The following is a 55,548-nucleotide window of genomic DNA, read 5'->3' on the forward strand; positions in this document are numbered from 1 at the left end:
CTCTCTCTTCTGTTCAACAGCATAGTCTATAATAGCATTTTTTAAAATCTCCCTGGCAGTGAACACCAAACCAACTTCAAAGTTAATGTTTTTCATTGGGGTTCTAGGGTTAAATGTTCTGAACTATTTTTTAGAGCTGACCTTTTTCTTTTTTTTTGCTTACTGATTCAACTTCATTATCAGATGAATCACTTGATTCATCCTCTAATATCTTGTATGAATCCGACTCATACTCACTCTCCCATCCTCGGTTCTCTGCATCAATCTCCTCACTGTCTTTATTCTTTTGCGTCTTATCAATTGTTTTAGTTATCAAACTACTAAGGGGTATATGCAGTTCATCATCATCATTAGCTGGATTACTCTTAAACCTATACACTTTCTTCTTCTTTTTCAGTACCTCTTCAAACTCTACATCAAAATCACTCAAATTCTGCATATACTCATCAATATCACTACCCTCACTGTCTTCTCCACTCTCACTACCCTCCTCACTCTCACTACCCTCCCCACTATCACTATCCTCTCCACTCCCAACATTCTCTGCATTATATTCGGAGTCATCTTCACTAGACCAATCACATATTTCATCAATTTCACAAGAATGATCAACATACAAATCTATTCTACGAGTTTTCAAAGCATGATAACACATTAAGTCTACACTATCATCATTCCACAGAATCTTACAATTATAATCATCAAAAGGAGTACCAAATTTGTGCCAATAAATCTTGAACTCCTTATAATCAAGCTCAGTCCGAATGTAATTCTGAAACATTGGAAGAGACACAGTGCTTTGATTATTAACAATATTGACCTTACCTCCCTCATAGCTTTTCCCACCATCATTACTTCCCGATGAATATACAAACTCCCCCCATGATGAATATACAAAGTGATGTCGGACTCCATCTGAAAAGTAGCACAAACCGTAATTAGTATCGATTTATTAGTAACGAAATTGAAAGAATTACAACCGTATTTACCTTAATCCCAGATATGAACCCTCAATTAAGAACCTAACCCTAAGTTATGAATCATATCCCCTTCTCTTTCTATACATATTAAGAACCAGTTTGTTTACATATATGATAGTCACGTGAGAGGCAAGTGTGCTTTTTACATTTTTCTTTTTTTTGTTAATTATCTTTCCACTTAATAGTCCACATATTCAACCCGCATGTCACGTCAGCAAAAACATAACGTCCGTTACTGGTTGACTGACGGAAGGACTGCGGTGAAAAAAATTTAAAAGTTTAGTGACGTTAATATTGGAATCTTTAGTTCAGGGACGTATGAATTTATTTTCCCATTCAAACAATTATCAAAAAACTTTTGAATTTATATAGAAACTACAGAAAAGGGTATACAACTATATCTAAATGACTAACTTTTTTTGAAATATATATATGACTAACTTTACGGGTGGATTTTTTTGGGGTGTATCTTCCACGAACACCAAAAAATGTGAAGGTGTACGGTGTTCCGCCAACAAGGGAGATGGTACAACGTATATATATAGATCCAGATGGATCTTACTCTAATATCTTAAGATTTTAGATGAACCAATTTTATAATATGCTATCAGAGTTCAGGCTGGCAGAGGACATAGATTCGATCACTGCCACCCTCAATATTTCTTACAATTTATAGTAGCACGATCCATAAATGAGCTTTCGAGTGATGAAATATAGACCTGGTTGTGATTTCCTGTAATACCTTAGCCTTAAGATTTTAAATGTACTGCTTCCTTAACATATTCTATTGGCACAGTGAGCACGATTTTACGTGTCTAGTCGGCATATTTAAATAAACATCAAATTTAAAAACAAATCCATCAAAATAAACTCATCAAAATAAACACCAAATATCAAATAAACATCAAACATCAAATTCAATCAAAATAAACATCAAATTTAAATAAACATCAAACATCAAATTTAAATGATAAATAAACTAGGGATACGATCGAGCCAAATCCAATCAAAATAAACTCATCTGAGTTAAAAATATAATAACTTGGCAATTGCAATACAACTTAAACTAGTGAAAGTCATCCAATATTTTGCGTCGAAGTTAAATAAGTTAAAATCAAGATAAAAAGGAATTAAATTTAATATTGAATAAATAGGTGTACGGAGAAATTTTTCCTTTTGAGGTCATACTAGATTACGAAAATATTAGAGAACCAAATGGGATCCAAAATAGTTCTCAAACTCAATAGATTATCCTAGGTTATATTAGTAATCTAATTAACAACAATGCATTCAAATAAGGTGCATCTACAGCCACTCAAGATCTGGTAGAAAATTCCACTCCCTACTTGGGACTCTTGTCCGATGCCTTGATGCCAACTTCAGCTGATGTAGAAATGAAAGACTTTCCGTTCCACCTCATCTGCATAGCAACACTTGCCATGCGGTGTTCTTGACCCGTGTTTTCAGGGTCATTAGTCGACCTAAAGCAAACTGGGCGCAATAGTAATGGTGTCCTCTTTGGTTGGGAATTTATAAGTTGCTTCAGCGCCAACTGTTGTTATCGAGAGAATAGTCAATGCCCGTTGAATAATGTTCATTTCCTTTAAGAGTTTGCCACAGAGTTTATAGTAGTAAGAGGCATTCAAAGTGTTTCCTTTATCATTACTGTACAAACATGATGAGCTTTCATTAGCAGATCAAGCACAAACATGCTGACAAAGAAGGAAGCAGATACTACTAATGCTACTAGAACTTGAATGATGAAACGGTGCTTGCAATATCATAGGAGGGAGTTTGTGATTTTCCTAATGTGCAGCTCTATGATTGCCTTACATAGTCCACACAACACAACATTTTTGTCAAAGACAAATGCCTACAGGTTGAAGGAAGCAATCAGGCTAGCAGAGAAAAAGCTATAATCAAAGGCGTTGGTGAATTTTTCTGTTTTTGTGTCGAATATTGAAACATTTGTCCCCAGTTCTGTTGTATTATGACCAATCACACCTGAGAAGTTGAGGATAGGGGATTCTAGTCAATCCAATAATGTTGATGTTAATGCCAGAGTCAAATAGGTAATGAAGTCCAATCTGTTACAATTGTATTAAACAAAAGACAACCATATCAAGGAATTCATATGCATATTATCTTGTAATGAAGATTATTAATCTTCATTAACCTTGTCTTTGTAAGTTGACCAGTACTGAAAATCTTGTTATTCCTTGTCCAGACATTATTAATCTTGTTTCTTCTTTCTGTTTGTACCTTAAGCACTTCCCTGTTTTCTTATTACAAAACACAAATCACAACTATGCTCTTCTTGCAAAAATTAGGACATAAGCCGGTCTTAACCAAATGACAAAAAGTTGATTTTGTTGGGGACGCTCTTACACAAAAGGGCTATAATAATTAAATAGTAGTAAAATAAAATTAAAAAGAATTAGTAAATATAAAATTAGATCATATTTAACTCTAACACATAATATTTTTTTAAATATATCTCAATTAAAATTTTAATAAAAAACGTGTGGAAAAATACTATAATAAATAGGCGATATTTTAAGTTATCTTAGGCATCTTGTTTTCTAGCATCGATAGAACTTGGGAATTAGAACAACAAATAGATAGAAAAAGAAAAAAAAGTTACCGAACAGGAGAAGAAGTAGGACTTGATACACAGTATATATACATTGACATCCCTGTTAAGAAGAGCTCATTACTGAGTGCAAAACAATTGATCGTAAGATTTTATATAGGTAAAGATGAAGAGGTTTAGTTCAGTTTACAGTTGCTTGATCTTCGTTATCCTGGTAGTTAATGCAGCAGGTTTAGATAACGACATTCACAAGGATAATGTGTTGGGATCCAAGAAAGATGTTAAGGTCACGGGGGCTGAAGTCGAGAGTTTGAAACCTAGATGGTTTGGGGGTGGATATTATTGGGGTCGCCCTGGTTTGTATTTTGGAGGCGGTGGTGGCGGAGGTGGTGGTGGCGGTGGTGGTGGAGGCGGTGGCGGTTGCGGGGGGAACGGAGGAGGCCCTGGTGGTGGCGCTGGTGGTTGCGGTGGAAGTCCCGGACAGCCTGGTTGGGGTGGTCGTGGAGGCAACGGAGGAGGCGCAGGTGGATATCCTGGTGGATGGCCTGGTTGGGGCGATAATGGATGGGGGACTGGAGGAGGCGCTGGTGGTGCAGGTGGATACCCTGGAGGAACACCGGGACAATCTGGTAGAGGAGGTCGCGGTGGCAATGGAGGGGGGTCGAGTGGAGGTTCCGGGGGTGCCGGTGGATATCCTGGAGGAACACCGGGACAATCTGGCAGAGGAGGTCGCGGTGGCAATGGAGGGGGGTCGACTGGAGGTTCCGGGGGTGCAGGTGGATATCCTCGAGGAACACCTGGATCACCAAGTAATAATAATAGTTGCACTGACTCTGGCGGTTGCAAAGCTAATGGCAAGAGGCCCGGAAAAGGTAATGGGGGAAGGAGTTCGGGAAGTGGAGCTCAAGCACCAAGTGTTGTCGATGGTGCGGGAGGTAATGATGGCCAAGGTGGGAGTGGATCTAATTCAATGCCAAATCCTAGTGATCCAAGGTGTGGAAATCTTCAAATGGTTCGGATTCCTGATGGATATCTGATAAGTTATGATTGTGGTAACTGCAATTACCAGTATACTATTGATTACAGTGGCATGACGACCGGTTACGGTAGCGTTACTTGTTCTTAGTTATTACAGTATACTATGTTAGCTTGATTTAGGTTAGTTTTTGTTGCAGTAGTTCTAGTAGAAAAAAGTAGAGGAGTAGTGCTAATTTTATCGGGTTCAGTAGTTCAGTTGAGTATTTTTAAGCGGAGTATGCCTTTGATACTTTTGACGATCAAAGAATGAATATGTGGTGTTTGTTTGTTTCATTCTTTTTATCTAGAAGCTCCTTATCTTCTCTGTTATACTTGCAATTCTAAGATTTATGGTAGCAAAATAATGAGATTTAAATTGGATGTGTTTTTGTTTTCATTCCTTTAATTTTGCAACCTCGTCGCCTTCTCTAAAATTAGCTGAATCCTTTGAATTATGCATATTATCTTTAGAAATTCCTGAGGCAAGTGATACGGAATAATTGGTAAAATGAGATTAAGAGTTATATCAAGCTTCAAGTTAAAGGATTTGCAGTAAATACTTTGAGTGCAGAATATGTAGTCCGTGTAGATTTGCTCGCACACACTTTGAGTCCTCACTGGGATCGTATGATTGAAGGAATTTATGTACTCTTAATAATCAACAACCAAGCATTAATGGAGATGACGATGAGTGTTTATTAATGGATATTGTAACAAACACCACATAACATAGGTTATAAATTATAGAGGTTGAATATAAAGGAATTGCATATCTTATCTGCGTTTTGGCACTCATATGCAGTTGTAGATGTTGATCCATGAATTTTGCTTTTTGATTCAATCACATTTCCCTGGCTGCTTTCTTCTTATAATGTCTGCAGCAGTAATTATGACTACATGTATGTTTCCTCCACATTTGATTAGAATTTCTTTATAAAATCTGGGGACAACGTATATGGTTCCTTCGGGGATATATTATGCTACAATTTTGGATTCTGGAAATATTCAAAGGTTAATCTAATAAATTTTTAATACTAGAAATGTTACATAAGTGCTTTGTAATAGTTGTTGTTAATCTGGTGATATAACTGAATTAGGAGGAGGAATGGAACATTTTCCATTAACACTCCGTGACCATCTTAAAACACGTTTACGTTTTAATTTTAATTAGTTACTGATATCTGGTTCGCGCGTCGTAGAAATTGAAATTTGTTATTGTCGTTAGCTGTGTTCAACGTAGATTACGTGAATTATGACTTTGGGGTCTTTATCTAATTCTCCATTGTCGTAGCTGTTCTTCATCTTCGATGCAGATGTTTATATTAAACATACTATGAAGGTTCTCCAACAACCACAACCATTCATCACTCAACATTCCTCGGCGACCTACAAATGAAACTATCTGGCTCCCTCTTCTAAAAATACAACTTCAATACAGATTCGAGACTAATGCTGTGTTTGAATGACAGAACAAAGTGCCGTTGATTTTGATCACAGTTAAATCAAATGTACATATTCAAAGAATTGCTGGCTGGTGTACTGATTAAATCGGATTTGCTCGTGCCGAAGTATGTCTCGTACACTTACGCACGAATAAAAGTCTCAAATATCACTTTTTTTAGTCAAATGATCCTTAATGTCACTTTCTGAAAGTTGGCCCTAATGTTGTGTTTCCTAGATTTTTGGGAGAGAAGAGAAGAGACGGGAGGAGAAGAGAAATGGTAGAAAAAAGTAAATCAGTGGTGTGCTCCCGAGTTTGTGTAAAACAGGAGAGAAAGTGACCAAAAAGAATAAGGTAATGTGAGAGGATCTTTGCCAATCTTCTCATTTTTGGGAAGAAAGTTTTGGGGGAAAATTATTTGAAATTTTCTCTTCCGATCATTTCTCTTCTCTTGCCAAAAAACTAGGTGGAAGGAAAGTTTTGAAATTATTCTTTCTCTTCTCTCCATTTTCAAACTCTAGAGTACACCAATTGTCACTCTATAACTTAGTTTCAATTCATGTTTTTGTTAAATATAAAACTCATTCTCATTTAACGTTTTTAACATTTTTTTTTAATTTTTTTAATTTATTACATAACTTCAGTTCATATTTGCGGACCCTAAACAACACTTGATATTACGTTTTTAATAATAAAACATAACTTAAAAATAAGTATTCAATTATTTTTAGTTAATATTTTATATTTTCATATCTTTTTATTGGCTTTCAAAAACTTTAAAATTTTAAAATTCAATCGTGGGCCCTATTTTATTTTATTTTAACATTTTAGGGTTCATCAATCCCCTTTTGGATTTTAGAAATATTAAAAAATAAATTAATAAAAAATACAACGATTTAGGGTTTAGGGCCTAGAGCCTAAACCCAAAGAACCAAACTCTAATTATTTACCGTTTTTAATATTTTAGACTTAAAATAAAGTTTTAAACTTGAAAATATAACATTATCTAGCATTTTGGATAGAAAAAAGAAAAAAAAACAACAAAACCAAAACACAAATCCAAAATGAGTTAATATGAAAAACTAATTTTGAGGTTGCGTTATGCCCCCTAAACATGAATTTAAGTTGCATTTTCAGTTTAAAAAATAACAAAAAATTGAAAACGTAACACGCAACTCCGTTTTTCATTAAAAAGAAAAACATAACACGCAATTTCCAAAAGTTTTGGAGTGACATTTGGGGCCATCTTTCCCAAATGTAATTTTTCCGTGACATTTAGGCCACCACCCCTTACGCACTCATACACAATAAACAAATTTTTGGACGTCAGCTAAAGAAATGGAAATCATGGGAACTGGAAAATTTCAATTTTTTTTTGCGAGAGCATCAAAACTTCCTTGCTATTGTTGATATAAAACTGGTCTATTAACAACTTCAGCATTTCCACTGAATTTTATGCAGAAATAGTAATGACAGTTTTTGCGTCCCAGCAATCTAGTAACCAAGTCTCTAGATATAGCTCAGAAGTCATATTGAACATAAGTTATGTATCACAAAAGAGAAAATACAATACTGGATACAGCAATACATGTTCTCATATTCAGTCATAAATCGGAATAAATACACATAGAAGGCCCTTCAAAACTTGGTATCGAAACCCACTCCAAACTTTGGAGTCCTGTCTGCAGCCTTGGTGTTAAGCCTACTCGATATCGTGACAAATGAATTCTGGGTAACCATGCTTCGGATAACAGCACTTGCCACGCCGCCGTTGTTGTAGCATGCTTTCAGCGTGGTTGCACAACCCAATTCAATTTGAGTGCTAAAGGTGATGGTATTCTGATGGGTTGATAAATTATGACTTGCTTCAGCACCAACTGCAACTATAGACAGCGAAGCCAATGCACGTTGAATGACATTTATGTTCTTCCGGAGCTTGCCGTATAATTTATGGCAGTAGGATGCATTCAAAGTGCTCCCTTTATTGTCACTGTATAAACATTACAAGGTTTCATCAGTAGATCATAAACTAGGATCCTGACAACAGATTACATAAAAAAAAAACTTGAAAATTTGAAATAGTACCTTACAATTTAACAGAGTTTGTAGTTTTTCTAATGAAAAATACCATTATTAAGATATATAATTACAACATTAAGGCCTAGGTTACAATCAGAATGAATATCAGTAGATATTCACTAGAAAAAGCATAATATAAGTATTTATTGGATTGTAAGAAGATATATCTTGTGCCTTTTAAAATATTTAGACATACATGCTCCTTATAGTAAACATACATATACATTCCCACCATATACGCAACAGACTATTTTTGTCAAAAATAAATACTTACAAGGTCAACGTACTAGTCAGGTCTGCATAGCGAAGGGTAATGCCGCATTTGCCAGTGGTGAAATTTCCAGTTGTATCAAATGAGACATCTGTTCCCACTGAAATGGTTCGACCTCTTAGCCAGCCAGAGAAGTTGAGAACGGGGTTTCCAGTAAACCCCGTAATGTGTACATTGATCCCAGCATGGTCATGATGGTATTGAAGTCTTATCTGATAGATTCAAAAAAAAACATAACATAATAATATAGAAAGAAAATTAAATGCTTATTATTAACTAGGAGCAGCTAATCTTCCCCCTTACAAATATATGCACAGAGTTTGTGATTCATATTACAATGAAAAAAAAGGTTTATACTAAACTCACCACTTCAGATCTTGGCTTAAGAATGTCAAAGCTAAAAATAGCCTTCAAACCAGGAACAAGATCATGTCCATCAATGCTGAAGGTGGCAAAAATCTGATGTTGCCCGAAAGGGTAAAGCATGGTGATCCATCAAAAGAAAGGAGTTACTCATGCAGAGAAAATATGAATGAGTGTAAACGACAAGAAAATTAAACATATCGTCAGTCAAGAAGGTAGAAGCTAGACATAACTAAATTATATGACTACAATTACTTCCCAGTGCAAATCTTCTTTAACAAATGATGCACAATGGATCAAAACACAATAACTGAAAACAAAAGATGAAAGAAAGGAGAGGAGATCTTTATGTATGAAGTAGTTAATCTAATTACAGACATAAAATATATAATGGGATTGATGATAATTCTTAATGCCTACTTCATTATTAAATTATATTATCACCAAAATAAGTAACTCATAAATTTTATGTAAAACAGCTCAAAATCAAATTCAAAGACTAAAAATTAGAGTAAGGTTCCACTCATACATGAATTACTTTATTATGTAGCACAAAAGTTATACTTATAGTCTAAAAAAAACTTTTACTTTGTTCAACCATGATTTCCACAGTTGCACAAACAATATTTTGCAACAAATGAATGAAAGCACAAAAGTCTATACAAACACCGTGTTTTATAGAAAGGGTCATTGAACAATTGCATGCAAGTAAAAATTAGCCAAATAAAAAAGAAAAACAACAGAAGCCACTGCACCCTTCATATGAAAACCTTAATAAATGCCAAAAAGTAGACACACAGACAATAATAAATTACCAAATAATAGGTAGTACCCTGATCTAATCCACAAAAAAACTAGTCAATCTTACAATAAAGGAATAGACTTAAAACTCGTTAGAATCTAACACCGTTGCACTAAAAACATATACGCAACATACATTAGGATCTCTGTGCAAAATAACTTGAATGTCAGTCGCAAAATTTCCTTCTTTGAATTGTGTACTGTAAATAGACTTGTACACACCATTCCTCGACCAAGATCTAATTGCCTGCAATCAGAGAAGAGCATAGGACTCATACAAAACAAGCTAGCGTAGTTTACTACAAAATCGATGTAAAATAGGCGAACTAATGAACTTACAAATCTTGAAGAAACAAGGGGACTGAACTTGAGTTTGCTATAATTCTTGTTGAAAATATCTAATCGAATCAAATATGCATCACATCAATTCAAAAACCCATCTTAATTACCACATAGATAAATATATATATATATATACATGTTTAAGCCTAATTGATAAATGATAGATCTAAATTACAATTAAACGGCAAGGTTAAATAGATCAATTATTACAAGCGGGTCTCGTCATTACACATGGTATCTATTGAAATTCAAATAGATATCCACAACTCTGTTAACATATATATATTAGAAGACATAAAAACATTACAAACAAACCTTTTGCTTTCTGACAGGTATAAGAGTAAAGACCAGTATCCTTGCCCATAGGTGAAATAGGAGACCAATAAAAAGTGAATGAAAGAAATGCAAATGTTTGTGCTTCAAAAGACAAAGGGTTTTAGACACACGCATTTACATTATAATCTCAGCCACAGCCAATGTCATGCTACATTCAAATATTAATGACAAGTGTACGTACAAGATGATACTCTTAGTTTTCTTAGTCAAATGCTAAGAAATTACTACGATGGACTGGGCCGGGGCAACAATTCAACACAATCCAACTAAAATTGGTTTATCCTAAAATCAAATTGTTGAAAGTTTGATATGTGCTCAATTTAGTAAAAAAATATTGGGTAAGATCATCAGGCTCGTCTAATATGCGGCAAACTTAATATATTACTCCTGTCAATGAACCATGGTAAAATGTGTTCAACTGGTGAGTTGTGAATATCTTTACATATATTTTAGGTTTTTATTAATTTATCGTAATCTGTTAAAAATTTGCCAGTAATATTTTTTTAATACTTTAATATCAACACTTGTCATGAAGAATGTCTGATGTAGGCTTTGCAAAGTTCTCTTTGTATTATACTTACATACTTCTATCTATATACCTTTCTATGGTGACTAATAGAGAATATTGTATTGCGATTCAATTAATAGTCTTCTATTTCTTTTCAAGTAGAAAACATATAAGTAGCTAATCCGGTTGAACAAAAGTCCACCCTATCAGCCTATAAGAGAACAATTATATTTCTAACAGGCTGAAAATAATCAAATTACATTCATCTAACAAAGAGTCGGTCGATAATTTCCTAATTTGAACTAAGATTTCTGCCAAACTTTTTGGCCTTACTCTTCACGGTGCTATTAAAAACATCACTGACATCAATATTCTTCTCTTGTCATGGGTTGCAATCCAAACCTTGGAATATTGGTTATTATGCAGTTAATTCACCCAAGTTGTCGAAACATATGTTTGCTTCTTAAAATTTACCTATATTAACTTACATGATAAGAAAAGCTAGACTAAACATGTGTTATTCTAAACTACTGTACATGGAAACCTACACTTTCAATTAGGAAAAGCAACTCATAGTTATAGTTGTAGATGGACAACTAATAAAGTTAACCCGTATTTACAATTTAGTCATAACGTGCTTGAGAATTGGTACCTACAACTTTGTCTTTGTTAAGATATGTCACACTATGATCAGTATGATCTAATAGGCATTTTCGAAATTTATAGTACATTTTCTTGTTGGATTTATTGTTTTCGACCTTTCATGCTTATTCCGGAGAAAATTCAAAATCTTGTAATCACAAAATTCAAGATGTCAATATAATTAGGATGTCATCCTAATCAAAAATTTGTATGTTGCTGTGTGTGCGTGCGATATCTGCTTCGATATTTAAGATTTAAAATATTTGGTTAAAGGTAAAATTGTCATATTTTTGTTCAATACAAACTCTTATTACACTTGGTGATTTGAGGCAGTGCTATGCAGAATAATCAGAATCAGTATTATGTATATCTAAAAAAAACTTGGTCTCTGCGCTCGTGCTCGGAAACGGACACATCGTCCTCGTCTTCAATTCAAGCTTTACAAAAGTATGTGAAGACAAAAGGGAGATGTAGCTAAAAGTAAGGCACGTCCCTCTAGTAACAGTATTGATTGGATTTAAAATCGATACCTCGGTTCCAATGCTGATTCCAAATACCACGAGGGATTGAGCGAATCCTTAATTTAGGTGTCTGGTGTTAATTGTAATGAACAGAAAAGGTTGCGGTTAAATCTTAGATGTGGCAATGAATGTGAGTTTTTGGCCGGGACATTAAGAATTAAGGAGTAAGATGGTTCTTACGGCACAAGTCCCGTGTGAAGAAAACCATGGGCCAAGGTATTGTCCCTTCTACTTTTACATACTTTTACGTATCATTGTATATCATTTTGTACCTAGAACAAATATCTGTGCACACACAACCCGGGGGTCTTTTGAATTTTGAGGAAACAACCTCTTCATTCTTTGGAATGAGGGTAAGGTTGTGTATGGTATACTCTCCCAGACACTGTCCTAGGCTGGGTACGGTTGATTGATTGATTGAATAATCGAAATCAGAAAATTAGGAAAAAAAGTAAATAGTTTGTATGACTACATATAGCTAGAGATACACACACCTATAACTATGATAATTATATATTTAACCATAGTGCCCTTTGGCGAAGAAAACAAAGAAGACCATCTTGTACGTACATGTATTATTAATATATGAACAATTCTCTCAAGAACATAACATAATAATAGGATGGTTGTGGCATGACAATGGCGTTGGCCAAGATTATCGTCCAAATGTGCGTGTCGAAAACCTTGTCTCACAAACATTCTCATTTCTTTCATTCACTTTTTACTAGTCTCCAATTTCACAAGTACTATGGGCAAAGATACTGCCTTTACTCTTATATCTATCAAAAAGAAAGAGGTTTGTTTATGACGTTTTTATGTCTTCATGTATATATATGTTAACAGTGTTGTTGGATATTTAATTGAATATCAATAGATCTATGCAACTCGGCCGTTTAATTGTAATTGGATATTTAAACGACATTGTTATGTATATATTTTATCTCTGTGATGTGTATTTGATTCAATTAGATATTCTCAACAAGGATTACAGCAAACTCAACTTCAGTCCCCTTGTTTCTTCAAGATTTGTGAGCAGTTTAGCATATTTTGCATAAAATGTAAAAGCCCACTACACTAGCTTGTTTTGTGAGTTTTGTGTTCTTCTCTCATTGAAGGCTATTAGATCATCATCGAGGAATGATGTGTACATATATGTCTACGTACAGTACACAACTGAAAAATGGAAAATTTAAGGCTGCCACTAAAATTGACTTGCGGATAAATCCTAACATTTTACCCAAGGCATATCATATATATTTTCCTCAATATCAAAAGTGAAGATGTCTATATAACTAGGATGCCATCCTAATCCAAAATGTGTATCTTGCCAGAGTGTGTGATATCTGCAACGATTATTAAGATTTAAAAAAATGGTTAAAGATAAAATTGACACTTGGTGATTCGAGGCCGTGCTGTATAAATAATACTACAACAGAATAATCAGAATCATAAAATAAAGAAAGCATTAATCTGTATGTTGGTATATAGCGGGAGATAAATGAATATCGAAAACAGACAATTAGAAGATACGTACCTGAGACCAAAGGGGTTTTTTATCTTTTCCCCCAATGTTGTGTCTCAAGTTGAGGAAAAAGATTGAGTGCACTTTATGAAATGGACTCAATTAGAACAATTCGAATTAAGCGAAAAACAATTGATGATTAATACTCCCATTCTCTCTGTTCTCCGCTCCCACATTCTCGCCGGCGTTGCTTCTTTCTCCGATGTTGTTTCTCAGTACTCCCGTTGCTCCTCGCGATCCAGGTATTCGTATTTATAACTCCGTGTCTGTTAGTACGTACTACGGTACTAGGTTCTCGAGTTTGGGGTTCAGGGTGTGTTTCTTATTAGCAACGGCACTTTTCTGAAAGCAGGTAAAAAATTGTTTCGCCTTAAAATTAAAAACCTATTTTTGCCAAAGTTCTTTGGGCATAAAAGCTGTTTGTTAAAAAAAATAATGTTCAATATATTTTTTGTAAAATTTACTATTTAGCTTTTGCGCCAAAATAAATGTTAATTTCACTATCAAACTTTATCAAAATTATTATTTTTTATAAAATTTTATATCAAAATATATACAAATTAAAAAATATTACCAAATAATTATCTAATTTTTTCAACAACACTTTTTTTACCAACACTTTTTCTAACAGCTAACCATTTTTAATAGCAATCAAAACAAAACCTTAATTGCTGAATTAAGTTTTTGTTTCCATTATCATATAATAATTCGTTATTAATGTAAAATAATAATTATATTTAAATATAATAAAATATTTAACAATTAAAATTTGAAAAAAAAATGACTTTAAATTTGATTTTACTGTGAAATAATTTTGGATAATCGTGATTTTACTGTAATTCTACTGCAGAAACACTTTAAACTATTACATCAAATTTCAATAATTTTTTAAATAAAAAAATTATGCAATTTCATTTTAATTTGATAATTAAAATTTGTAAATATATATGATAAAAAAATAAAATAAATTATGTATTTATATTTTTTAAATAATAATTTTTTATGAATCTCTATGTAAGAGAACCATTCATGAATTGTCATTCTATATATACATTCCAATTTGCACCTATATTCTTACATTTTAAATTTTACTTATGCTATATTTTTAGTACCGTTATACAGTATAACATTTATACAATAATATTCTTAGGATCAATAAAAATTATTTATATATATTATTCTTTAATAAAGGTTAATATGTAAATTACAAATTTAAAAATTGTTTGAAGAATTACAAATTCAAATAAATTTATCAAACATCATGGTGGGGGACATCCTTCTGAGGGGCACGTGATGTATATTTTAATTGGAAAAGAAATCATTGCAGGAATTCGGGCAATAAAGCCCAATATGACTTAAAGGATAATAGTGTAGAAATCGAAATATTTTGAGTCAAGAAATTTCGAAAATGCTCGTAAAAATGAAATTATTTGGATACAACGAGATGGTGATTGTGGTAAAAAATTATTACAGACACTCAATTTAAAGGATGTTATGTTGACACGAAGGAACAAGTACTTATGACAAATAGCTTTAGAAAATTATTTTAAATTGTTTTGAATGTTTATGTAATAAAAAAATATTTATTAAATATATATATATAAATATATTTTATAAATTTTAAACATTTTTATTCTTATATAGAGGAAAATTAAGAAATGATGTACTCTGAAAAAGTATAAAATATTATAATATAAAATTTATTTTTAATTATAACTGGTTAAAATTGGGACTATAATTTTTTATTACATTATGAAATTTATTATTATATAGAATATTATTATAGAGATTATTATATATAATATTATTATAGGGAGGTTCTATTGTATCCATTAAACATTTAAAACTTTAAATATGTTATATTTTCGACGCCCGTAACAATCGGTTATAATTCAAAAGATCAAACCAAACATACCCGATATATCCCGCTTTCGCATGGTTTGGGGAGGGTAAGATGTAGGGGTGTACACAACCCGACCAAACCGATCCGAACCAACCCTATTTCGGCTGATCCAAACCGATTTGTTTCAACCCGATACTTATTTGGATTGTAAAACTGTCAACCCGATTTAATTGGGTTGGATATGGGTTTCGATATTTTAAACCGATCAAATCAAACCCGATTAAAAATATACTTACACGTTAATTTATTAATCCAGGCCTAATAGTTAGGCTCATTTATCTGTAACTTATAACATCGGTCCTTAGTGTTTAAAGAATATGCCACTATTTTCGTTTATCGAGTTTAATATTTAAAGTCTAAGTATTGTATTATCACTATCTTTTGACTGTTTAAGCCATATCTGACATGGATGATTGTAATATTTTATTGAACTATTTTAGACTTTGAGACATTCTACTTTATTCTATAATTATTAATATTATTTTTGAATATTTACTAAACCGATCCAGACCGATCCAAACCGAGGTATTACAAATTGATTTAGATTACAAATTTTAACTATTCAGTTTGGGTTGAAATTTTGAAAACCCGAATTAATTGGGTTGGGTTGCTAAATTTCCCCAACCCACCCAACCCGATCCGTGTACACCCCTATTAACATGTATGCAGCCTTCCCCTCATTTATAAGAATGAAGAACATGTTTCCCGAAATACCCTCGACTTGTGTGCGTATGTGCACAATATATAAAATGTGTAAAAAATTTAACTAAAAGAATAAAATTTGATGACATAATTTAAAAATTAGGTCGAGACAAACCTGAACCTATGACATTATTCACATAGAAACCAAACCAAACCAAATATACCCAGTATATCCCGCTTTCGCAGGGTCCGGGGAGGGTAAGATATACGCAGCCTTCCCCTCATTCATAAAAATGAAGAGGCTGTTTCGCGAAAGACACCCGACTTGTGTGTGTATGTGCACAACGAGATGGTGATTGTGGTAAAAAAATTATTACAGACACTCAATTTAAAGGATATAATGTTGATACGAACAAACAAGTACTTATGACAAATAGCTTTAGAAAATTATTTTAAATTGTTTTGAATGTTTATGTAATAAAAAAATATTTATTAAATATATATAAATATATTTTATAAATTTTAAACATTTTTATTCTTATATAGAGGAAAATTAAGAAATGATGTACTTTGAAAAAGTATAAAATATTATAATATAAAGTTTATTTTTAATTATAAGTGGTTAAAATTGGGACTATAATTTTTTATTACATTATGAAATTTATTATTATATAGAATATTATTATAGAGATTACTATATATAATATTATTATAGGGAGGTTCTATTGTATCCATTAAACATTTAAAACTTTAAATATTTTATATTTTTGACGCCCATAACAATCGGATATAATTCAAAACATCATACCAAATTAAACCAAAGATACCCGGTATATCCCACTTTCGCAGGGTCTGGGGAGGGTAAGATGGTGTACACAACCCGACCAAACCGATCCGAACCAACCCTATTTCGGCTGATCCAAACCGATTTGTTTCAACCCGATACATATTTGGATTGTAAAACTGTCAACCTGATTTAATTGCGTTGGATATGGGTTTCGATATTTTAAACCGATCAAATCCAACCCGATTAAAAATATACTTACACGTTAATATATTAATTCAGGCCTAATAGTTAGGCTCATTTATCTATAACTTATAACATCGGTCCTCAGTGTTTAAAGAATATGTCACTATTTTCGTTTATCGAGTTTAATATTTAAAGAATGTTTAAAGACTAAGTATTGTATTATCACTCTCTTTTGGTTGTTTAAGTCATATCTGAAATGGATGATTGTAATATTTTATGGAACTATTTTAGACTTTGAGACATTCTACTTTATTCTATAATTATTAATATTATTTTTGAATATTTACTAAACCGATCCAAACCGAGGTATTACAAATTGATTTGGATTACAAATTTAAACTATTCAGTTTGGGTTGAAATTTTGAAAACCCGAATTAATTGGGTTGGTTTGCTAAATTCCCCCGGCCTGATCCGTGTACACCCCTATTAACATGTATGCAGCCTTCCCCTCATTTATAAGAATGAAGAAACTGTTTCCCGAAACACCCTCAACTTGTGTGTGTATGTGCACAATATATAAAATGTGTAAACAATTTAACTAAAGGAATAAAATTTGATGACATAATTTAAAAATTAGGTCGAGACAAACCTGAACCTATGACATTATTCACATAGAAACCAAACCAAACCAAATATACCCGGTATGTCCCGATTTCGCAGGGTCTGGGGAGGGTAAGATGTACGCAGCCTTCCCCTCATTCATAAGAATGAAGATGCTGTTTCGCGAAAAAACCCCGACTTGTGTGTGTATGTGCACAATATATAAAAAGTGTAAAAGTTTTAACTAAAAAAATAAAAATAAAATTTGATGACATGGTGATCGAGATAAACCCGAGCCTATGACATTATTTACATAGGAATTACCTAATTCAAAATGCATTTAACATTTCTCAGATACCTAGACATAACATTTCTCGTCAACACGGGCTGAAAATGAGGTTCATAAACAATACTGTTCTTGTTAACACGGGCTGAAAATCACGCTCAATAGTGCGTCGCTATTTCCTTGATCCCTTAAAAGATGATGACCATCGAAAGAAAACAGTCGTCAAACAAATACAGTCATCGTGATCGCGTTTTCATCCAAAACCAAATTATTAGTCTTTTCGCGCTACACCGTGAACGACAACCGCTATTCCAATCAACAACGCCTATGTCACATTCCAAAACCTTATGCAAATTTTTGGTGAAGTCCAATACTTGCAAACGGAAGCACATACCCACGTCGAATATATCATCATCAACCTAGTCCTTGTTTCATATGGTGTGTATTTTGAAGATGTTGTCTATCTCTTTTATCGTAAAAAATGATTATGTAGTTGTTGTCTTCATTATCTAACGCAATGGTTGGTCCATAAAGATATGAGGGTATGGACAATTCATAAAGATATGAACTGAGATAAGAAATAGAACTATTAATCTATTGAAACTAAACGATAAAGGTTGAAGAAATATTGGGTTTTGTTTGGTGTGCATGTAACTGGCATTGGAGATTCAAAAAAGATGTAATTGCCATAGGACTTACCTAATTTCAAATGTCAAACCAAACCAAACATACCCGGTATATCCCGCTTATATCCCGCCTAAGTCAGGGTATACCCGCTTATATCCCGCCTAAGTCAGGGTCTGGGAATGGGAATGGTAAGATGTAGTTATAGCATTCTATGACAACTCCTAACTGAAAAACACCCCTTATCATCAAAAAAACAAAAACCATGAATCATCTATTATCCGTGACGATAATGGGATTTTCTTAATAAGATTTATATCTGTTTCATTGCACACATTCATTAATATCTCTTCATCCCATCGCTTTTGATCTATTTCCATCAAGCCGCTGACTTTACTTCCTTCCAACTCCTTTGGCATGATAGTTGTTATAAACCCATTTTCTGCACACAGGAATATGTATGCAATGTTCTCCTCAAGAGTTTGTTTCTCAAAAGACCATTGGCTTGCCTGTAAAAATACATAAAAAATGAGATAAACAATATAACATATATGCAAAAATCAATATCAATTTGAAACAAACTAAAATATTATCATTTAAATTAAAAAGATTCCAAATAAATTTTAACCCATGTTATTATTCACACGGGGCTGCAGAGTGCACTATTTTATCGAAAATCTAGAGTTGTTCAACAAGTTATATACTATGTAAAATATTATAAAACATATATTTTGCTAATCATGTTCTGCAAATATCAATCATGCAAATCTCAAATATTTTTACAAGTAAAATATTGTAAAATATATTTTTATACAGAATATTATATATTCTACATGTTATGCACGTTGCAGAATATATTATATTTTATAATATTCTACTTATAAAATATACTAGGTTTATAAATATCTTTATAATATTTTTTTTATTTTTTAATTATCTTTTAAAATATACAATGTTTGTTAATATTTACTTTTGATGGTATATATATGTGTGTGTATATATATATAATTTTAGAATATATTTTTTGACATGTTTTTGTGTTTTACTAATTTTGGAATTAACAAAGTCTGTAGTTTTTTATTTTTTTTCTTAATATCATTGTTATACTATACACAACAGTTTTTCCGTTTATTTTAGTGAAATTATTTGTTTTAAACTTATGTACAACTATATTTTTTTAAAATATTAACTTCAATAAAATTTAAACATATACTCTTTTAAAATTTTACATTATATTTATTGATTTGTGTTTAATTTTTAGCATAAACTGAAATTTGTAACTAAAAAATTAAAATCTCCTTAAAAGTTTTTTTGTTAACATGTCTATGTGGTTATTATTATTTTAGCAAGTGTGGTAAAATTTACTTTTACATATTTATAATTATTATTTTCTTCTATTTATATCTTTTTAAATTATAATATATAACATATATATTTTTAATTTAATTACAACTATATTTATGTAAAATATTTATTTCAATAAATTCAAATATGTACTTTTTGTATAATTTTACATTATATTCGAGATTTATTTTATATTTTTTAGGTTGGGAATACAAGTGTTGTGTAGTGAAATTTGTAACTAAAGATTTTAAGCCGCCTTAATAATGTGAATCTGATTATTTCCATCTTAGTATTTTTTTTGGAATTTTTATTTATTTATGTATTATATATTTTTAATTATATTAATATTTTGATAAATTATAATATTTTAACTTAATTAATTGTTTTTTATTGTTAATACTTATGTATTATAAATGTATTAGAAATAGAGTTTATTGTGAAAATTATCCTTTTTCGTTAATCATGAAAACCAAACTACATAATTGTATCATATTAACTGTCTTACACCAATTATATATAAATAAGATATAATATAATGGTATTTACAAGATTTCTATTAAAATTGTGATATTTGTAAAATATGATTCACAAAATAATATATTTTGCAATATTTTAAATATAAACTTCAAGACTCCAATGAAATGGCGAACCATCATTCATCTCTTTTCTAATAATTTGAAGAAAATTAAATACTATATATTTAATTTGTTAAACTTTTTTAAAAATGAAATATTGTTAACATCTTTCTTCATACATTGAATAAAGTGATATTAAGAATAATTTAAATTGGGATCTTTTCTGTAAGACTAGTAAATATAATATATTTTAACGACAAATAAATATTTTAAGCTGAAGTTAGATAAGTTAAAATCAAGATAAAAAGGGAATTAAATTTAATATCGAATAAACAGTGGTCAAAAGTTTTTTTCCATTGGAGGTCATATGAGATTATCATGTTATGTTACTCTCATAATTTAATTAACAACAATGCATTCAAATAAGGTGCATACGCAGCGACTCAAGATCTGGTTGAAAAGACCACTCCTAACTTGGGACTCTTGTCCAATGCCTTGATGTCAACTTCAGCTGATGTAGAAATGAAAGACTTTCGGTTCCACCTGGTCTTCATGACAACACTTGCCATGCAGGTGTTCTTGACCCGTGCTTTCAGCATAGTTAGTCGACCTAAAGCAAACTGGGCACTGATAGTAATGTTGTTCTCTTTGGTTGAGAATTTATGAGTTGCTTCAGCGCCAACTGCTGTTATAGAGAGAGTAGCCAATGCTCGTTGAATGATGTACATTTCCTTTGAGAGTTTGCCACGCACTTTATAGAAGTAAGAGGCATTTAAAGTGTTTCCTTTATCATTACTGTACAAACATGACAAGCTTTCATTAGCAAATCAAGCACAAACATGCTGACAAAGAAGGAAGCAGATACAACTAATGCTACTAGAACTTGAATGATGAGACGGTCCTTGCAATTTCACAGGAGGGATTTTCTGATTTTCCTAATGTGCAGCTCTATGATACAAGAATTATAACCTACATACCTACTTTAAGACCACAATAAAAAAAATATAAAGATTTGTTCCTCGCAAGCAATTATTACTACTAATTGGCAAGCATGAAAGATGTACTTACTGCGCCTAGGTTCTCAATGTTACAACATACATTGCCTAACATAGTACACAACAAACATTATGTCGAAGACAAATACTTACAGGGTGAAGGAAGCAACCCGGGCTGCATTGAAAAAGCTAATCACAGTGTTGGTGAATTTTCCTGTTTTTGTGTCGAATGAAATATGCGTCCCCAGTTCTGCTGTATTATGACCAATCACGCCTGAGAAGTTGAGGATGGGGGTTCTAGTCAAATCCAATAATGTTGATGTTAATCCCAGGATTCCCAGCACAGTCAAATAGGTAATGAAGTCCAATAATCTGTTACATTGGATTAAACAAAAGACAGCCATATCAAGGAATTCATATGCATATCATCAAGTATAAATTCCCTTCTTCCTTGCAAGTTCATGGAAGATATTCTTGTTAAGTCCAAATTCTAGACCCCTTCGGACCAGTGACCGTAAATAATATTTATATCTAATAAAGAAGTGAAGTTTCTTTCCCTATATCACTCTAACTAGACATTACTAAACTCACCATTTGAGATTTTTGCTCAAAAGCGTTGAAATTACCGAGAGCCTTCAATCCGGGAAGAAGATGACGTTGATCAAGAACTATCTTGGTGAAGATCTGAGGGTCAACACGATGACGGCAAAAAGAAAGGGATTATTCATGCAAACAAAAAGGAATTAGGATAATTATACAGAAAGGAAACAAATCACTTTCAGTTTCCGGATTCAAGAAAGTAGCAAGTAGATGTAATTATTTAAATTATATGACCTCTCTTAATTACTTCTAAAATCTTAAAAGTAGCATCTAGAATTCGATTGTAAATAAAATGCCAAAAGTAAAACTTAACTGATCCCTCAGATGTATTCAGTCCCATGAATGGCGTAATAATAATAAATATACAATGAGATTAAGAACAAGCACATCAGAAATTAAATGCACACAACCAAATGACAGGACTAACAAATGCAGGCAAATAGGGTTCGTAGAACTGTAGTTTACATTTGTATCGAAAGAGTCATTAACAACCTAAAAATGCCTGAATAGATCTTCAACGTGGACACAAAATAAATTTTAGTTGGCAAATGGTGTTGTAGCAAAGACCAAATGCAAAAGAACTGAAAGTGGATAAAATGAAAGTGTTGCATCAGAAAACAAATACTTCGCGGAGCTTACATTGGGATGTTTGCCCAGTTTAAAAGTGATATCAGCCGTAGAGTTCCCGTTCTTGAGTTGTGTGCTGGCAGTAGACATGTATACCCCATTTTTGATTGAAGATGTGATAGCCTGCAATCAGAGGAAAAAACAAAATTCAAATATGAAGCACAACAGACAAGCTACCTGATCGATAAAAAATAGGAAACTAATCAACTCACAAGTCCAGGAGGAGCATCGGGCCAGAACTTTACATTGTTGCTGCTGTGATCCTTATGAAGAAGATCTAACAAATCAAATAAACATTATAGACACACAACTCCGTTAGCTTCAAGTACTTGTAACCACGAAAAATTCAAACATATACGTATGACAAACCTCTTGTTTTCTTGCTAATATCGGAGTAAAGACCAGGACCCTTCCTCATGAATTCTTGAAAATTTAGAGGTACAGTCAAATGAAAGGAATGAGAATGGTCTTATTCTGTGGTTTGCACGAAAAGGACTCACACCTTTTGAACCAGGCTCCTCTGTTATAAGCCACCACCGTAGATTACATGGGAATGTTTAGCAAATATATATGTTTTAGAAATTGTGAATTTTTATTGGTACCTTAAAGAGCATTGATCTGGTGTGAAGTACTACCTACTGCAGCAACAACCACTTGATAGGGACTTGGAAAAGGTTAAACAATAATTTAATTTGAGTAAATATATTATGTTTAATAATTGGAAACTTATGTACAAGCTTAAACAAAAAGAAAAGTGATAGCTCTTTTTGGACCAAGGAGAGAACACCGCTCATTAGAATCGGACATCTTGGCTTGACCATGAAACAAAATTAAATTCTGGGGAAAAACCCGGAATGGTAGGGATCTAACGATAATAAGGTTGAAGGAAGAACCGAAGAAGCCGCCTATAAATTATCAAGACGGTATGTGAATCTACTTCCAGAGTTGGTCTTCACATTCTGCAGTCAAATACCTCAGAATCTGCAATTACTAGCTTCATCACGTGAAAGGATTGCTACAAATGTGCAGATCCAATAGTGAAGAATACAAAAGAATAGACATGGTCAATATGCAATCACCAATGCCATCCCTCATCAATTAATAGACAAACATTTGAGAGCCTGTCATATGCTAAAGATATATAAAGCCTCCAAGTATAGCACCTAGTGACAGGAGAGCCCAAAGATAGAAATGAGGGGCAACATAAAAAAAAAGGTTTTATGATGGTCCGAATTTCACATGGCCTGATCTAGGACCCATAAGCTGAGTCCTCAGGTCCCAAGCCAATATGTGAGACCTGGTCAAGCAGCTCTCGCTATTGATCTCTAGCTGCACCCTTGGAGACGACCTCCCACGTCAGCATCAATTCAGCACAAATGGCATAACAGAGCATAATTGTTTACATGATACAATCTGGTTCAGATCTCAACCACTAGATCGCATGATGGGCAGAGCGCATGATTTCTAGATCTCAGATTTCTGCAATAAGATCTTCGTTCTCATATCTCAATCTCAGATTGCCAGCCGGAGACCAATTGAGTAGGAGTCATAAAAAATAATACAGTTGGAATTCTGCACAGAAATGACATGGCGGAAACACATATGACAATTATTTTAAAAAAAAAATTCAAACTATTTGGCTAAAAACAAATTTAAATTCTCACCATTGAGCTCTAGCTACACCCTTGGAGACCTTCTCCCTTGTCAGAATCAAATTCAACACAAATGGCATAACAGAGCATAGTTGTTTACACGATACGATCTGGTATCTCAACCACTAAATCGCAAGACGGGCAGAGCGCACGATTTCTAGATCTCAGATTTCTGCAATGAGATCTTCGTTCTCATATCGCAATCTCAGACTTGCCAGCAGGAGACCAATTTTGAGTAGGTGTCATTAAAAAATTACAGTTGGAATTCTGCACAGAAATGATATGGCAGAAACACATAGGACAATTATTTTTTAAAAAAAATTCAAACTATTTGGATAAAAAAAAAATTAAATTTACCTTCTATGTCACTTCTGTGCCCTCAAATACGGAGACACGCCGCATGCTATTCATGCTAATGGCACCACCCACTGCATTTGATAGGCCAGTGTGTTGGGTAACCCAAGCACCCTGCTCTGTGCTACCTAGATGTATCCTAACACAGTCAAGGATTTGCTAGGAGATAATTTCAGAAGTATGCTAATCCAGAGTCTACATGGTACAACAATTAACCACTAACAAGGTAAAAGATTTCAGAAGCTATAGATCTGTATTAGTTAAAGTATTTAATTTATTTTATAAAACAACAAACTCCTATCAAAGAAATATGCTTAAACTTATATTGATTACTACTACTTTTTTACAACGTACAGGAAACATGTTCGGCTATCAGTTTTTCAGCAAAAAAAACATGTTCAGCTATCAGACTCACAACGGTCACTGCAGTTACTGTGAACCCCAAAACTTTGAACCACCTTCATCTCCTTCTGATAAAACATGACTAGTAGCATTGTTGAAGTCCCTGTACCGTATAACCCCCTGCTCTTCAGTGAAGCTACCGGTGACTATTTGACAACCATTAACAGCCATAGCAGAACAACCTGTGCTAGAATTCAGACCATCGGTAGGGTTGCAATCTAAGATATTTGTTTGTCGACCAGTGTCAGACTCCCAAACATTGACATATTGATCCTCGGGACTTCCCGAAACTACTTTATACCAATCCAAGTGTAAAAATTTGACTGGACCAATATGCCCATCCAGCTCAGCTAGAGGCTTTGCTTTTACTGTCTCAGAGAATGTCCTCATATCCCAAAGCATTGCACTGCAGTAATATATTAAGAATTTCAGTTACAGACTATAAAAAATCTTGTAACAAAGGTCAACAAGAAGCTACCGCAAAGACTACCACATGATCTATCAAGACAATTTTGCTGCAACAGAACCTAACAGGTAGACCTATTCTTCTTTTGAATATCTATATTCTACGAATGTGAACTCAGATGGGTGCAATAAACCGACCAACACTAAAGAAAAAGAAGTTGTGGAAATGCAACTAGTTCATCAAATTTCCATTCGAAATAAAGAAACTGCACATTGCAAGCTTCAACTACATTTTCAATATTTTGCATTTTGTAAGCATCTATAAAGTACAAGAAATATCTTTTTCTTTGAACAACTGAATTTTACGAAGGCATTTCAACTTTGACCGCTTGCATACTACCATGATGTCATGAACATGCTTATAATTATAATTTATAAATATAACTTGGTAAGGAAGGATTCGGTAATATATAGATGATGGGATCAAGTAAGGAAGAATGCCATATGTTTGCATTTTTTTCAATGATGTGAAGCAACAAAATCATATAACAGCCAGATTTCGTAAGTTGATCTTTAACTTTCCTTTTGAATGCCACAATAGTTATGTTTATGAGGCCACTCCCCACATGTATGCATAGACTATAGTAATGCAGTATGAAACCTTGAGTTCACAGCTTCAACGATTAAGTTTAAACATAAGCTAACTACTTTGTGGGGGAAATCAGAATATTTAGTTTGGGAAATTCTTAGTATTTTCAATGTACTGAAGGTATTTAAAGAGATCCACATATTTATATTAGTATTTAGTCCTATAAGAAGGTAGGATGGAAGATGAATTATTTCAATTATGACACTTAATATGCTTTAACCAAGGGAAAAGGTGAATGGGATAGCAAAGACTTTTCAACACCAAAGTAACCGCAGAAAAGTGACTGATGCTACAAAATCTACCCAGATAAGAACAAAGATTGTCAAAGAAACATTCCTCATTAAATATAGGTAATTTTCACTTTCAGTATTATTCAAAAAGATATTATTAGAACTTCGGTGTTTACCTGTTCATGCCACCAGTGCAGATTAAAAATTTAGAAGGAAGCATTTCAAATGAATACAATCTTGGCTGATAATAAGGTGTGCTGAAAACCTTTTTCATAGTTCTCAAATCAATTGCAACAACAGAAGAACCAGCAGCTACAAAAAGAAGTGATTCATTGCATTTCAAGCCAACAGGTGCACCAGGTATTGAAGTCATCCCAACACAACAAGAAGAACTAGAAGATGATGTAGCAGTATCCCAGAGCCTCACCTAATTTCAATGACGGCTGTTAAATGATGTTTACTAACAAATTTTGAAAGTAATCTAGGGCAAGATACATACTATTACAAGATTATATTAAACTGTTCCCTGAAAGTAATCTATCACTAACTTGTCGCTCACAATACTATATAAGAAAAAGACTTTCTAGAGAATGCACTACTAGCCTTGACTTACCAACAAAGCTGTTAGAGGAAGGCCCAACCGGATCTATATGTTAGAATATAGATCCGGTTGGCCCTTCCTCTAACAAAAGTTTATGTACCTTATGAGCACATATGAATTCATTTAATCAGAAATATCTATCCAGTTACATCTCTTTGACTAAACTGACTATCTATACCTGCAAGTTACAAATTTATATAACAAGGATGGCACTACCTTTGAATCTTTGGACATGCTCACCAAAAGAGAACTTTTGTGCCTGGAATCAGAAAAAAATGCAATTAGTATGCTTACTATTTAATCGCAAGTTCAAATTAATAGAGTAATCAAACAGTATGTTTCAATAGGCTTAAAACAATCTGTAGTCAACTTATTCGGTTAGTGTGACATAATTATTTAGATATGCTATAGTGGCATCTTAGTTGGGCAATCTTATAATAATCATTTAGCAACTAAATTGTACAGAAAGAAAAACACTGCTACCTTCATATTCTTCCTTTCTTTAAGCTACCTTTTTCTCTTGATGCCATTTTGTCATCGTAAAATCATTCATAAAACTTATTATCAGAGCAGGGGGAAGACAAAGCAAAAAAAAAGTAGCACTATTTTCAGATACAAAGGAGTACAAACTATTTATTCTGCAATAAAACAGTACCAACTCCTAGTATACCGGACCGGTGGTGAACTTGCGAATAGTGACACACTTGAACTGCTTCCAGCGTGGCTACATTTTTTATATTTGGAGAAAGCAAATGGTATGTATATTTTGATAACAACATAATTTATTTGTTCCTTGACTCTTATTCCCTAACAACTTAAAAATTAACTTGATAATTCAAGCAAAAAAACATATTGAAAGCAAGTTAGCAAATATATACAATAATAAGCAAAATTCCAGAACTCAATAGTAATTACAAATCTTTTAATTAAATTAGGTAATGTTTACTTACATGAAAATTCATTCTTAATATACCGACTGAATTTTTTGATAATGCAAACACCTATATACTTTGTCACACTTGATTTAGTAAACCAACTGTGGTGGTAACATATAAGACATATGTAGACAATGGTAACAGTGAATAGATACATGTGAAAAAAACAAGTCCTTACCCTGCAACCGACATCAGTGCTAATGGCTTCCCATGACCATAAAGTGTAGCTTTCAAAGCATGTTGACCGCGCTTTCCGCTTGAGCTTAGTGACCAAAGTCGAACAGTACCATCGTCACCTCCACTAGCAAATACTTTTCCAGTACCTTCACCCAATAATCTATCCGAGAGTGTCGTAACTGGACCACTGTGACCTCTGAAACATCTCTGGCAACTTCCCTGTGTTATACTTCCATTAATGAGAGCTTCATTTTGCATCTAAACATATATCTCAATATGTGCATGAACAAGTGCATAAATATGTAACTGTTTTTGAAATTATAACATATGTGGCAGAAATTTCACACATTTACTCTGCCAGTTGGTTCTGGGGATAGCATCAGAAGAAGAGTAAAGAATGTTCATTTATTCTATGAAAACATACTTGGAAGAAGAAGAAGAAAATTGATTAGTTTCAATGTCTTAACATTATATGTATGTATGCGTATATTATACATACATATATATATCACCAGTTATATATATGAATTACTACACGCTACCTTCCACCAGAGGCGAATGGAGTGGTCATAACTTGATGTTACCAAGACCTTCTCATTTCTTTGTGTTCCACTACGAAATAAAGAAGTTTCATTGAGAGAATAGAATCTGCACATAAAATCAAAATGTTACAAAATTGTAATATACGAAACATGTGATTAAACTAATGACCTCCAACGGAATCTTGCAATCTTAGTTGTATTCAACACATCAAACCGTGATACAAAATCTTCAATTTTAGTTTTCTTTTCTTAGCAAACATACTTTACACTTGGTGTTAATTTCAATAAAAACGATGTGTCATATCACAAAGTAGGTTCCCGCTTAATTACAGAATAAATTTGATCATGAGGAACATGAGTAGAAGATAACACCACCTCATACACAAATATATATATATATACCAAGTATGTGTGTATGCGTTCTACAGACCCACTTTTCAACAATACCTCACCACACGAAAAGTTAAGAAGTGGCCCACTAAGGTGAATCATAATTGGAAGGTAAAGTACAAAACCAGTAACCAACCGCATCCAGCTCCCATACCCCTATCATTTACAAGATTTTGACGACTTGGTTCAACATTAATAACTAAAATCCCAGAGTACTAATATTATACTAAAACCTATAAAAAAAATTAATCATGCAATTTAAGACAAAATAAGAATAAAAAGATGAGAGACAGGGAGAGAGAGAGAGAGAGAGAGCGAGAGAGAGAGAGAGAGAGAGAGAGAGAGAAGAAGATAGGAGGTTTAGTATGAGGTATATTTTGGACATATCAGATTATATAAGTTGAAAAATATCACAACAAGAACATAAAGTATTATGATAAAAAATCTTACCTCATACAACTGACTCGAGCATTATGATCACGTAGTGTTAGAAGAGGCTCTCTTCTTTTTAGGGAGCTATCAATGTTCATTATGTTTATCGATGGACCCTGACGTCATTCCAAGTAAAACAAAGTAAATGCATGTCAATGATTCTATCATTAGTTATTTCCTATAAAATGTATTCTCAGGTAGTGATGTGAAAGATAATAATGACAATGTGTCAATTATTTTTCCACAAAAATTTTCTACGACACCAAGCAGAGATGGATTAAGATTATGGTCTGAAACAAACTAACCTTTAGCATCTAATCACATAAATAAAGTCAAGTTTCTTTTCCGTACATAACATTTTTTCATAATACTAGTTTTCAAGTATACAAGGAGGAGGATTTGTCCATGATTTTTGTCCAGGTGGAGGGACCTTGTCGCTAGGCTGTCAATGAATTCACAGGTTAGGATGCTTTTTAAACCTAACTGTTTATGGATATAACTTAAAAGTATTAATTGATAACATATGCAAAATGAACATTAACAAAACTGAAAATTTTATATAATTTTGATGAAATTCCTTGACATGTTATTGATTATTAGTTTAGAAGCCAATTATCATTATTCTTAAACAAACAAATACCAGGATTCCATTATACCCATTAAAAGCCCACAAGGCCAGCGTGTCACTCTGTGAAACCTATGATTCATACAAAAGAATTTGTCTAACTTATCCAAACACTAAAAAAAATGTAAAGCAGAATCATTACAGACTTCAAATAAAGAGTAAAGAACTACTACCAGTCTAACACAGTTAGGTGGATGGCATATACATTCATAACAAGGTTACACAACATAGCTTGATTTTACTTTCACCAATCTTATCTGATAAATAAACAATAGTTAGACTCAGTATGCTCATCACACACACTTAGTACAAGGAAATTTGCACTGTCCTAGAAAGATCTCCTGATCACGCCTAAAAGACAACATAACAGTTGTTGGACCCCGGATTCCAAGGACTGAAAGTAAAACGAAAAATAGGAGGACTGGACAGAGAGTAGCAAGATTCAGGACAAGGCCCACCAAGGATTATCATACTAGTAGTAAAAATAGTTTTTTTTAACATACTTCATCAAATGGCTGCTGCTGCTGGCTTGAGGACATAAAAAAATACCCTATAAAAAGGGTACTAAGAGTCACGGAAAGGGTTCAAACACCTAATAATCTTATTGTACTACACATACTATACACTTTATAAAACAAAGAACTTATTTAGATAACAACTGAAACTTATTCAGAATATTACCTTACGTTAGTATATTTCAAGGTTTTTTCTTTTTCATAGCTTATCTGTTTACTAATAGAAATTTGTGCATTTTCCAGAGTAGTTTCCATCAGAGATTGAGCTCGTGGGTGGCAGACAGTGGTGACCGCCCAAACTCTGGATTTTTTGGAAAAACAGGTTTAAAATATTAGTAACATTTTTCTCATCTGATATTTTAAGTTGTACATTTTTTATAAAATTAATGATGTTCTAAAAAATATGTATATTAATGTGAAAATCAAGTTATATTTACAATACAATGAAATTTTTTAATATATATATATATAATGCATTTTTCATATATAAGGTGTAAATTCTTTCTGCCACCTCCTCCATCTAAGGATTCTAGCTCCATCCCTGCTTTCCATGTTCATGTAATTACAATCTCCGATATATTATCCGTGTGGCAACTTCCTATTGTAACTAGATATAACTTCAACACAAAAGAAAGAGGTAACAACAAGTTGCTTCCACATTAACACGATACATGAATTTGAAAAGGAAAAAAATATGCACATCAGTAAAGCTGCAAAACCACTAGTGCAGCCTACAATGCAAAAATAATTGTATATTAAATGGATCCTAAAACCAATATATTTATTTAAATAAAGAGTGAACACCAAGTACCTGTGAGAATACAATCCTGTCTTGATTAACAAACAAATTGTCGAAATGCTTTGCCTCGACATGATAATCAGTAACAAATGGGTCAACAAATTTAAATTGGTGCACTGCAGAATTTCTAGTAATGTATGCTTCTCTAACACTCGAGTGTTTTGAGATGCTAGGAGGTGCTTGTTGCGGCCATCTCTCCCTGTGACATAAGTCAAGAAATTTGCAATTATCACTACAAATTTCAGATATTATATATACAAATAATTTCAAAATATTCTATCATTTTAACTAATAACTGTACATATATAGGCGTCTTGTTAACGGAGGGAGTGAGGGAGAGGGAGGGAGGGAGGGAGGTAATTCTTCAATTAATTTTTAATTCCTAATAATAATTAATTCTTCATTTCAAATTACCAAAAAAAAGAGGGGGGGGAGAGAGGGGGGGGAGAGAGGGAGGGGGAGATAGGGGGGCAGGGAGGGAGAGAGAGAGAGACAGAGAGAGAGGGGGGGGAGAGAGAGAGAGAGAAGGGAGGGGGAGGGTGAGAGGGAGAGAGAGAGAGAGAGAGAGAGAGAGACCTGAAGAAGGAACGCCAAATAGAATCAGAATAAGCAAGTGTATTGAGATATTTGCAGGTGATTGACAAATTGGAGATGTCTTGAAGATTGAGAAAGCTGGCGCAGTGGATTAAAGAGTCCATACTCACATCTGTGATATTTGTGCCACTCGCCATTCTATTCACAAACAGGTTTTGATCAAAGCCTCTGTGCAGAAGAAGATTATAAGGAAGAAAATAGTCTGTTATCGCGGGAATGTTGTGATCATGCGATATGGATGTGGCCAGTGATAGGATCGAATGGTTCTGTGTTGGTACATAGTACCCAACAACCCCGGCCACCGTCTTATGTTTTACTGAACCGTGCTCCGGAATTCTTAATATTGGATTGGCCCAATATTCCGGAGTTTTTGTTTAATGAAACTTGCGTTTAATCAATTGATGGATTGTAATCTAAATTATAACGGTTTCTATCCCTTTGAACTTGAAGTTTTATAATATGTGGTGCTAAATGCAGTAAAAAATTACTCCATGCAGTAATCTGAAATTACATTTTTAACCCTTAAATGTATTAAATACTTCTACCTTGTTAAATGTACCATATTGACTTTAGCAGGGCTTAATCAATTTTCATTCATTTTAAGATAATCCTATCTTTCTAAACTCATTAAAGTTGTGTATATTATTACATGTACATGTGTATAAATAATTTTTTTATACATTAATATTATAGTATTATTATTTTTTCTAGATTTGTTCAGTAAATTATTTTATCTAAATAAATATATAAATAGAAAAATATGATGTAACTATAAATATATATTAAAATTTCTATCTTAAATTTTTAATAGTAATATTTTAAAATTACTTCATCCGTCATATAATACTCCCTCCGTCCCTCCCAATTATTATTGTTTCTGGGAGAGTGTCCGGCACGCATTTTAAGATGAAGAGAAAATATAGTTCTTTAACTTTTTTAAAAAAAAATATTTTTCTTAATAAAAATTTAAACATTCTATTTTTGTTCAGAAAAATAAAATTTTTAAAAAAACTTATAGAACTATACTTTCTATTCATCTTAAAATGCGTGTCGGACACTCTCTCAGAAACGATAACAATTGGGAGGTACAGAGGGAGTAGTATTTTTCATGATACATGTTCAATTTTATATTTAAATACAAATGAATAGATGAATAAAAATTTAAATTAAGATATTTATGATAGATATAATCATATAAGTGAAAATGTAAAACTAGATATTGTGGGACACATAAAGTATTAGTAATATGATTACAACAAAGTAGCAATTTGGAAATAATAATATATTAACTTTTTTAAGTTATCATCTCTATCAATAAATATTTTTATTTTATACTATTATTTTTGCTATTAAATAATTGTGCACTTTTTATTCGTATTTCAATTTATGGTGCATGGAATACATATTTTTATAAATTAACTTTTTTTCTATAAATAATAATTAAAATTAAAATTAACAATTTTTTTCAAAAATATTTAACAGAAGTTATGCTTGATATTTCTTAAAGTACAAATGTAAAATAAAAAATGAAAAGTTATATAAAATAAGAAAATAATTTTATATATACAAAAATTGTCAATAAAAAATATATAAAAATGTCATTGTGATCAAAAGAATTACAAAATTTGAAAAATATAAAAAAAACCCTAGATAAATACAAAATATAAATACTAAAATTTAATTTTTATGTTTGAATCCAGCTATACATCACCAACAACATTAAATGCAGTCTTGAACTCCTCCATGTGCTTCTTTTTCCACGTAAACACAGAAACTAAGTTAAGGATATAATTGTAATTGCAGATTACTGCACGGAGCAATTTTTTACTGCATTTAGCAATCATGTAATACCATATTACTTGCTTCTAATACATATTTTGTTTTTTTTTAATATTTACTCCAAATCTTGTAATCTATTATTAATCAAAACTAATCAAATTGCATTAATTTGTTAACTGAAATTGTCTTATTGACTGACATTTTTGATAAAATAATAATTTAATGTAATATAATTATTTGAAAAATACGGAAATATTATTATTGAATTAAACATTATTTATATTTAATTCAAATAATAATAATTATTGTAAAATAAAAAGTGAACATACAAAAGTAAGTCCCAAAATTTAGTAAACTATGTTAGTAATCGGAATAAAATAATAGAAAAAAATGCTTATAGAAAATAAAAATATGTACTTAAAAAAGGGGAAGGAGGTAAAAAAGATTAAACTTTCTTGGGTAGATAAAAATAAAATATTTTTTATATGAGTTTTGATTTTTACACGTATTTTAATATTTTTTGATTGAATAATTAAAATTATTATTTATATTTTTTTGTAAATAAAATAGACAATATGTATATATTTTAATTCATAAAATATTATTAAAAATGTTTATTTTTAACTAATCACTCAAAGTATATTAAAATATTAATATATGTACAAAAGTGAAAATGTCTTATAAAAAAAATCAACGAAGTGCTTATAAACACAGGAGAACTTGCATGTGAAATTGAGATTTGATAAGTTATTCATGACCATGTAAGTATTTAATGTATTACTGATTTTTGTCAACTTTGCACAGAAAAAGATGAGCGACATAACAATAATTATTAATTACGACCGAGAATTTTTTTAGTGCATTTAGCAATCATGAATGTAGACATGGATTATTAAAATATGAAAATATATTTTCTGATCTTAAATTATGATTAATGTATGTCTTGACCTTATTTTTGATAAAATTTGTAAAAAGTAAAATATTGACGGTGAAGACATGAATAATACGGCAGAACTTGTAAATTCTCTTATTTTTCCTCAAAAAAATTCCCTCCACGGGCACACATCCATTGTCCAATCTATTTAATGGGTTACAGTTATCATCAAAATGTATAACAAAGAAGAAGTTTAAAAAAATACCGAAAAAAATAAAAGCTTACTATTGTCTTTGTGGGAGGAGTGCCGTATTCAGAATATCATGGACTGATTTAAACTCTACGAATTTTTTTTTAAAGATACTCTTTCTATATGGTATGGACTTACTTCATCTTTATTTTTATCTTGTAAATTGAATAATATACAAAGCATAATCTGAATTTGAAAAGGTAAGGGTTGCAACTATCATCTTTGGTTTGATGCCCTCGATCAAAAATTCTAATTACAGGATTGTTGAATAAGGTTGAAAGATCTGAGATGAGGTTGCGAGAAAGGTTGAAAGACTTGATGATGAGGTTGCTAAAAGTAAAAAAAATGAGCTAATGTTGTACATGATGGTTATAGTAAAGTGTTTCATTTGATTGTTTTTCATTAAAATATTATTTTTAAGCCGTTCAAGTAATCTTTAGGTTGTATTCATTTTGGATGATTTTGTATAATACATTTAGTTACTATACACGAATGTTATGAACAGAACTTATAACATTAAATGTATTAATGTTTACAAACATTCTACATCAAATGTGTTAATGTGTACAAATCAAGTCTTAATGTATACATACTGAGAAACTTCAAGATCCATTAGAAACCAATTCCACATAATATAACCTAAACAAATGAAGACCGTCATTCAACATTCAAGAGATTCTTAAAATTAGTTTAACAAATTACCATAATTATTTAATAACAAAATGAAACAACCCACGCAAGTATGGATGATCAAAATGATCACTTGTTTGATTTAAGAAAATGAATATAATGATCAAAATCATTAAACATTTAAAAGAGTTACGAAAATAAAATAATATCATGACAGTCAAAAGTGATAAATTAAAGCTTCCTTCCATCTAGTTTTCCACTAGATGATTAGGGTTGTAAACGAATCGAGCCGAGTTTACTTTTTTTTTTTCTTAAAAAACTGAAACGAGTTTTCTTATCGAATAAAAATTTGTATTTAAGCTCGAGCTCGTTAACGAACCGGCCTGTAAACGAACCGAGTCGAGTTTATTTTTTTCTTAAAGAACTGAAACGAGCTTTCTTATCGAACAAAATTTGTATTCAAACTCGAGCTCGTTAACGAACTGAGCTACACTCGAGTTTTTATCGAATAAAACGAGTCAAGCCAAACTCGAGCCCTTAACAAACAGTTTGCGAACAATATTATTAAAGTTTTTAAAAAAATGATTGAGACCCACTTGGACCAACTTATTATCAGTTTCGACACAATCAAAAATTAAATTTTAATCTATTATCCATAAATAATTCAAATGAATCATGAATGAAATATTTGGGGTTTAATTTTAAGCTCAAAATCTTAGGAATATTATTAAAAATTAGCATATATTTATGTTTTTTCGTTTTAACAAGTCGAACTCGAGCCTTGCCAATTCGAGCCGAGTTCGAGCCGCATATGCTAAAACTCGGCTCGAACTCATTAACCATAACATATATATTTTTGAGATCAAACTCGAGCATCTATGCTCCATCGATAACAGTAAAAAGAAATATTAAACGAGAAAATATAGACTAATAAATTGTCAAAACACACAGTGTTAGTTTATTCAAATACTTGATTTGTCTGATTAATAATTCGTGAACTTCTTATAGGACTCAAAGAATTCATGTTTTTGTCTTTTTCCTTTGTTACTAGTTTGTGTTTGTACCTTCATTGCATTAATTTTGCTTCCTTACCTATTCGTTTCCAAAAAAAATTGAAACTTTTTAAATAGGGACGAAGCTCGGCCCTTTATAATTTATAGGAGGTTTCTTGGGCTTGTTAAAACTGTGATAATGTGGCGACTCAAAAACCACTCGTTTCACCAAATTTATACAACTCAAGTCTCAGCCACCATATTCAAATCATACCAACATAAATGTACCACTCATCCAACTTTCAACGCTACACAAAACTCAATTTTACACATCTGCTCTACTCTGCTTTTCCAAACAATCTCTCAACTCTCTTTGCAAAAATTTTACAATGTCAAGCAGCAGCAGCAGCAGCAGCAGCCAGCCCCATATAGCCTTGTTTCCTACTGCTGGCATGGGTCACTTGACTCCATTCCTTCGTGTCGCCGCAATGCTAACTTCATATGATGTTACAGTCACCCTGATCACTGCACAACCCACACTCTCTGCTGCAGAGTCTAACACCATTGCTTCCTTTTTCGCGATTTATCCTCAAATAAAACGCCTCGATTTTCATATCATTCCCTTTAATTCACCAACCCCTGATGACCCTTTTTTTATTCACTGGGAAGCTACTAATCGTTCACTACATCTCCTCCATCCTCTAATTTCTTCTTTATCACCACCCTTAACCGCAATTTTCTCCGACTTTGCCTTGGCTACTAATATAATTCCCATTGCTGATCGTCTTCAGATACCAACTTTTATACTTTTGACTACTTCAGCAAGATTTTTATCCTTAATGGCCAACTATCCGTTCTTGACAAGTCCTGAAATATCAAACAATGAAGCTAAGAACTATATACGGATCCCTGGTTTAACTGACATACCGAAATCAAGCATTCCTCCACCACTTCTTCGTCCAGGGAAAAGCCTCTTCACATCAACTTTAGCGTCGAACATTGTGTCATTTTCGAAAGTTAAAGGTATCTTGCTCAACAGTTTCGAATACTTTGAATCCGAGACAATAACTGCCTTCAATATTGGAGAAGTTCAATCTAGTTTTCCACCTATTCTTCCAATAGGCCCTATTGCACCTTATGGGCTTGTTCAAGGTGATCATTCGCTTCCGTGGCTAAATGAGCAGCCTGCAAAATCTGTAGTATACATAAGCTTTGGAAGTAGAACAGCTATGTCGAAAGATCAAATAAGAGCGCTAGGGGACGGGCTTGATAGGAGCGGGCATAGATTCTTGTGGATACTTAAAGGTAACAAAGTGGATAAAGAAGACAAGGAAGGGTTGGAGGAACTGCTAAGTGACTCGTTTCTCGAGAGAACGAAAAATAAAGGATTGGTAGTTAAAGGATGGGTGAGTCAAGAAGATATTCTGCAGAACCCTGCAGTTGGAGGATTTGTTAGTCATTGTGGATGGAACTCAGTAATGGAAGCAGCTCTACATGGAGTGCCTATGTTAGCTTGGCCACTTCATGGGGATCAAAGGATAAACGCTGAAGTTGTCGAGAAATCAGGACTGGGATTGTGGGAAAGGGAATGGGGATGGGGTGGAGAGAAGTTGATCAATGAACAAGAGATTGGAGACAAAGTTAAGGTGCTAATGGAAGATGATATATTTAGAGGCAAGGCATTGAATGTGGGAAAAGAGGCTAGAAAGGCTGTTGAGAAAGATGGAGGATCTGAGAAAGTATTGGCACAAGTTATTAATTCCTTGAATCTTAAAGGAAGAGAGTGATAGGTATGGTTCTTTATCTATGTATGTGCCTGCTAGCCAATTTCCATATGTAACCTAAGGCCTTAGAAAACTACTGAGGCTATGTCCTTTGATGCTAGGAGCATAGCTTGAAGAAGTATTTCACTATGTCCTTTTACGCTAGAGCATAGCTTGAAGAAGTGTTTCAAGACAACTTTGATCGATATAGATAATATTGAAGTCATTGTGAAAATGGGAAGTATTTGAGTTGGGTTACTTGGGTAGATGTTTTTTAAGTTCTGTTAGTCAATCTTTCATGTTTGTTCTTGAATGAGGTGTGATATTCAAAAAAATAATATCACATGAAAACCTTTTAAACCGCGCTTCCTACTGGTAAGTTTTGGAAAGAAGAGAATGGACTTGATTGTGAACGAGAGCAAGGTATCGCAATCGAAGTTTGTGTTAAAACTGGTAATCGGTAATGCTTGATCAGAAGGGGGAGAGTAAGAAGTTTACAGTCTCTGTTAAAGATATGCTTGTAAAAGGTGGTAGGTTTATTATAAACTGGAGTTAAACATTTTTTGTACAACATTCATTATAGTTGTTCTATACTGCAAAATCCAAATTAAAAAAATAAAAATAAAATCTCAACATAAGATAACACAATAAAATCTTATAAGTTATGTCCTAAATAGGTGATCAGATTTTCAATCAAAGATAATGTGCTTCAGAAAAATTATTAGATTTCAGGTTTTGTTTGTATTACATGCTTTTGTACATTTGTGAGTCAATGCTTGAGTTGCTAAGTTGGTGCTCCTGTAGGTGCTCAACAAAATACATTAATTTCTATTAATAATGATTGTTGATTGAGTGTAGGATCTGCACCTTTTTATTAAGTTATGTTAACCAAACAAGTCTATTCTCGAGGAAATCTGCCTATAACATTCGTAAGAAACATGATTAACAGAAAAACATGATAAAATTTTAAAAAAGGCAAACCTTTCAGCACCGGGAATAATCCGGTCTAGGTTCTATTACAGTAGTTGAAGATTTAAGAAGGGAGTGGAGTCTTGGAAATTGCATCAAAGGATATGCCATTGTTTTGCAGTCTTTCTTGAAGATCTGTTGGGCCAAACAAAATCCCAGGTGGGAAAACACCGCGTTTTGGCAGGTTTTCCCGTTGCTCTAGTAGAATGAGTGAACACTGGAGCAGTATAATCGGAGTGGTCAAATAACCAATCTCTGGCCCAGTTAACCTTGTTATGATTTGCATATCAGGTTTGATGTTTCCCTGTGAAGCACAACAGCTATTGCTAAATCCTTGTCCCACAAACCACATTTTAAATGAAGCACTTGCCACCTCCTCCTCAGTTGGACCCTTCTTGCTGAAGCAACCGAGGCCAAACAATGATGGAAATGTTAAGAGAATCCATCTCCCAAATGCAAATCTTCCTAACAACCTCATAAAAACTCCAACACAAATAAATCGGAGAACGTTTATGGAGGACGTGGAGCCAATTTTGATCCCGAAGTGAACTGGCTTTATTGTAGACCAGAAAGTCTTCCTTCTTTCGGCCTGTTTAGTGCTCTCATTTGCACCAGGAAGACCGTGAGGATTTTCTGTAAGAGTTGCTAATGTCCTTCGTACTACACTTGCATCTGCTGATGGAAGCTTTACTGCCCAAAGGCCGATCTCCTTTTGGCGATTTATGGTAGATCCTTTAGGAGGAGCAGAACCAGGAATCTACAAATAAGATAAAAAAAAACTGTTAGCTTAAAATGTGAGAAAATAATATTTACACCATCATAATCACAAAGACATAATGTTACATCAGGCCGGACTCTTCTAGGTCTAGACCTCCTGAACTGCTGCAACTTATCGGCATTTGCAACACCTAAAACAGCCGATTTATATGTCCCAAAATTCACAGACAGCTTCTTCCCTGATTCCAAGTTCAAATAAGCTTCAACATGATTCAGCACTGCAGGAGAAACCCATTGCCTGCAATTAAACATCATCCCAAGCTCCGCGGGAACTGTGTCAAAACCACAAGCTGAAACCACTAAAGAACCACTTTTAACAGCCTCATCAAAATATGAAGCTTCCATTCTCTCCATAAACTCGGGCTCTCCGCATATATCTAAATAATCAGCTCCTGCATTAACACATGCAGCAACAACAGGTTCTCCATAAAGCCGAAATGGACCTACACAGTTGAGAATGAGCTTTGTCTGGCTGGCGACACGGTGGAGAGAAGACGGGTCAGTGGTGTCAGCAGTGAGAATGGGGATGGAAGGTGGCGGGTTCGGGTAAGTGGCCCAACAGAGTGCTTGAGTTAACCTGGATGGATTTCGACCCGCTAAAGCTAGTGATTTGAGTGGGGAAGATGGTGTATTGAGAAATTTGAGTGCCTCTTTGGTAACATACTTGCCTGTGAAACCTGATGCTCCAAATATTACCATATCATAAGCGGGTGGAGTTGGACTTTGAGGTCCCAAAGATGCAGAGCTTAAACATCGGCGAAATTTGGAAAAACACAAGAAGGTACTAGATAGATGAGAAGTTGGATTATGGAGAACTGGAAGTTGGTAACTTGAGAAAGGACTGAAACTTATTTTTTTGGACCTTGAAATGCATGCCATTTTTTGCCACAAGTTTGTTCAAAGTAAGTGTGAGTACTCACATATATAATATTGTCTTCTGTTGTTGTTAAGTACATACACAAATGGTATTGTCATATAGAACTCAGTACTATTTTCTAAGCAATTAGAATTACATTGAAAATTTGAAATTTAGTAGTTATGTAAATTTCTATTTCTCCAGTTTTTGCGGAAATGAGGAACTTGTGAGGCTTCTGAAAAACATGGTTTTGTATAGTATTAGAGACAATCTTCTAGAGAACCTGGAAACGCAATGCAAAAGCCTGCAAGATTACGGAAGATACATTCAGAGGCATTGGATTGTGGAAGTTTATGATTGCTGTTTCACACTTCTGTTGAGTGTTTACACAGCTATATACTTCTCAACTGCTAACAAAATTTTCACATTTGCTTAGCAATCAAACGGCTCTGTGGAAAGCAAAGCAACTTGCATTGTTTGTAGAATTTAGAAAATGGGGGTTCATTTCTTCTTTGTTTTGCTTGTTTGTTTGCTAAAAATTGTGGTTGTTTAGAAAGCACAAAAGTATGCAGTCAGAAGTTGCTACAAGTACAAAGACTACTTTTTCCCCTCCTAGTTGAAGAATTGAGAAACAGATAAAGCTCCTAAAGAATTCCAAGACTAGATATTTGACTAGTAGAGTGAGATACAGTACAGGGAGTATTTATCTGCTTCCATTTTTTATATATAAAGCAGGAACAAGAACCAACACGCTCTTCGTTCAGTTTTAAGCTTAGATGTACTAATGATTTAGCAAAAAAATATAAATGCACTAATATATGATTACAGGTTTTGCATTAGGCTATCAATTGAGGGTTTAGTTTTTGAAGTGCTAAGATTATTTTAAACCAACATGGGAAATTTATTAGAGAGGATAATCAGAAACCAACCCTATAATATTGTCGGAAAGGTGTGCTAGGTTACCAAAAATGTTCCCCTGATGATGACGGGACTAATATGTATCGGATTTTGATTTTTGGGCTCATATATATATACACGCAGGGTCCTATTATATATTTATGAAGATTGCTATCTATTATCGACACATCATCATTTGAGAAAATTTTTGGGGAAAAAATTTTACGAACCAAACATTTTTCATTGTGGGAAGAAGATAAAATCGCAAAAATACTTAAAAAATATAATATTTTTGGTAATTTCTCGTTTGTACGTCCTTTTGCCTAATTTTGTTACGTTTTCAATATAACAATAACGAGGGGACCTGCATCTATATAATCTTAAAGGCTACTATTGTCCATATAAAATTTACTAATAAATTAAACCATGACCCATGTCCCATGATCCATTTTATTTTTTTACACAAAACTTTATATTATACACATATCTATGGATCTTTTACATAAATAATTATCTCAATATTCATCTCAACCCATTAACTTACACCTAAACTGCTCCATGATTATAACAAATTAGCAACTGTATCTTATCATCATTCCAAATCAATTTTCAAAATTCAAAATTTTAAATCATCTTATCTCTCAAGAATGGCGATACACACAATCAATTAATTTTTTCTTCTTCTTTTTCCTTTTCCTTCTTCATTTTTATTCTCTCTCAATTTATAGCTTATCCTGCTTCTCTTCTGTTTATATATTGATGTATACACTTTTCTCAGAACTCTTTCAAGAATGGCGAGACATACAAAATCATTAATATATTTTTTTCTTTCTTTTTTCTTCTTTGACTTTTTTCTTTCTCCCAATTTTTGTCGCCTTCTTTTTTATATATATTTCTATATGTGTGTTTAAATTGTTTAATTTGTTTAATTTGTGCAAGATGATACATATGCCAGTGTAACTGATTTATGCTGGATGAAGGTTTTTTTATTTAGGTTCTATTAAACCAGGTAAAAAATTTAAACGACGACAATTATATATTAATTTTGTTAATGGGGTTTACATGTTTGATGAAATTTCTAAAAGAGATTAGTTTTTAATCCTCCGGCTCAATTTAGATTACTTGAAATCTAAATTGATGATAAAGACGTTTTGATCATTTGTGGGTCAGTTACAGATATAGATCCACCCTCGACAAATTCATCCTCGAGATCCTCATTTACAGGTTTGATTTTTCATCAAAGTTTAATTGCAATTTTTGTGGCCATGTGGAAAATGAGTAACTTTTGTGTGATATTTTCGTTAGGTTTAAAACGTATGATTTGGAGTCAAAACTCAGAGAATGTTCATCCCAATATTTCTAATGCCACCGCGGTTGGCTAATGTACCATTGTTACTATTTTCCTGGATTTGCTTTTGTTTTATGACTGATTCAAATGTAATTTAATTCATTTAGATGATTTTACAACTCCGTTTAAGACATGTTGTCAAGACACCTCAAACCATACTAATGATACGTCAACAGGTAAATACTTATCAATTTCGACATGATTATTGTCTGGTGAAATGTAACGTGCTTAATTTGTTTACTTTATGCCTTATTACTTTTTACAGATGTTGGTGACAGATAAAATTGATAAGTAATCTCCCTTCGTGCACAGAGTTTGATTCACTTTTATCTGTTTTCCGTTTTAAAGCCGGGAGCGGTTCTACTTGACCATCGTCTCCTTCCTCTCAAACCATTACCAGGTCATATAAAAATGTTGTAGGTAAATATTTCTATTAGGAATTCTTGATTTAATTGTTTACATATGCTTTTTTATATCTAAATTTAAAATACTTTTCAAATTTTTTTGGTTCAATTGTAGTTATTATTCAAGAGTATATTTTTCAATCACAGTGATCATAAGTTGGGTATATGGATCTACTTAATTAGCTAAAACTTTTTTAGACACTAAGTTATGATTTACTATCTATAGCCTCATGTCTCATCTTTTTGAAGCATGACTTTTGTAGTTTTTATCGATATTTATAAATTTTATAATGCAAATGTATATGTACATGTTTGTTGATTATTTTCTCGGCCAAATTGTATTTTCTCATATTTCTGTGTCCATATCTTCTCGATAATTTTTCAGTTATTTTTGTAATTAAATATGATTCATGCCTATATATTTTTTGAACTATATGTATCTGTGTTGATTGTAATTGGTCGTGATTGTGGATAGATTATTTGCTTCTGAAACAGAAGTTTGCATATGTGTTTATAATTGTAGGTTTATTTATTTTCTTTCTCCGACTCATTTTTTTCCTTATGTATATTTTATTTTTTATTTTTGTTATTTAATTTATTTTTTTCAGATACGCATTCATGTTATTTACTATTTTCACATTTATTTCAGGCCTTGATATGGCAAGGCAATGGAAGTAAAGGTTTAAGATTTATATAACAACATTATATGGCGTATCATCATATCTGTCATTCATCATTTATATGTTATTTTGTCTCTGCACAACAGGATATGACGTATCATGATAATGCCAAATATTGTTGCTCAAGAGTTGATGTTTGCTTAGACTGTTAGCATTCGATGACCGTTGTAGTTAAAGTTCTCGACACTTCCTTTATAGGTTTGTACATAATATTTTCCAATTTTGTCAAAGATTATTCGGTACCAAAATATAGTTTTTTTTTATTTGGATCTATCTATGTTTAAGTTGTACTACTGAATACATGATATGAGTTTTTATGTAGTTCCGTGCTTACAAATTTCCCTGCCCCAAGTTGGAATCTGGAATTTCTTGGAATACATCATTAATTTGAGTGTTATATTATTTAAAAAAGGTAGCAATCTTCTATGCAGTAATTGACGTTGTCGTTCATACTTGCAGACACGGTATTAATATTTTTTCATCTCCAACTCAGATTGTAAACTCAAATGCACAAACAATTTAGATTGTGAATCTTAAAGAATTAAGCGAGAAAACAACATCAGATTTTTTAAAGGTATTATTCTTTACAGTGTTAATTACTTTGTTTTTATATTAATGTTGTACGTAAACTAATGTTTCATGTTTCAACTTCTTGGTGCATTTTGTGATTGAATTAATGACCACTATGCGTTATACTGCCACTGGGGGGAAAGATCATAAGTGAGAAAGGTGTAGGGACTTTATTGTCTGTTATAGCAAGCCTCAAACAATGCATTAAACAGTTTAGAAAGTTAAATTATCTGAAGGGGGATAGAGATCCAGATCCACAACTATGTATTAGAATGTTTCATGCCACTCAAGCTCACACAAATGCGCATATGAATAAATTTCTTTCTGCAATGGCTGAATGGTACAGATTTGCTGACAATAAAATGAAAATTGTCATTTTTTGTATATGTATGTGTGATTTGTGATTTGTTTAATTTATTTAATTATAAAAATTTGTGCAGGATGAAGGGATAATGTACATTACACCAATTGTTTTGACAATTATATTTGAGGTTTGTGTATTTATATATACATATGATACATTGAGGTTTGTGTGTGTTTATATAGATATGATACTTTATATCCCTTCTACTTTTTTGATTTACTATGATATTTTGATTTTTAAATAAAGTTTTTTCCATCCTGTAAGAATATAAGTTTGTATATGTGCATATATATTTGTATGTGTCTATGACTTTGTGAATGGATGTTGAGTTTAAGATTTATGTGGTTATGTTAGACTATTTTTTGAGTCACCTAGGAGAATTGTGATGTTGCTCATGAGGAGGAGAATAAAGGGAAGTCCATGAAAGTAGTTGATGAAGGTATTATATTATTTTTCTGGTTTTTGTTTGTGTCAGCGTATCCAGTGGAGTGTTTGACACATTTTTAGAACGTTAAGTGTCATGTCCTAGACATATACACAAATCAAAGTTTTCACAACTGTTTGCTTGAACAAATTTATGATTTTTCTGAGATATAGTGGTGATTCAAAATGTGAAGAAAATGATGGAGATTTAAATCCAAACGCACCTTCGCGGAAGATCAGTATATGACAGAGCTGGCCTACTTGATAAATTGATCATCCAATCAATCATCCGATAGCCTTAATGTTATTGGGAGCAGAAGTGTTTTTTATCTTGGTGTCATGGGTGCTAATCTTGGTGGACCGTCTGTGAATTATGCAAGTAGTTGTTGAAGGTATTATATTTTTTTTCTTTTAAATATTACTAATGGTTTATATGTTTGTTTGTCGATCAAATATTTAATCGAAGTTTTGATAGAGAATTCAATTAATTTTATATATTTCAACCTTATTATGTAAAATATTTTACATTGATATTACTAATAAATAATATGACAAAATTGTGATGTAGATATAATGTCCATACCGGAATATGCATTCTAATAATAAATGGACTTATGTGGAGAAATCTTTCACATGGATCGACATTCCATCAAAGTTCCATATTAAATCTGTGAGTTTCACGTGTTTATAGGTTTATAACCTTAATACATATAAACTATGTTGACTGTAGAAGTGTATGTGCCTCATAGATGGGCTGCTTATATCAATCAATAAGATCTCTAAAGTCAGGCTTAAACAATAAAGTAAACAAATATAATACTATATTTTCAGAATAGTTCAACTAATGAATGTTTTAGTTGCGAGGATGATGCAATTTGAGCACTTAGAATTGTATATGGACTAATTAACATTTTACAATATATGTTTCCATAAAATTTCAGTTGTATATGGACTAATTAATATTTTACTTAGGATGATGCAATTTTAGTACTTGGAATTATATATGAACTAATTATAAATGTTTCTATCCTGAGGCAAGTCATAATCTTTTTTTCATGTACCATTTTTACGTTTAAGAGGTCACAGGCCCTTGCCAAATTTAAGATTGTCTTTTACATGCCAACCAAGAATATGTCAGTATTACATGTTCTTGGCTCCTTCATTTCCTTACATCCCTTTTTTTAATAATACAACATCAGATTTTGATGTTCTTGCCAGTTTTTAAACTCAATAAGCCAAGTTTATCCCATGTATTTATCCCAACTAATTATACAAGGAATGCACATCAGTTGAACATTTTTGGTGTTATGTTAAACTGCAGAAACATATATGTACTGTAAATATTGAATGGAAAGACAAATAACACATATTATGCTTAATCTGTTAAACTGAATATAATGACTCTGAATCGGGATTGAACTTGGTGCAAGCCATTTTATGGTCAATGAGTTATTGGCGCGACGAAAAACTTCAAGATTATCATCTACACTTCATCCAGGTAGTTAAGTGGCCTGCTTTATGACTTTATAAAAAATTGAGTGACCTACTAATATTTTTGAGATCCATGTTTGTTTGAATTCAGACTGAAATAAGATCACTATTAAGTTTTGATTAAATGATCGGTGTAAGATATTATTCCTTTCTACGAAAAGAGCACGCCTTAAGTGTAATTGATGTTTCCATATAAACAGGTTGAGATTCATATTTACGGGTTTCGCTATGTTATGTTGAAGGAAGAACATATGCAAATTTATATCCTCAGATGCTCAAATTAATTGACTGACCTCCATCAAATAAGTTTGAAGATCTATTGTCTCGCCATTGTGATAACTTTATTATTGCATTACCTTCCAGGCATACACAAATCATAGAAATGATTTTCTCAATCTTTCCGTGAAGTTGCCACCTGATGTACTTAAACCTCATTTGGGTCCAAAGATATACACTGCTTATGGTGTAAATTACCTTGCTCAAACTGATAAGGTCAGTATGGATACTCAGGTTATCACCTTTTCCCTCTTTCTTTGCTTCCTTAAACACGTCGCTAAACTACACAATACAAACATTTAACATTTGTGTAATGTAGGCTTTTAAGTTGCTCAAGCGTTTTTTATTCTAGATTGAATAATTATAAAAAGTATATGCATTTATCTCTCAGTTTATATATGGGGTTCGGTTTTCTCTTGATTAAGAGGCATATTAAATTGTTGGTAGAATTAAAATAAGATTCTTCTAGAATTGTGAGGCTCGATTATTTTGTGTATTGTAAAAGTTTTAATAATTAAAGTAGTAGTAGTAATCTACACTATTAGAAGGAAAATTGCATGATGAACATATATAATGAAAGGAAATCTCGCTCATGTGCTGACGTGCAATTTTAATCTCAAAGCACTCTTTCTCGATATTTATAAATTGGTCGATTCTTTGTTAGGTTTACATGAATCGCAGTCTGCTACAGAGGTAGTAATTGATATTTAGTAGTTTAAAGGTACTTAATTCCTCCCTATACAACATGTCTCATTTTAAATTTTACACATCATGAATCTTTAGTTAAATATCAGACAAACATTTTTATCTCATTTTCTATAAGCTGAATTAGATTATTGGTCTATAGCATGGTCGAGAAAATGGTACATTTTGCTGACTCTTCTTACATAAATTATTCTACTATTTGTCCCTGGAGAATTTAAGTGTATTGGAAATTGTTTCTTTATTCTTATGCTTTAGACTGTGGTTATATGTAATTTGTTTAACCCACCAGCTTATTATATTGATTTTATGAATTTATTTTAATATTATATTAAATAAAAGTTTACTTTTTGTTTTTTGCTTATAATGTTTAAAGATCCAATTTTTATTTAAGTTTATCCAAATTTAACAATGTTATTGAGTTCAATAACATAAAATTATAAGCAAGATCGATATTATTCAAAAGCAAATATTATCGCTATTGAGTCGATATTCTGCAGTATGTATTATAATTTTGGACATGTATCACGTTGAAATTTTAATTCAGTTACTTGAATGCCCATGCTGCTTCAAATTGTCGTTTGATACATTAGTAATTCTACTTAGTATAATATACCTTCAAATTGGGTCTTCATTATTTTTCTGAACTTTTATCTGATCTTTATTATTAAATTTTGTATTCTAGGTTTATTGAGAATTTTTCTAATCACGTTATTGTTGGTGTGCATATAGAAGGAAAGGATATAGTATATATGAATTAATATGATTCATCTTCTCTTCAACCATCTGATGTACAAAAAAAGTTAAAGATGATTGCAGATAAAAGATTTATGAAAAGAAGTGAGTAACATAGTATGGACTCCGAACATAATTCTCTAACTGCAAGGTTTGTTGATCGTGTTTTGTTCATCATGTAGGTTATATAGGTTATTTTCCAGAAGTTCGCCAATCTGCATGGTCCAGTTTTGTTACAATCAAATGGCACGGTTTGAATCTGCGTAGTTTTGAAAGTGTGCACAATGATTTAATTAATTTTGAATCTACTTAATCAAATGGTACCATTTTATTTTATTATATAGAAAAATGAGAAAATGATTATTAGCCGTCTTTGTCAAGTTTTAAGTTCGTTAATATTTGGTATATATCGAAAGTTTTCATTTTTACAACAGTGACGAGGATATTGCCATTTTTCGTACAACCTTGAATGCCCAATTGCTAATATAAGAAGTTTGAATCGTTAGGTTTATTCATTTTATAGTCTACTGGAGTCTGGATGGATCCTCTTATCATACAAAATACGAGGATGATTGCAGAGCCATGAACTGATCTCGGCCTTATGTCCTGTTCACGGTAGAAAATCTGATATATAAAATTGTCAAATGGGTACAATGTGCATTTTTCTCTCTGCATTTTGTCTTCATATGTTAAAATTCCCGGTGGTATATATTGCAGTAAGAAGCAGTTGCAAAATACAAGATTCACTTAATAAATTTGTTTGACAATTCATAGAGTAAGACAAACCTCTAATTTAGTTGATGAACGGGATGGTCGTGTCCATAGATCACCAAAAATTGATCAATTAAATTATAATTTGACAAATCCACCAGGTGGAGACAGTAACTTGAATAACTCTTTTACAGATGGTATATCTGGTATGGAGGATATTGATGTTGAGAATCTCTTTGATATGTGTCATGGTAATGATCTTAATATAAATAGTGATAAAGATTGAATGTCCGAACTCCTCCACTTTGATTTGGAGATGAGGTTGGTTGAAGATATTTTCACAGGTGATCACACAAAAAGTTGATAGAAAATCTTCTAATATATATATTCCAAGATGTATTGAGTTAATTAGCAGAAGGAAAGTGAATTGTTGTGTTTAGTGTCCTCTGCCAAATGCTTGAAGAAGATGGAGTATTGTATTACATTCTACAAGTCTTTAGTTATTATATATTTCCTGCAAGGTTTCTGTCACTTCTTTTTTCCCTCGAAAGTGCCTCTCCATATATTTTAGTATTTTAATTTTTGTTGTATTACTTCTAAAAGAATAGAAGGAATACAAAAAGGTCATGTCATTGCTGCAAAGAGAGAGAAGAAAAAGCATAGGAAGTAGTCTGAATGTAGGCTGCCAAACTGGTGTTCAAGCAGGCTTATATTTTTATCAAATCATATTGTTTAGGTTAAACTTTTTATTTACTATTATATTTTGTAGTCTATATGTTCATGACTCCTATAAGTCCATAACTAACATGATTTGATAAGATTAAAAAAAGTTATGTAAAAATAAATATGTAGGTATTTATGAAGTTTGTACCTCCAATTTTGTGTTTGTATTATTTAGATTCATTTATATGATCATAAAATGTATTTTTTCTAATTAATACGTGTTCATATCTATAACTGATGACATTTTTTTTGAATGATCACATTGTATCAAATAGAAAAGGATTTTTAAGATTTATTAAAAGCGGTTTCTTTTTGACAATCAGATTTCAAAGATATTTTAAATACACTATTTTATATGTTTTTATTTAAAAGAGATTTTTAAAATAGTAAATAGTAAGCAAATTTATAGGTTTGAAATAACACATCCAATAAGAAATATAACAAAGAACATATTATTTTTTTTGTCCGAATTTTCATAGTAAATATGTGAACTATAATAAATTTTAAAAATAATCAACTTATTTAAAATATATTTTAAAATAATTAAATATCAAACATATGGTAAATATATTTAATATCTAATTATTTAAACATATTTTTAACATCTAATTTTTAAAAAGATAATTATCATAGAGTTTTAAAATATTAGTTTAGTGAGCTCCATGTAAATATAAATCTTATTTTCATGAGTTTCGATGTAATTTAGAATAAAGTTTGTTGACCAACAATATAGAAGAAAACTGAATTTTTTTTACTAAAAATATAGATGTTACAAAACTTATTTTGATGCGGTATCCATGTAAATTTATCACCCCTTTTTTGACTAATAATATAGAATTTTGATGCGTTATCCATGTAAATTTATCACCCCCTTTTTTTACTAATAATATAGAAGAAAAATGAAAATTTGTAAAGAAAGTCATTTATATAAATTTTTAAGGGGTGTTGTTTTTAAAAAGGAATTTATATAATTTATTTTCACTGTAACAATATAAGAAATTATATTATATGATTTGATAATCAGTTATGTAAATTTCTTTTTGAGTAGATGATTTAAGTAAATTTTTTGATATCTATATACAAATTTATAAAATAGTTCATATAGATATTTTTATTATAATAAAAATTATTATTATTATTATTATTATTATTACTACTACTACTGTTATTATTATTATTACTACTACGAGTAAAGTGACTACGAGAAATTTTTAGCTAATAATTTTTTTAAATTATTTTTCATTCTATGCTCATTAAATCATTCATTACATGATTCACTGTTTTTAGTAAATTTAAACGAGTTTATGTAATTATTTGCATAAGTTCATTAACTTTTAATTTCGTAAGTTATATATAATATCTTTTTCTTCATATTTCGTAATTTCACCAATTATTTTTATTATTAAAATTTTTGGTTTAGAATTTGTAATAACATCTATATAATTTAGTGAAAGATAGCCCTTTCATATTAATTTATCCATATGATATAACCTCTCATTTTACTATATTATGAGTATTGCTGATAAGTGATTCAGTTTTAAAAAAATATAAAGATAATTTTATGCAAATTTATGTTATACTGGGGTGTTGGCATATTTTTTTAACATTTTTTGTTTTTGTATTTAATTTGAATTAAAATTTTAATATATGAGATTTACTGGTTTAAATTTTTAAAAGATATGATTTGATGATAATTATATGTAAATACACGTATATGTTTCTTATGTTTTTAGAAATGAAAGTATATTTTATATTTATATATAGCATGGTATCAACATGGTTAAGAAGAACTATACATACTTTCGATTAATTTTTATTTTATAGAAAGATAATATAAATAATCTCTATTATACTTTTTAGTTATAGAAACGAAGCGGAAAAATAGTCAACGAATATTTTATTTTAATTTTATTTTAATTTTAAAAAAATATGTCGTATCCTCTCATATACATTTTTAATTGCTATACGAATGAATATCTTATTTTGATTTTATTTCAATTTTAAAATTATTGTATATACTCTAAGTACTTTTTACTTATAAAATACGAAACGTTGTCGAATTGAGTTAAAAAAATATTATAAAATAACTTTATGCAAATTTGAGTTATAAAGGGCATTGTCACATTTTTTTACCATATAACATTTTTATATATAATTTGAATTAAAAAATTTAATATATGAAATTTGTTGATTTAAATTTTTTAAAAATATGCTTTGATATTAATTATATGTATATATGTGTGTATGTTCCTTATGTTAATAGAAATGAAAGTATATTTTAAATCTATATATAGCATAGTATTAACATGGTTAAGGTGAATAATACATATTTTCGATTATTTTCCATTTTATATAAAAATAATATAGATAATCTCTATTATACTTTTTAGTTATAGAATACGAGACTTCATCGAAAATGAAGTCGAAAAATAGTCAAATTATACTTTATTTTAATTTTTATTTCAATTTCAAAATTATTGTATATATCTTTTTATATCTTTTTTAGTTGCTGAATACAAGGCGCGTCGAAGACGGCGCTGAGAAATTGTCAGTAAATATTTTATTTTGATTTTATTCCAATTTAAAATTATATTATATCCTCTATTGTAGTTTTTAGTTATTGAATATGAGGCCTCGTAAAAAACGAAGCCGAGAAACAATCATTTAATATCTTATTTGAATTTTATTCCAATTTCAAAATTATTTTATATCCTTTTATATCTTTTAAGTTGCATAATACGATGACGCCGAGAACTGTAAATAAATATTTTATTTTGATTTTATTCCAATTTTAAAATTATTGTATATCCTCTATTATAATTTTTAGTAATAGATTACGAGGCGACGATGAATACGAAACCGAGAAACACTAAATTAATATTTTATTGAGATTTTTTTCCAATTAAAAAATTATTTTATATCATGTATTTTACCTTTTTAGTTGCAGAATACGAGATGCCGAGAAATTGTCAATAGATATATTATTTTAAATTTGTTCCCTAAATTATTCTATATCATCTATTATACTTTAGTGTTATAAAGTACGAGTCATCGTCCAAAAAGAAGCCGATAAGCAATCAGTTAATATGTTATTTTGATTTTAATAGAAACAGGTAATGTGAATAATCATATTACCTCCATTTTTAATTTAACATATGATTACTCTGAAAATCAAAACTTTTGGTGTGAAATCCGGATGAAAAAGAGATGTGCCAATTCTCTTGCATATGCACTTTGAACATTTGTAATTTATACCTTTTATTGAATTATACTCTGTCGCAGTCTTTCTAAAAATATTTTTCATTACTTTACTAAACGCACAAATCACTACCAGTTAATTATTTCCTTTTTTAGTTTATTTAAATTTAATAAATTTTGTGTAGGAAATACATATTAGCTGTTAAATTATTTCTAAATGTTGTGCACTATACATATTTTCGGAAATAACACTTTATAAGTTTCCTAATAATGCGATGATCAAGTAAAATATTATATTTTTAGAATAAGGTCAAATTAAAATTAAAATGATCAAAAATAAATTATAAAAACACCCTCAATTGTTCATTGTAATAAATAAAAAATAACAAGAATTTTGGCCATAACACGTGTAGCATAACATTAGAAGGAATACTATTTTTGTTGGTACAACCAAAACCATACCGTCAAATTAAAATTTGAATTATCAAAATGAATAGAAAATATTTTTCTTATCTATTTATTTATGGTAAAAATATGAAAATTACAGTGATCATAGCGGCGGCTGTTATGCTTACAACGGTGGCGGACGGTAGAGAGCCGGTGCTTCACAGGGTTGGCGAAAAAGATGGATGGACATATAACACTGTTAATTACACCCAATGGTCACTTCACGAAACTCCTCCTTTTTACGTTGGTGATTGGCTACGTAAATCAAAACTCTATTATGTACTTGTTATTGTAATATCCTAGCTATAAAAGAACAACCGGAGAGCTACTAAATTTAACAGAAGGAGGTAAGAAGCTGAGCATAGAAAGAAAGCTCGGGTGCATCTTTCTTCATTACCGAGTGTGGCTATTTATAGCCAATGTGAATTTGCAAGAAGCCAAGAACATTAAATGCATACACAAATTCTACTCCTATAAATCATAGCCCTACAATTTGATTCATTGACCACATGCATGGCAATCACTATATTATAACACTCCCCTTTGATTGTCATGATAGTGTGGATCATCAATTGCCTCGTTAAAACCTTGTCAAAGAAAAACCCAGTGGGATAAAAACTTTAACGAAGGAAAAAGAGTACAATCTCCCCTTGGAAGAAAACATCAATCACTGGAGTTTTGTTGCAGCATATTCTTGAGTCGACGCATTCCAATGTTATGTCGCAGCTTTGCAAATGTTGAATTTGGTAATGATTTTGTGAATAAATCTGCAAGGTTGTCACATGATTGAATTTGTTGTACATCAATTTCTCCATTCTTTTGAAGCTCATGAGTATAGAAGAATTTTGGTGAAATGTGCTTCGTCCTGTCTCCTTTGATGTATCCCTCTTTGAGTTGATCAATGCATGCAGTGTTATCCTCAAACATAACAGTAGAACTTCTCGTGATGTCCGGCAATCCACATGATTCTTGAATGTTCTTGATAATAGATCGCAACCAAACACATTCTCTACTGGCTTCGTGAATTGCAATTAGTTCTGAGTGATTTGTTGAGGTTGCCACTGTAGTTTGCTTCGTGGATTTCCATGAAATGGTTGTACCGCAATATGTGAATACATATCCAGTTTGTGATTTTCCAAAATGAGGATCTGACAGATATCCAGCGTCTGCATATCCAATCAACTGAGATGTCGAGTTTTCTGGAAAGAATAACCCAAAATCAACGGTTCCACGAAGATAACGAAATATATGCTTGATCCCATTCCAATGTCTGGCCATCGGAGCAGAGCTAAATCTAGCCAATAAATTGACAGCAAAGGCAATATCTGGCCTTGTATTATTCGCAAGATACATAAGTGCACCAATTGCTCCAAGATATGGGATTTCAGGACCAAGAACCTTTTCATCATCTTCTCGTGGTCGAAATGGATCTTTATCTGGTTCTAAAGATCTAACCACCATTGGAGTAGTCAACGGATGAGATTTATCCATGTAAAATCTGCTCAAAACCTTTTCTGTATATGTAGATTGGTGGAGGAAAATTCCTGATGACAAGTGCTCGACTTGTATACCAAGACAATATTTTGTCTTCCCAAGATCTTTCATTTCAAACTCTGTCTTTAGATATATGACAGCTTCATCAACCTCTGTAGCTGTTCCTACAAGGTTTAAATCATCCACATATACAACAATAATCACAAAACCAAATTGTGATTTTTTGATAAAAACACATGGACAAATTTGATTACTAATATACCCATTCTTTTGTAAATAACGACTAAGTCTGTTATACCACATACGACCAG

At 31.9% G+C, this 55,548-nt stretch overlaps 5 protein-coding genes and 1 long non-coding RNA gene across 9 annotated transcripts; 2 read left to right on the forward strand and 4 right to left on the reverse strand.

The window, feature by feature from the left end:
- Positions 1–7,398: 7,398 nt before the first annotated feature.
- LOC141685115 (mitochondrial outer membrane protein porin of 34 kDa-like) lies at positions 7,399–21,088 on the reverse strand. Its single transcript, XM_074490239.1, has 7 exons — positions 20,825–21,088; positions 18,706–18,950; positions 13,429–13,513; positions 9,682–9,792; positions 8,748–8,840; positions 8,385–8,593; positions 7,399–8,021 (listed from the first exon to the last, which is right to left on the reverse strand). Exons 1-7 carry the CDS (start codon positions 21,086–21,088, stop codon positions 7,670–7,672), a joined length of 1,359 nt encoding a protein of 452 aa, XP_074346340.1. The 3' UTR covers positions 7,399–7,669.
- Positions 20,662–24,722, reverse strand: LOC141683524 (outer plastidial membrane protein porin-like). Of its 4 annotated transcripts, XR_012560343.1 has the most exons (9): positions 24,592–24,722; positions 24,247–24,501; positions 23,185–24,154; positions 22,952–23,102; positions 22,795–22,859; positions 22,595–22,705; positions 21,947–22,039; positions 21,509–21,652; positions 20,662–21,155 (listed from the first exon to the last, which is right to left on the reverse strand). XR_012560343.1 is itself a non-coding variant. In XM_074488262.1 (8 exons), the coding sequence occupies exons 4-8, from the start codon at positions 22,998–23,000 to the stop codon at positions 21,624–21,626; spliced, it is 324 nt and encodes a 107-aa protein (XP_074344363.1). In that variant the 5' UTR covers positions 23,001–23,102; positions 23,185–24,154; positions 24,247–24,501; positions 24,592–24,722; the 3' UTR covers positions 21,515–21,623. The 4 variants fall into 4 exon arrangements, 3 of the variants coding, with proteins under 3 accessions (XP_074344363.1, XP_074344361.1, XP_074344362.1); XM_074488262.1 differs by lacking the exon at positions 20,662–21,155 and having other exon boundaries at positions 21,515–21,629; XM_074488260.1 differs by lacking the exon at positions 20,662–21,155 and having other exon boundaries at positions 21,515–21,727.
- Positions 24,723–24,886: 164 nt separating this feature from the next.
- On the reverse strand, positions 24,887–32,282 carry LOC141683523 (ribosome biogenesis protein WDR12 homolog). The gene is made up of 8 exons (XM_074488259.1): positions 31,867–32,282; positions 31,303–31,489; positions 29,370–29,467; positions 28,530–28,635; positions 27,989–28,206; positions 27,092–27,134; positions 26,451–26,701; positions 24,887–25,396 (listed from the first exon to the last, which is right to left on the reverse strand). Exons 1-8 carry the CDS (start codon positions 32,019–32,021, stop codon positions 25,018–25,020), a joined length of 1,437 nt encoding a protein of 478 aa, XP_074344360.1. The 5' UTR covers positions 32,022–32,282; the 3' UTR covers positions 24,887–25,017.
- A 4,410-nt stretch (positions 32,283–36,692) lies between these two features.
- LOC141687519 (UDP-glycosyltransferase 13-like) lies at positions 36,693–38,720 on the forward strand. The gene has a single exon (XM_074492825.1). The coding sequence runs from the start codon at positions 36,799–36,801 to the stop codon at positions 38,194–38,196; it is 1,398 nt and encodes a 465-aa protein (XP_074348926.1). The 5' UTR covers positions 36,693–36,798; the 3' UTR covers positions 38,197–38,720.
- Positions 38,721–39,035: 315 nt separating this feature from the next.
- On the reverse strand, positions 39,036–40,874 carry LOC141687518 (putative mitochondrial saccharopine dehydrogenase-like oxidoreductase At5g39410). Its single transcript, XM_074492824.1, has 2 exons — positions 39,985–40,874; positions 39,036–39,898 (listed from the first exon to the last, which is right to left on the reverse strand). Exons 1-2 carry the CDS (start codon positions 40,795–40,797, stop codon positions 39,206–39,208), a joined length of 1,506 nt encoding a protein of 501 aa, XP_074348925.1. The 5' UTR covers positions 40,798–40,874; the 3' UTR covers positions 39,036–39,205.
- Positions 40,875–45,670: 4,796 nt separating this feature from the next.
- On the forward strand, positions 45,671–49,125 carry LOC141683472 (uncharacterized). The gene is made up of 3 exons (XR_012560309.1): positions 45,671–45,852; positions 47,315–47,443; positions 48,847–49,125. It is a non-coding gene; the product is annotated as an uncharacterized LOC141683472 (long non-coding RNA).
- The last annotated feature ends 6,423 nt before the right edge of the window (positions 49,126–55,548 follow it).

Source organism: Apium graveolens, chromosome 9, assembly GCF_009905375.1.
Source record: "Apium graveolens cultivar Ventura chromosome 9, ASM990537v1, whole genome shotgun sequence".
Classification (NCBI taxonomy): domain Eukaryota; kingdom Viridiplantae; phylum Streptophyta; class Magnoliopsida; order Apiales; family Apiaceae; genus Apium; species Apium graveolens.

What these genes read in the sequence shown, in the direction of transcription:
- LOC141685115 (XM_074490239.1), bottom strand. Translation starts at nt 21,088, where the DNA reads ATGTACATCATTCAACGAGCATTGGCTACTCTCTCTATAACAGCAGTT. An exon ending in AAAAACCCCTTTGGTCTCAG is followed by an intron (nt 9,793 to 13,428) that starts GTACGTATCTTC and finishes CTCTGATTGCAG; the next exon opens with GCAATTAGATCTTGGTCGAG. An exon ending in TTAAGCCAAGATCTGAAGTG is followed by an intron (nt 8,594 to 8,747) that starts GTGAGTTTAGTA and finishes TGAATCTATCAG; the next exon opens with ATAAGACTTCAATACCATCA.
- LOC141683524 (XM_074488260.1), bottom strand. Translation starts at nt 23,000, where the DNA reads ATGAGGAAGGGTCCTGGTCTTTACTCCGATATTAGCAAGAAAACAAGA. An exon ending in TATTAGCAAGAAAACAAGAG is followed by an intron (nt 22,860 to 22,951) that starts GTTTGTCATACG and finishes TTGATTTGTTAG; the next exon opens with ATCTTCTTCATAAGGATCAC. An exon ending in TTGAGCAAAAATCTCAAATG is followed by an intron (nt 21,728 to 21,946) that starts GTGAGTTTAGTA and finishes CCAATGTAACAG; the next exon opens with ATTATTGGACTTCATTACCT.
- LOC141683523 (XM_074488259.1), bottom strand. Translation starts at nt 32,021, where the DNA reads ATGGCGAGTGGCACAAATATCACAGATGTGAGTATGGACTCTTTAATC. An exon ending in ACAGGATTGTATTCTCACAG is followed by an intron (nt 29,468 to 31,302) that starts GTACTTGGTGTT and finishes GAATGACGTCAG; the next exon opens with GGTCCATCGATAAACATAAT. An exon ending in GCATGTCCAAAGATTCAAAG is followed by an intron (nt 26,702 to 27,091) that starts GTAGTGCCATCC and finishes CATTGAAATTAG; the next exon opens with GTGAGGCTCTGGGATACTGC.
- LOC141687519 (XM_074492825.1), top strand. Translation starts at nt 36,799, where the DNA reads ATGTCAAGCAGCAGCAGCAGCAGCAGCAGCCAGCCCCATATAGCCTTG.
- LOC141687518 (XM_074492824.1), bottom strand. Translation starts at nt 40,797, where the DNA reads ATGGCATGCATTTCAAGGTCCAAAAAAATAAGTTTCAGTCCTTTCTCA. An exon ending in CTAGAAGAGTCCGGCCTGAT is followed by an intron (nt 39,899 to 39,984) that starts GTAACATTATGT and finishes TCTTATTTGTAG; the next exon opens with ATTCCTGGTTCTGCTCCTCC.